Source organism: Vicia villosa, linkage group LG6 (genome assembly GCF_029867415.1).
Source record: "Vicia villosa cultivar HV-30 ecotype Madison, WI linkage group LG6, Vvil1.0, whole genome shotgun sequence".
NCBI classification, from domain to species: Eukaryota; Viridiplantae; Streptophyta; class Magnoliopsida; order Fabales; family Fabaceae; genus Vicia; species Vicia villosa.
Window position 1 is genome coordinate 136,225,622 of NC_081185.1, and position 72,089 is coordinate 136,297,710.

At 33.7% G+C, this 72,089-nt stretch overlaps 2 protein-coding genes, 2 long non-coding RNA genes and 1 pseudogene across 9 annotated transcripts; all 5 read left to right on the forward strand.

Moving 5' to 3' along the window:
• The first annotated feature begins 40,419 nt into the window (after positions 1–40,419).
• LOC131612474 (uncharacterized) lies at positions 40,420–42,838 on the forward strand. 6 transcript variants are annotated; one of them, XR_009287389.1, is made up of 8 exons: positions 40,420–40,671; positions 40,809–40,889; positions 41,043–41,122; positions 41,240–41,289; positions 41,421–41,570; positions 41,669–41,769; positions 41,945–42,186; positions 42,749–42,838. It is a non-coding gene; the product is annotated as an uncharacterized LOC131612474 (long non-coding RNA). The 6 variants fall into 6 exon arrangements; XR_009287390.1 differs by having other exon boundaries at positions 41,085–41,122; positions 41,437–41,570; XR_009287386.1 differs by lacking the exon at positions 40,420–40,671 and having other exon boundaries at positions 40,678–40,889; positions 41,945–42,015; positions 42,119–42,186.
• Positions 42,839–51,486: 8,648 nt separating this feature from the next.
• LOC131612475 (elongation factor G-2, mitochondrial-like) lies at positions 51,487–53,987 on the forward strand. Its single transcript, XM_058884268.1, has one exon. The coding sequence runs from the start codon at positions 51,533–51,535 to the stop codon at positions 53,771–53,773; it is 2,241 nt and encodes a 746-aa protein (XP_058740251.1). The 5' UTR covers positions 51,487–51,532; the 3' UTR covers positions 53,774–53,987.
• Positions 53,988–54,017: 30 nt separating this feature from the next.
• On the forward strand, positions 54,018–56,833 carry LOC131614762 (probable cellulose synthase A catalytic subunit 2 [UDP-forming]; annotated as a pseudogene).
• A 7,932-nt stretch (positions 56,834–64,765) lies between these two features.
• Positions 64,766–70,410, forward strand: LOC131614763 (uncharacterized). Its single transcript, XM_058886316.1, has 8 exons — positions 64,766–66,055; positions 66,133–66,282; positions 67,857–67,925; positions 67,970–68,116; positions 68,252–68,317; positions 68,422–68,485; positions 68,910–69,026; positions 70,268–70,410. Exons 1-8 carry the CDS (start codon positions 64,766–64,768, stop codon positions 70,408–70,410), a joined length of 2,046 nt encoding a protein of 681 aa, XP_058742299.1.
• Positions 70,411–71,003: 593 nt separating this feature from the next.
• LOC131612476 (uncharacterized) lies at positions 71,004–71,407 on the forward strand. The gene is made up of 3 exons (XR_009287391.1): positions 71,004–71,110; positions 71,204–71,281; positions 71,362–71,407. It is a non-coding gene; the product is annotated as an uncharacterized LOC131612476 (long non-coding RNA).
• The last annotated feature ends 682 nt before the right edge of the window (positions 71,408–72,089 follow it).

Consider the following 72,089-nt stretch of genomic DNA (forward strand, 5'->3'; position numbering starts at 1 on the left):
CCGAATGAGCTCGTTGTTGCAGTCGTTATGGTTTCCCATAAGCAAACGCATAGTTACGGCCATCCTTGTGACAATCTCATTCATCTGGAAGTGAAATGTGAAATAGTTAACAAAGATTATTTTTGGGGTTAAATGGTGATAATTTATTGTAAACACAACACATCAGAATTGCCATATAATCATACCACACCAAGAGTGTTGCTTGTGAAGTTGTTCTGCATGTTCATCCACTCTACCACCCATAGTGCAGAGCTGTCACTGCCAATACAACACAACGGGTTCAGTTTGACCAATTGTATATGGAAAGTGATTGTCGATTGGAAGAAATTTGATACCTGGTTCCACAGTTTGGGATCCCCCTTGCCTCCACAATATCCCAGTATTCAAAGTCCGTCATCACGTGGAGTGAGAATGAACTTTCATACACCGTTTCCACCAGCTTATTTAGCGCAGCTCCCTGATAAATTAAGAAGATATAGCTTATTATAGCTTCTTTTCTCAAACATGTGATTATAAAATTCACTTATACTCACGATGTTTCTGATGGTGGACCTTCTTTCTGCGACCACGTCCTCGGTCAGGTGCGAGTCCAAATGATAGATCTTGCGATCATCTAATGAAATGACCATGAGGTACCAGTGTCCACGCTGGTCTTCTACTGGGACATAAATCTATAACGTATATCAAATTTTTGAACAAATCCGTTAATTGGCTTATGTAAAAAAGGAGGCAGTGCATACAACATCTAACGATTAGAGACAATTAAATGAAACATTCTACCAATCTCAGGTGATCAAAACGAACAGCCCAGTCATCTTTGTAAAACATGTGTAATTCCTCATGACCATTATTTTTAACAACATCTTCCTACAACCAACAGATAGTTTAATACATTAGCATGTGATTATCACTTATTAGTAAAGACTCATGTAAAATAAGCATCATGAATAATTTGGAGTTTATGGTAATTACCGCGAACGACGGAGGCAGGCACCATAAATTTTTGCATACGTTTTGGTGTTGTGACCACATCACCTTCAACGCCATCATCAGTATAATCTGTTCCAAGGTTGGAATTCATTTACACCAGTAACTAGTTAGCCAACAAACATAATACGTAAAATGATGGGTATGTGTATAGGTTAGAAATGTACCTCACTTGAAACCAACATTCCTGGACACATACACTCAAAATCAGCTCTGGTGTACGCTGTCCTACCAACCCTGAATATTGTATCACTGAAATACAACAACGGTTGTTAGTCATTGTTAAAGAGATTTCATAATAAGGTAATAAAATTCATGTCCACGTACGATGAGTCAAAGTCTTCTTGGAAGACATACGCACACACCCTGATTTCCGTTTGATCCAGTTTCATATCAGGGGAGGTCTTAACCGCGCATCTGAAATGCTGCTTAATATAGGACTTGTTAAGAATATCATACACAATCGACATAAACATTGTTCTTTCATAAGTACTGCTTAATGAATTTTGATTACCTTCGGGACCATTAAACCAGTACTGTTTCTGAATGCATTAGTCCTCCCAATAGCAACAGCTTTTTTAGCTCTACCCCGCCCGGAGATTGTCGTTTGACACCGAGTGATCTGGGAGTGGTTGCAGCTTTTCTCTGCAAGTTGCCAATAGCATTACCTGTAGGCCTCGACCCCTCTCCTGGTGATGGTGTGAATGAGAGCTTTCGACCCTTGGGAGTTGTTGATGTCGTCATCAGCTCCTTGTTTATTGAAATAAATATTAGAACAAATAATTTGAATAACATGGTAAATCAAGTGTTTAAAGTTTAAACAACATTAACGTAAAACCATGCAAATATATGAGTGGAAGGCATGTCACCTTTGCATTAAACCTTCGGCTATAATCACTACTGAATGGCTTGTTGGTGTTGTCTGCAACTTCTTTCCCACCCCTGTTTGAATCGGCATCAATGTATGGAAGTTTCCCATAGCTTGTGTTTTGCCGTTTGCAAACAGTATCGGTACGTACGTAGTTGTTATGGGAGACTGTTCTTTTTTTAGCATTCATTCTTTCCTCGGAGTCGTAGTCAGATATGTTTATTGTACCAAAGTTCTTCAGCTTCTCCATCCCTCTGTCCATCATCTTTTCTTTGCCCCGATCATTTCCATCATCTTCTGCATCAGGGGAATATCCAGAGCTAGCATGGACAACTTTGTCTTTGAACCTTGGGCTACGCATTTCCCCACCTACTTTTTTTAGTATCTCTTTTTGATTGAACACAAGTTTGGTCATCATGTCGTTGTGAGAAATCTCCAGAATATCTATCCTGAAACTTAGTTTCTGCATCATACACAATGGTTGAACCATATCAGTAGTTATATAACACAAAAGTTCAACATAAAACGTTTCAACACAACTCTTATATCTCTTTTTTTATAAGCAATGGATTTTATTACTCAGCACCAGTAGTGCATTTCCACATTACAGAGTTGTATGAATATTACAACTCTTATATAGTTATATACTTATATTTTAAAAGCATGTTGGTTTCAAAAATGTTTACCTCCACGGCATCCAACACATCAGCTAACGTGACTTCTTTGGAGCTTACATCAGGTTTAAATGAGTCGTGATCTACATCTTGTCCAACCCTTGGAATGGTTGATGAACAAATCCTCTCGCCCATCTTTGAGGAGTTTTTGTCACCATCCCTACATAAACACCACAACCTTTATTACTTATGTACATGAACATATAAAAATGTAACACATAAAGACATACTAATAAATATTATTAAGAAGGAAAACTTGCATTCCGTTGTCTTTTGAATGGCCAGGGATCAACACAAAGTCGTTGCATCTTGTTGGTTCCATTGATAATGAGTGCTCTCTTGCTTGTTGTTTTTTTTTTATAGAACTTGCTTGTTGTTGATGTTGCTAATATAAAGAAAATAAGGAGAAACGTAGAGTAATGATGTAGAGACTAATCTCGATACCTATTCCATCAAATCACTTAATTACCATTTAATGTGGAATTGACCCAAGCTATCACAATTGCATAAAGTAAATCAGTTGATATCTTAATATAATATTAAGACCTGTTTGATATGCTACTTGCACATGAGATATTAATATTGTAATCACATACATACCATAAGGTTGAAACTAATGATACATTATATATATATATATATATATATATATATATATATATATATATATATATATATATATATATATATATATATATATATAATGAGGTGCACACCACTCCATCCATAATCAAATATCCCATACACATATAGGGATCAAATGAAAGGTACTACAAACGACAAACGAGTTTCATAAAATGGAACTTATACACATGCAACGCCATGCAACTAAGCTAAAAACACAACAACGATTAAGACCGTAGTCACTACATTGAGACTTGAATCAATCTAAAAAATGGAACACCGTCCACATTGTTATTATATACATTCACTTAACATGTTCATTAGCTAAAACTTGGTTACTGAGGAGCCTGTTTTCTGCTTTCAAAGTAGCAATCTCCATGTTCAGTTCAAAGTTTGCATCCCTCGCATTTTGAAGTTCTTCCGATAGTATTTGGACGTTATAGTAGTTGTAATCACGAATCCTTCTACCTGTTGCGCAAAGCAAACGACGCATTAACAGCACCGCAACATCTTCCTTCGCGTCATAGTCGGTCTTCGCAAAACGGCCAACTGAAACCATAGATTTGGAAAACAAAGGACTACACAAACAAGCATGATACCTTAAAAATTGGAAACCATGTTCAACCTTGACTTCGTGTAGATTGTATACCGGTACAAGGATTCTCATACGGTTGCAAACTACCTCTACCTGTTTTTGTATGCTATTTTGTAGAACGATATCCTCCGCGTCTGTCTCCTCGGCCAAGTTCGACAAAACCGTAGCTTGTAATACAAATAAAAAAGGTTCATAAAGGTTAATAAAGGCCATACATAGTTACATATCATGGTTATCGTTTAATATTATAAGCAACGTATATATACTACATAACATAAGGTTGTATTGTATCAACTTACACGACAGATCTTGAGAAGGCTGAACTTTGTCGTCTGCATACGAACACTCTTCAGATTCGCACGAGTTGATGTTGTGATGTTGTTCATAGACACGACCTACTTGTTTGCAATATTCCGTGTATGCCCTTTCAGCTTGCTCAAGGCTGTAATATTTGCCATGTGCGTTGTTACTCCATTTGTTAACTTGAGCAAAACATTCAGGCCACGACAAATATATACCTGGGTTACGACCTTCAAAAACTACGTATACTTTCTCCATTATCACCCAGGTCACAGTGGATCCCTTGTCTGTTTTGAGTGGATGAAGTTTACCAGCTTTCAAGTTTAAGTAGATGAAGTTGAGTAAATGAGAGCAATAACTGAGGTAGGGTGGTAGTAGTTGGCCATGGGTTAATTACTTGAGCGGTTGAGTATGGTAGTAATTGATATGATAGTTTAATATTGAGGAATGACATTATTACACCCAAATTTGACAATTACACACTATTTTGATACGGTTTGCTTTTTTATTTTATTTAATAGTTATTATAGCATTATTTGAATAACATGAAACTATGAATAATAATATGAATAAAATTAAATAAATAAAGTTTTGTACTCTTTTGTATTAATGAATAATATGTCACAAAATAAGTATAGTTAGATTGAAAAATATATGTTAGTAATTAAGTAATACTAATTAATCATAATATAAGCATAAAATATGGATCTAAAAATAAAAGCCATTTTAGAGAGTTGACCCCCCTAAAACGGTCCTAAATTGGAAGACCCAATTGAGATTAATTTTGATATATATAAAATCAGTGACGGAGTCCGATATTTTGTGAGAGCAATATATTCATGTAGTGTAATAAAAGAGTTTTTATTTTCTAAGCTTAAATATACATCGTACGTATATTAAATATATATCATACATATATTTTATTATGAGATTTAATTTTGAAAAATATTTAATAATTTTGTAATTTTTATTTGTATAATTTTCTCAATGTTATTATAAACAAAATTATTTATCTATCCATCTCTTTTTATATATAAATATAAATAATAATGATATGAATAGTTGTTTGTTTGCCATCTTTGATGATAATGTTGTAATGTTAAAATAAAAATATACAACATAATCTTATTTTTGAAAATTTAATTAAGAATTATTTTAAATTTAAGCATAAAACCAACTTGTCTCTAATTTAGTAGGACATATATGATTTTTATAATAAAAAACTTACTATCATTTATAATGAAACCTTAAATAATTATTCATATACCATGTGAATTCATATTTATAACAAAAATACTTTTTTGATTAGTTAATGCGTTATTCAATTTTAATTAAATATTTCTTATCAATGGTTAAATAATTAGTGAGCATTGCTATTTCTTACGATAAACTTCTAAACAAAACGCAAGAATACATGTGGCAAACTATTACTAAGAGCATGATTATCGGTAAAATTACAAGGTTTCTACACAGTTTTTTATGCTACCGTGTCAGGAGTTATTGGATAATTGAATGGAATCAAAGTTCTTTAGTTTAACAAAGTTGTTACAGTAAAGAACGCTTCTACACTTCCTTTTCAATTATTTTCTTCTTTTTCTTTTAAATTTTTATTAAAAGTGTCCAAATTAATCCAAATGTCAATATATTATATAATTTAGTAGGACTCATTTTAAAGTTTTTGAAGAAGCATATGGATATTTGAAAAATATAGTTGAGTTGTTTAAAAAATTGGAAAAAGTGAAATAATATAAAAAATTATGTAGGACCCATTTAAAGAACTCATATGAGTATAATTGGTGTGGATGCTCTAATAGATGTGGCAGTAAAATATTGATAACAAAACATGGGTTGGATGGTTATATGTCAGTAAGAAACATGGGTGGATGGTTTTTAAAATGGATCATCCAATTACATGAAGACACCTCATTTTCTTCACTTTCTTGCAAGTTTTTCTTCGTAAGTTTTAGTATTTTCCATATATATATATATATAGCACTCATATATTTTTTAGAAAACATAGTGGGTGCAAATTAGGGAGAGAGTTTCAGTGCACCTAGCTCCATCCCTGTATAAAACTGAAAAAGACACCCGTGAATGAACAATTTTATTCCAATACTACATGTCGACCTCACTGCATTGACTGTTTCACTATATTGAGTGTTGCAGTAGTTATATTATTCTTTTGAATGAACAACTCAACTGCACCTGTTTGAAACTGTTCCCTAACCGTGTGTGTATAAATGTCAAGCCAGCTGAGCGTTTCATTTTATATCTGCGAAGGTTTGCTGAAGAAGGAGAAATGAATCACGGAAGCAGGTAATAAGTTATAAAATAGTTTGGTTGTTTGTTATACAAATGTTTTTGAAATGCATCTGTTGTAATATGTTACATATTGCAGTTCAAATGAATCATCAGATGATGGTGGAGCTGATGGATACTACTGGGAGGAAACCATTACATCAGGCTACACTGCAAGCCGAAATGTTCTTGTAAGTATATACATGTTATTCAATATGCTGCTTCCATGTTTCATTAACACTAACTCAGGTGTTGTAATCATATATTCTGCAGCATATTCCAAGGAGAGTCTGTAGGTCCTGTAGCTTTTTCTCTTCAATGATAGAATTGTGTGATTATGATACAGGACTTACACATGATTGCATCATCCAGAGTGAAACTCTTGACGGTGTAGAGTATCTGTATATAGGGGAGGGGTGGTACCAATTTGCAAGGAAGAAAGTATTCAGGAGAGGTGATCGGGTAGGTTTTACCGTTTCACTGGTTCCTAATAGGTTGTACGTGAAATTGTTGAATCGTTGAAGGTGACATGTTTCGCGGTGTAAAATCAAAAGGCTGGAAAACTTAATGTTTATGGGTCGCCGTATCTAAGTATGTAATAATGTGAACTGTAGTGTTATGTAGCAGTCACAATAGTCGTGTTATATGTAACGCAAATCCGCGTTGTGTCGCGGCGGCGGCCAGTGCTGGGTGTTGGTTTTGACGTTGTCGTGATCCCAAATGTGTTTTATGTTCTTAAATATTAGTGATGAATGAGCAATATTTTATTTTGTGTATTGGAGCATTGATTTTTACTTTGTTGAATAGCATATTGAATTGTTTTTACTTTGTTTTGTTTAAACTATTTTTTATAAAAAGAATTTTAACACATAAATGTATAACTATAAAAATATAAATACTTTAGCTATTTTAAGTTTAATATTTAAGTTATAAGTTGGATTTAAAATTTTTATTATTATTATTATTTAACTTTAAATCTGAATCGTAAAAGATAGAGATATTTAACTTATATTTTAATATTTATAAATTTTTACATTTAAGTTATATTTTTAATTTTTTTATTCTTTATAAATTATTTGTATAAATTTATTTATATTTATTTTTATATATTCGGACATTATATTATCATTAATATTTTCTTTTATTATTATGATTACCTAAATATTACATCTTTATATATTATTTATATAATTATTATTAATAGTTGTGGATGAATATTATATTATTATTATGATTATTATATTTATTTTTAATATAGGGTTAAATTAGTAAAAGCCAAAATTAGGGTTTCTTATAAACTCCCTATGTTAAGAGTAAATTTTCAAAATTAAAAAAATATTAAGAACTAAAATTTATACTAAAAAAACAAATAAATATTAAACGTTATACAATTATAATAATGACAAAATTAAAATAATAATTATTACATATAATTACTATGTATAACTCCTATAATAATTTGTAATTAAAATTGATAAAAGTTAGAATAAAAGTTTGTACGAATTATATTATTTTTACAAATTAAATCAATTTTATATAAAGAATTTTAACTATACTATGCTTTATATTTCCAACCTTTATGTTACTTTTGTAGAATACTTATTTTACTAAGCCCAAAATTCCAGTTTGCATGTGTTAACCCTTGCCACATACGTCCACTAAAATGAAAATGGTTAGAGCTCCATCCCATGCAAAATCAACACTACAAAGTTTAACCACTGCATAATAGTAGACATGCAGTAATATTCATACAATCATAAAAGAGCAGCAGCTCTAAAGTTCAAAATACACCATTAGACCATTACACATATAGTTCACACATGAAGTCTTCAACAACATTTATAATACTCCAACAAAATCTAACTGAAACTGATTAGACTATTAACCAAACTGAACCAACACCGTCACTTGCGACCCACCAAGTATGAACCAAAACAACCACCTGCTGCACGGATACATTATCGACCCAGAATTATCATCTCTCCACACAGACCAATATCCTTGTGGCTGGAGGGTATCTGATGCAGAAAGACAAAACATCACCTACTCTCAGATCACGGTCTTTTGCAAAGCGGTACCAATCACGGCAAAGATACTTTTCCACCTCATCGTCCCGTCCCCCCATTTCACACTGGTAGGTTTCTCCCGTGTCGGTGTCAAAAAGTTCAATCGTATCCTGGGGGGCGGACAAACAGGTCCTTATCACATGTCTTGGAATTTGCTGCACATATTCAATTTAATGAAATCATTTACCGTCAAATAACAGAACTAATCAATATCATTATAATTTGTCAATATGCAACTTACAAGCACATTATTCCTGACAGTCTTAGTCTTCCCCGGCTTCACCACTAGCTCCCAGGTGATCTCTTTACTTTCAAACTCAGTGTTTTCCTCCCTTTCTTCATCACTATATTCACATTACACGCAACATAGTCAACTTAAAGTTAACACACTTTATAATAAAACAACCACTTTGGTTAACATGATGTGATAATAATCGTGAGTCGTGACCTCAAAATACCATCAGTACACCGTAAGAATAGTGACTAATAAAACAGCTTACCATGTCGTATCTGCAACAGCACGTTGAGTATCATCCTTAGCAGTTTTGCTTGTTTCAACATCATCTTTACTTCCTTCACCACCCGATCCCAGCACTTCCTCCTTACCCGGTTCCTTGTCTTCAACATCATCTTTACTTCCTTCACCACCCGATCCCAGCACTTCCTCCTTACCCGGTTCCTTGTCTTCAACATCATCTTTACTTCCTTCACCACCCGATCCCAGCACTTCCTCCTTACCCGGTTCCTTGTCTTCAACTTCATCTTTACTTCCTTCACCACCCGATCCCAGCACTTCCTCCTTACCCGGTTCCTTGTCTTCAACTTCATCTTTACTTCCTTCTCCACCCGATCCCAGCACTTCCTCCTTACCCGGTTCCTTGTCTTCAACTTCATTTGTACTTTCCACATAACACATTCCCAGCATCTCCAAACAATATTCTTCATATGACAACGTTTTCCTGGTCTCTTTTGTTCGCATAAATCGGTCGGCCTCATAATGCAGATAACCGTTGTACAACCTTTCCCTGACGTCTTCGTCAAAGTGTAGCTTCTTCAGATTTCGAGATCTGCATAAAATAACACATGTAACAAACATTATTTATACACCATGCATATTCCAGTTAATAACAATTGTGTTTATCTCTACCTCTTCCATTAAATAAAATCTTACAGCTTTCTTTATATATCATGATCAAGAAAAAGACAGTACTTACTTATCATGACACATGCAGATATCATGAACAATAAATCTGAATCGAAAACACGACCACTACATGCTGTACTCAGCAAAACTTTTGCATAAGTAGCAACATAGTCATAATCAGTCAATACTCAATGTATATATTGGAACAACAGAACCACCACATTTATATAATGCTTAATAGTATACCTTGCCGCCTCGGGTGACATTGATAAATGAGTAGGAAAAGGGATTTCCTTATCTGCTTCAAGTTCTTCATTACTTCCCGCCTCACCAGATTGCAGCACAATCCCACAAAATTCTTCATAAGATATGGTTTTTCTGATCTTATTTGTTCTTAGCTCCCGCTCTTCCTCGTGATCAACATAGTTGTCGTACATCTTTCGAAGTTCATGCTCTTCGAAATGTCGTCCATTGTGGGTTTCAGATCTGCATAAAACATAAACTTTCAAGACACATAAGATATACACCATGCATGCCGGTAGAAATGTGTTCGGCCTCTCTGTAAGTCTACCATAAATGGGTAACACAGCGATTCTTTACGGTTCAGAAGCGGTTTCATGAGGGAACATGGTACAATATGAAATTAACACAAAGGGAGTATTAAACATGGTACGCTTACCCAGAAAGTCTTTGTCTTTTATCTCCATTAGCCATTTTCAGCCGTGAGACCGCCGGTGATGGAGGCTGTGTTGATGGGGTGTGGTGTGGGGTTACTGTTGAAGAAGCAGCTCCTCTCACTAGGAAACTAAAGAGACGTTGCTATTCCTCTTTCAATCTTCCGTTTATTTTGGCTACTAAAAGTCTAAAAGCGTATAAATGAGTTAGTCTCTACACGTGTTGACACTATTTTTTATTGTTTAAAATGTTTTATGGTGGCATATATTTTAAAATCCATTAAAATTTAAAGTTACAATTTGATTTGGAAATGTGTAATAAAATAAGAGAAAAAGGGTGATGCTCCTGTCAACCAATCACACCCCATGCATCTAATTATACCACACTTTTATTTTGAAAAAGTTTTAATGATATGGTAGATTGTTTGCTTTCTATTGGATGACAGTGTAAAACTAATTTACACTGTCAATGCATATCCATTAAACCCTAAAATCAAAAGAGTGTATTTAAGGAATATTGTGTTTGCTAGTATGTTGTAAACAAGATTAAAAATATTGATAAATTTTTAAAAGTGAATGTGAAAACATTTATTATTATATAAAAAAATAAATACATTAATAATTATTCAACAAATGTTTAAATGTAAAAGAGATCAAGTAAGAATAAAATTATTTACTATATTTTTATATATAATATAAATATTGAATTTAAAATAAAAGAGATCAAGTCAAAGAATAAAATTGTTTTAAAAAATTAATTTATGAAATGATTATTTTATGTTTCATAAAAAATAATAAATAAATAGTAAATATATATCTTTATTATTATTTTTATTAATAATTTTATAAATATAAATAAGGTGTTGATTTAAATATTTATTAGGCTAATATTATTATCCAAAAATTATAATAAATAATAACAATTAAAATCAAATAAATATAAATATTTAATTGAGTTTCTTTTTTTAATAAGTAGCATTTCTACACATAACATGTAAAATTGAGGTAAAACGAGACAATAACAAAAACTAAAAGAAAACACATTTTATTTAAAATTTGAGAATCATTTTGCATATTTGTTTCAGATTAGAGAGAAAAAATAATCGTGGCCACATATAGAAAAATATATTTAATTTGTTAAAAACAACCTGTTCTTATGGCGGATCTTCTGTTAATTGACAAATCAAATAAACCAGAGTAGCTTCCTCGTCAATTTGTTTATTTAGAAACCATAGTTTGTTGTTACCGAGCCAAGCTATTTCAGTTAAATATTTGTTGAAAACAGTTTATGTCACAATTTTATTTTCACAATTCTAAAATTCAACAAACGCATTGAGAATTATCGATGACAAACAATCATCAAAGATAAAGAAAGCATTCTTAAAACATTCGGAATTGCGATTCAACCATAGAGTCAATGTCATTGACTACCAAACAAACAAACTGCAGTTGATGTAAACATATATACTTCAAAACAAGTCTTGTATCAACTAAAAATAACTACCAAAAAACCAACATTGTAATTGTACCATATATAATACAAAAAACTAATAATGTTTGAGATTAAAGCTCCTTAAAAAACAGGCCACCACAACCAAACAAGACTAAGGATTTCTCAACGTAACGTAGAGACGTCTCGGTGGCGATGTTATTGTGAAGAACAAAATGTCTCCGGTTCCAAGATTCCTGTTTTTCGCAAACTGATACCATCCTTGCCCCATGAATTTTTCCTTTTTCAACAGTTTCTTCCTCTTCCTTTTGCAGCCAATTTCAACATAATAGTTCTTGCGAGTGTCTTCATCTATAAGTTCTATAGATCTCTGGTTCCAAAACAGGTAGTGTTTGGTAACACAGCGAGGGAAATGCTGCATGAAAAACAAAATCCAAGCTAACTCGCTTAAAACTATTTCAAATCATAATTCAAACAATAGTTATAACCAGTCTACGACATTACCAGGACATTCTTCTGCGCACTTTGACCGTCTTTCACCACTCGTTCCCAACAGTAATCATCCGGGTATTCCTCGTCACCTGATTCATCACTTTCCGAACCAGAGCTGTGAACATCCACATTTGGATCTCTCAGTTCTTTCCGAACTCGCATCTGAACAGCAGTTAATCTTTCAAATAGTCCATCATATGATTCATCAGAGGTATCGTCTCTGCAAAATTATAGAGTACAACATTAACTAATTACTTAAAAAACGGGAAACTGCATTACATTAAAACATGATACTTACGGGTTCACACCATTTACTTCCACAACGTCTCCAACGACGCTTTCACCATTTGCTTGCCCAACAACAAATTCAGAAGAGCTGTACACAAAACCCTAATAAACTTACCATCCACATAATATCCCAAAATACAAACCTAACGCATATTTAAAATTTTAAATACCGTAAATCTAAATCAACTGTTCCAAACAAATGTAGATTATAAAAAAAAATGCAAAATAACAGAGTTTCCTTCAATGGGCCGATTACAGATCAAAACATAACAATGTACTGGAACTGGATAACTACAACAACACATACATTTTTGAAAAAGAAACAACAATCAAAAAATGGGTACCAAACATCTACCATGCAAAACGAAATATAAACATTTCCTTCAATGGGACTACAGATCAAAATATAACAGTTGTACTGGATAACTACAATAACACCTACATTTTTGAAAAACAGACAACAACCAAAAAAATGGGTACCAAACATCCACCATGCAAAACGAAATATAAACATTCACTACTTCCGATCAACGTCAACACCTACACGTACCTCTTATCCTCTACTATCGGCACAGGGGTAGACATAGTAGGGCTGGAGAAACCGGATTTCAAACCTCCTTTGCGAACGGACGGACGGAGAGCCTCTGCAACTTCTGCAACTTCTATTTGAGGATAAATGCAAAAAGTTCTATTTGTAGGCCCAATATGTTCCTAAAAAGTTTTTAAAAACTGTTGGGATTCTTTAATATATATATATATATATATATATATATATATATATGTATATATATATATATATATATATATATATATATATATATATATATATATATATATCAGTTAAAAGGTACTCCACTGACAGTGTAAAATAATTTTACACTGTCATCCAATAGAAAATGATAAAGGTGTCATGTCATTTAGTTTTTTTTTAAATAAAAAAATCTTTAATTAGATACATGGGTGGTGATTGGTTGACATTGTAAAAGTATTTTACACTGTCAGTGCATCACCCCTTTTCTCTCTCTATCTATCTCTCTATCTATCTCTCTCTCTCTCTCTCTCTCTCTATATATATATATATATATATATATATATATGTGTGTGTGTGTGTATATAAGCCTTCTATATATTTTATATTGTTAACAAACCTAATTTAAAACAAAAATATTTTATATTATTGAATTTATAAAAACTTTAAAATAAATTTATATATAACTTTCTTATGAAACAATTATAATGGATGAATAAATAACTTTTTTATGACCGTCATTGGTTCATCTATAACACGCTTCACACAAAGTTGACAATCGTCAGTTGAATCTTTTACATGGTTATCACATAGTTGACCGTCATCGGTTGAATCCCTGACATGTTCCACACATATTCGGACCTCATCAGTTCATCTGTAACATGCTTCACGCATAGTTAACCGTAATCAGTTCATCTGTTACACGCTTCGCACATAGTTGACCGTCATCAGTTGAATCCCTGACATAGTTGACACATAGTATACACATATTATTGATAAAAAATATTCTCATATTTTTGTATAATAATCAATGACATATATTTGAACATATTATTTTATATGTCATCAATAAATATGTGTATACTGTATTTCATTTTATTAGCGATAAAATATTATATGTCCCATAATATATTTAAACAATAATAATAATAATAATAATAATAATAATAATAATAATAATAATAATAATAATAATAATAATAATAACTAATAATTGATAAATATTATATTTAAACAACTCACCACGTTTCAATTAACCACCTACTCCCAAAAATTGATGATAACTAACCATTTCTTTAATGATTACCCCCACTAATTTACACACAAAGAAAATTTTGGTCAAATTTTTTTCTATTCTTAAATTTAAATACTTAATAATAATTAAATTAAAATAGTATTACATCCCACTAACTCATTATTATTTATCAATAAAAATAAAAACTATTAACTATTAGTCAAAACGTCCCACTAACTCAATTCACGATCCAACCTCTATTTATATTAATTACTATTAATGATTTAAGAAAATTTTATTAAATTAAAATATTTACCATCGTCAGTCCACACTCCCTAAAAATGAAATAAATCCCACTAAACCATTAACTCCACTTCCTAAATAAAATGATACGTATTCTATCATTAATTAATTATAAAAAATAATGCTTTTCTAAAAAAAACTTCCTCAAAATTTAACTTCTCATTATCTCATAAAACTATATCAATTTATATTTCTTTTAAGCTGGTTCTCTTTCCCCTTCTTCATATTAATTCTCATTTTTAAGGTTTGGTAAAAAATTTGTAAGAATAGGAAATATAATTGTAAAGAGATGGAGGTTAGAAAATATTGTTGTAATATTATTTTGTTAATTGATTTTTGTTATTCAATATTATAGTAATGGAGGTAAAGGTTTTTTAATTTTATTTTGTTGATGTACGTACATTACACGAAAATTTAGTTACAAAATATTATACATGTAAGTTTTAAAAAATAAACAAAATAAAAGAAAAAGAAAATAGAAAAGTACTATATGTTATTAATAGTATGTTTTTTTAAAAGTTAAATAAATAAAAATAAAGAAAGGGATGGATATATAAATGGCTTGCATAAATATATTGTCATGCTGTCACAGTTGATGGATAATTAAGAAAAAATAGGGTTGGCTGGATATGTAAAAAATATAGTTGAGTTGTTTAAAATTTTTGAAAGTGTAATATAAATATAATGTGTAAAATTGAGTAGGACCCATCTAAATACTCATATTTAGAGACTATGGTACATATATAGTATATAAATCAAAATGAAGTGGGGGCATAGGCCTACAGTGTTGCAAACGTGGCTCCGTCCCAATGGTAAAATGTCTTGAAAACCTTCTGTTAGATAATTGTGAGAATATAGTTTTTGAGAAAATATATTTATGGCATTATTTTGAAGATTTAGAATTGTAAAAGTTAAAGAATTTGAAAGGATGTTTTGGGGTTCCAATTAAGAGGAGTAAATGAGATCATCGAGGATTGGAAGCTGGTAGGGTATTGGTAGTTGTGGATATTAAATTTACTTCATCTATACCATTTATAGTTACCACTACACTACTTACTCTTAAAACTTGCATTTGCTGCTGAAACGTAAAGGTGGAAAAATAACATAAGTTCTTCTGTAATCTCTCCAATCTTTTCATCTGTTCATACAATGGCATCTGCAAGGTAAGTTTTAGATCATATGTTAGTATTATTTGTTTGCATGCTCTGTTTAACAAATAATCTTTAACATGGTGTGTTGATTCCAAAACTTCTTTTTGCAGATCTTTTTTTACAGACCACAGTGAAGGGAAAAACGACGAGGAGGCCAGAAGCAAATCACCAGATTGGTCATTGTTGTAGGTTCTGAAACTTTGATCACTTAACTCACACACATAGCTTTTGAAAGTGTAGATTTTATTTATATGTTATTGCAATCATCGGTTATAATTTATATGTTATGATGTAAGCTGATTTATATTTCCTTGCAAATTTTATTTTAGTCGGGATGTAGTGTCTGTTGGTTATGACATTGTTGGAAGTAGGACCCGTCGTTCATCATATTGCTTATGGAAGAGGGAGGTTAAAAATGCGCAGATTGCTCGAAGTAACCTTCTTGTAAGTTAGTTGCTAAAACCATAAACATGTACATATATGAATTTAGTTTATTTTATATTAAGCGTAAACATAAAAACTAACATTGGTTGAGATGTAAACGTGCAGCAAATCCCGCAGGAAGTTGTTATGACTGGCTGTCTTCAGCGAGTGAGGTATATCGACATTGTCGATGGCATAACCGGTGACACCTATCAGTCTGAAGTGCATACTTTTGAGAGGGGAGGCCACACTGAGAAGTATTTAGGTGGCGGCTGGAACAGGTTTGCAAGGAATCTGGGGCTATGCAATGGAGACTTGGTGGGATTCAGCATCAAGTATCCTCCTGCTGAAGAAATCGTTGTCACAGTTTTGAACATTGAACACAGGGGATGGTAAGGCCAGATTTTGTGGGGTTTGTTGAAGTTACTATGTATTTTGATGATGTTTTGAAGGTTGTTGCATGTATTTTGAAATATTGTGGTACTATTATTTCCAAGACTTCTATTTTGTTTAAGAATTAGCTATGCAAGTTGAACATTGGTTGTGTGTTAATTATCTATAGCATTTATATTCCCTATTGCAGTAGTTATATTATATATTGAAATGCTTATATTTATGTTAAATATATGTTGCAAATTTTGGCAAATCTGCCCATGTTTGGTTTCTCATGTTTCTGGGGATTGGGATATATATGTCGTTCAGCTTTTCCCATGCAAACTATGTCGTTTTCGAAAAAGGACAAATGCTACAGAAAATACAATTGTTCACACATAGCCACCTCTGCTGGTCCCACCACCCCATTCTTTCCAATACTTTAATCAAAAATAGCATAATATATTGATATAGCATAATATATTGATTTCTTGAGCATTACTTAAAGTAGTACCAGTACTACTAGTAGTACATTATTTTTTCTGCAAAAAATCTACTTTACTGACACAGTTGATATTCACCTTTTGCTTCATTTAATATAGCTTTTTTTTTCACACGTGGACAACACATTCCTTTCCTTCATCCATCTTATTCTTGACCCATTTGTGCAATAGTAGGCGGTAAAAACTAAATATTTTATGCATCCATTTTACCGCCTAATTAAAATATGGCGCCTTTAAATACACTCCCTCCAAAAAAAACCAAGTGCTGTAACATGATAAAGTGGTGATTTTTCTATGGGCCATATGTATTATTTGAAAAGGTTATTTTAATATAAGTACTTAATTTTAATTGAAATATGTATATTTATTAAAAAAAAACATATTTCAATTGTGCATTAAAAAACAACATATTTATTAATTGGACAAAATAAGAATATTTGTGTTTAAATAGTAAATTTAAGTAAGTATTTAAATAAAAATCTGAAACAACCAATGGATTGGACATTAATATATATATATATATATATATATATATATATATATATATATATATATATATATATATATATATATATATATATATATATATATATATATATATATATATATATATATTGATTTCAATATATACTTAACTGCAATATTATTGATTAAAGTATATTATAGTATATATTGATTTAAAGCCAATGCAAAAATAATGATTAAAGTATATTAAAGTATATATGTGTTGACGTTGATGAATTTAAATACTTATTTGGTGCTATAATATTGATTTCAATCTAATGCAATAATTTTCACAAATACGTATATATTTAGTTTAATATTGTTTGAGATGTATCTTCATTAAAAATATAATTTTACAAATACATACTTTACAAATAAATACACATGGTTCGACATCATCAGTTGAATCCCTGACATGTTCCACACATAGTTCGACATCATCAGTTGAATCCCTGACATGTTCCACACATGGTTCGACATCATCAGTTGAATCCCTGACATGGATCACACATGGTTCGACATCATCAGTTGAATCCCTGACATGTTCCACACATAGTTCGACATCATCAGTTGAATCCCTGACATGTTCCACACATAGTTAGACATCATCAGTTGAATCCCTGACATGGATCACACATAGTTAGACATCATCAGTTGAATCCCTGACATGTTCCACACATGGTTCGACATCATCAGTTGAATCCCTGACATGGATCACACATGGTTCGACATCATCAGTTGAATCCCTGACATGGATCACACATGGTTCGACATCATCAGTTGAATCCCTGACATGGATCACACATGGTTCGACATCATCAGTTGAATCCCTGACATGTTCCACACATAGTTAGACATCATCAGTTGAATCCCTGACATGTTCCACACATAGTTAGACATCATCAGTTGAATCCCTGACATGGATCACACATAGTTAGACATCATCAGTTGAATCCCTGACATGTTCCACACATAGTTAGACATCATCAGTTGAATCCCTGACATGTTCCACACATGGTTCGACATCATCAGTTGAATCCCTGACATGTTCCACACATGGTTCGACATCATCAGTTGAATCCCTGACATGTTCCACATGGTTCGACATGTTGAATTCATGTTCCACACATGGTTCATCAGTTGAATCCCTGACATGTTCCACGCATGGTTCGACATCATCAGTTGAATCCCTGACATGTTCCACACATGGTTCGACATCATCAGTTGAATCCCTGACATGTTCCACACATAGTTCGACATCATCAGTTGAATCCCTGACATGTTCCACACATAGTTAGACATCATCAGTTGAATCCCTGACATGGATCACACATAGTTAGACATCATCACAATCCCTGACATGTTCCACACATGGTTCGACATCATCAGTTGAATCCCTGACATGTTCCACACATGGTTCGACATCATCAGTTGAATCCCTGACATGTTCCACGCATGGTTCGACATCATCAGTTGAATCCCTGACATGTTCCACACATGGTTCGACATCATCAGTTGAATCCCTGACATGTTCCACACATGGTTCGACATCATCAGTTGAATCCCTGACATGGATCACACATGGTTCGACATCATCAGTTGAATCCCTGACATGTTCCACACATAGTTCGACATCATCAGTTGAATCCCTGACATGTTCCACACATAGTTAGACATCATCAGTTGAATCCCTGACATGGATCACACATAGTTAGACATCATCAGTTGAATCCCTGACATGTTCCACACATAGTTCGACATCATCAGTTGAATCCCTGACATGGATCACACATGGTTCGACATCATCAGTTGAATCCCTGACATGGATCACACATGGTTCGACATCATCAGTTGAATCCCTGACATGTTCCACACATGGTTCGACATCATCAGTTGAATCCCTGACATGTTCCACGCATGGTTCGACATCATCAGTTGAATCCCTGACATGTTCCACGCATGGTTCGACATCATCAGTTGAATCCCTGACATGTTCCACACATGGTTCGACATCATCAGTTGAATCCCTGACATGTTCCACACATAGTTCGACATCATCAGTTGAATCCCTGACATGTTCCACACATAGTTAGACATCATCAGTTGAATCCCTGACATGGATCACACATAGTTAGACATCATCAGTTGAATCCCTGACATGTTCCACACATGGTTCGACATCATCAGTTGAATCCCTGACATGTTCCACACATGGTTCGACATCATCAGTTGAATCCCTGACATGTTCCACACATGGTTCGACATCATCAGTTGAATCCCTGACATGTTCCACACATGGTTCGACATCATCAGTTGAATCCCTGACATGTTCCACACATGGTTCGACATCATCAGTTGAATCCCTGACATGTTCCACGCATGGTTCGACATCATCAGTTGAATCCCTGACATGTTCCACACATGGTTCGACATCATCAGTTGAATCCCTGACATGTTCCACACATGGTTCGACATCATCAGTTGAATCCCTGACATGGATCACACATGGTTCGACATCATCAGTTGAATCCCTGACATGTTCCACACATAGTTCGACATCATCAGTTGAATCCCTGACATGTTCCACACATAGTTAGACATCATCAGTTGAATCCCTGACATGGATCACACATAGTTAGACATCATCAGTTGAATCCCTGACATGTTCCACACATAGTTCGACATCATCAGTTGAATCCCTGACATGGATCACACATGGTTCGACATCATCAGTTGAATCCCTGACATGTTCCACGCATGGTTCGACATCATCAGTTGAATCCCTGACATGTTCCACACATGGTTCGACATCATCAGTTGAATCCCTGACATGGATCACACATAGTTAGACATCATCAGTTGAATCCCTGACATGTTCCACGCATGGTTCGACATCATCAGTTGAATCCCTGACATGTTCCACACATGGTTCGACATCATCAGTTGAATCCCTGACATGGATCACACATGGTTCGACATCATCAGTTGAATCCCTGACATGTTCCACACATAGTTCGACATCATCAGTTGAATCCCTGACATGTTCCACACATAGTTAGACATCATCAGTTGAATCCCTGACATGGATCACACATAGTTAGACATCATCAGTTGAATCCCTGACATGTTCCACACATAGTTCGACATCATCAGTTGAATCCCTGACATGTTCCACACATAGTTAGACATCATCAGTTGAATCCCTGACATGGATCACACATAGTTAGACATCATCAGTTGAATCCCTGACATGTTCCACACATAGTTAGACATCATCAGTTGAATCCCTGACATGTTCCACACATGGTTCGACATCATCAGTTGAATCCCTGACATGTTCCACACATGGTTCGACATCATCAGTTGAATCCCTGACATGTTCCACGCATGGTTCGACATCATCAGTTGAATCCCTGACATGTTCCACACATGGTTCGACATCATCAGTTGAATCCCTGACATGTTCCACACATAGTTCGACATCATCAGTTGAATCCCTGACATGGATCACACATAGTTAGACATCATCAGTTGAATCCCTGACATGTTCCACACATAGTTAGACATCATCAGTTGAATCCCTGACATGTTCCACACATGGTTCGACATCATCAGTTGAATCCCTGACATGTTCCACACATGGTTCGACATCATCAGTTGAATCCCTGACATGTTCCACACATGGTTCGACATCATCAGTTGAATCCCTGACATGTTCCACGCATGGTTCGACATCATCAGTTGAATCCCTGACATGTTCCACACATGGTTCGACATCATCAGTTGAATCCCTGACATGTTCCACACATGGTTCGACATCATCAGTTGAATCCCTGACATGGATCACACATGGTTCGACATCATCAGTTGAATCCCTGACATGTTCCACACATGGTTCGACATCATCAGTTGAATCCCTGACATGTTCCACACATGGTTCGACATCATCAGTTGAATCCCTGACATGTTCCACACATGGTTCGACATCATCAGTTGAATCCCTGACATGGATCACACATAGTTAGACATCATCAGTTGAATCCCTGACATGTTCCACGCATGGTTCGACATCATCAGTTGAATCCCTGACATGTTCCACACATGGTTCGACATCATCAGTTGAATCCCTGACATGTTCCACACATGGTTCGACATCATCAGTTGAATCCCTGACATGGATCACACATGGTTCGACATCATCAGTTGAATCCCTGACATGTTCCACGCATGGTTCGACATCATCAGTTGAATCCCTGACATGTTCCACACATGGTTCGACATCATCAGTTGAATCCCTGACATGGATCACACATAGTTAGACATCATCAGTTGAATCCCTGACATGTTCCACGCATGGTTCGACATCATCAGTTGAATCCCTGACATGTTCCACACATGGTTCGACATCATCAGTTGAATCCCTGACATGTTCCACACATGGTTCGACATCATCAGTTGAATCCCTGACATGGATCACACATGGTTCGACATCATCAGTTGAATCCCTGACATGTTCCACGCATGGTTCGACATCATCAGTTGAATCCCTGACATGTTCCACACATGGTTCGACATCATCAGTTGAATCCCTGACATGGATCACACATAGTTAGACATCATCAGTTGAATCCCTGACATGTTCCACACATAGTTCGACATCATCAGTTGAATCCCTGACATGTTCCACACATGGTTCGACATCATCAGTTGAATCCCTGACATGTTCCACACATGGTTCGACATCATCAGTTGAATCCCTGACATGTTCCACGCATGGTTCGACATCATCATTTGAATCCCTGACATGGATCACACATGGTTCGACATCATCAGTTGAATCCCTGACATGTTCCACACATGGTTCGACATCATCATTTGAATCCCTGACATGTTCCACACATAGTTCGACATCATCAGTTGAATCCCTGACATGTTCCACACATGGTTCGACATCATCAGTTGAATCCCTGACATGTTCCACACATGGTTCGACATCATCATTTGAATCCCTGACATGGATCACACATAGTTAGACATCATCAGTTGAATCCCTGACATGGACCACACATAGTAAGACATCAACAGTTGATAATTTAGAAAATAAGAAAATAATTTAGAAAATACTTAAAAATTAATAATTAATAAGAAAATAAGAAAATAATTTAGAAAATAATTAATAACTTTGTGAAAAAAATTAATAAGAAAATAACTTTGTGAAAATAATCAATAATTAATAATTAATAATATAGAAAATTAATAATTAATAAGAAAATAACTTTGTGAAAAAAATTAATTAAAAATTCATAAGATAATAATTTAGATAATAAATCCACTTTGCCATTAATGAAAAACTATTTTTCCTGTTTGTGTGTTTTGGAACATCAAAACATTGAAAATTAAAAAAAATAAAAACAGAGGTTAATCATCAGTTGCATAAAAAGTAAGGGTGAAATTAGGGTTTATTTCCATCTTCAATCGATACTGCTACTGCCAACGACATTGCGCGAGATTCACGGACACACACGACCATGGCTGAATGGGGAAGGTTTGTTCCAAAAATTTGTTTAATTCCTTGATCTTAAACTGTTCTTCTGCTTCTCCAATATCGGGTTTTCATGTAATGTGTTTGTATAATGTCTATAATGCAACCTGATAATCATACTGTATTTGAAGAAGACAGTAATATCCGTGTAAAAAGTGATACGGGATATTGAAGTGGTTGTTTGTTAAAATGCAGGGTGAAAGAAGGAAGCTGCGATGAGGATGATTCCCAGGAAAGGAAAATACCTGGGAAACGCACAAGGAGCTTTGTTTTGAAGCAAATGTTGGAGGAGGTCGCCAGGAACAAGAAAGAAAGCAAAGTTAAAGGTAAAGACGGTCAAGGAGAGATGCCATCATCTGCATCCCAAAGGTACTTAACTTATGATTTTTAATAACATGAAAACCAATTTCTCCTTGCCATTTCTTGTTGAGTAGGATGCAGGTATGATTGTAACCATTAAGTGTTTTATTGGACCCTGATATGATGAACTCACTACCAGGAAACATAGTCTGCATAAGGATACTTCCAACATTAGGAAGGAAAAAGGCACCATGGAGAAAGGAAAAAGGAAATGTGAGAGAAGTGGTGAGGTAGAGAAAGGGAATCTTAAAAGAGAAGGATGTGCTGAAGGTGGTGTTGGTTGCAGCCACAAACATAAGGGTAACAACATGGAGTCTTCGGACCTCCACGACATTCAAAGAGATGAGCATGAATACACAACTATATCATCGGATAGCGAGAGGTAAATCAAATGTGTACTGGAATTGTGTTGAAGTAACTGCATAAGCATTTGTTTGACCTTTTTATACATTGTGTTCGTATGAAGCGCCGACACGCCATTCAGAAGGCGTGTCGCCGCGTCGGACATGGATACTCGCACGACACGCGTATGACACGTACATTGCATTGTTATATTAATATATAAAATATGTTCTTGCCGTGTCCGTGTCCTATGTTTTCTGTATTAGCGGAGTCCTCGTGTCCGATGATATGTCCCGTGTCCGAGTCCGGGCTTCATGTTAATTGTGATTTTGTTTCAGTGTCAGGGTGTATAGCCCTATAATTGTGGATCAGGACGAAGAGATGTGGTCGCGAGAAGTAGTTGATGCGAAGAGGACGCGGAGTAATGTTATGGTAGGAAATGAAAAAATTTGATCTGTTGTATAATTTCAATTGTGTTTGAATTGTATTGAAGCTGATAATGATTTCTACTTAATTTGCAGCAACTTCCAGCCAACGTCATCGACAGCTGCCAGCTGCGAAACTTTTCAAATATTGAGCTCTATGACTGTGACAATAATGAACCCTATGACTGTGAGATTAAGAAGAGTTCGAAGAAGAAGGAGTGTTATTTGTGTGGGGCTTGGTTTGACTATATAAGGCATGCTGAAGTGCAGGTTGGTGACAAACTTCGCTTTGCCATCCGTTACCCACCTGTTGAACAAATCATGGTTTATGTTGAGCGCAGGGGTGATACCGCAGGAGGACATTGAAAGGATCCGTCGTGAATGAATTGCTGCGGAATACTCAGTTTTTTTTGTAAACTGTATGTTATGTTGGGTGCTGAAATACTTGTAAAACATAAGCACTCATATTGAATATTTCAGGTTTTAAAAGAATACTTGTAATGTAGTTTATTTGTCTATTTTATCTATTAATATATCTAAAATTTGTTTTATGTGTATAGTTAATTTTAATTTTTCATATTTCAAAAAATTTCATGATATTAAGTTGGATTTATTTAAAAAATAAATATATCTATTAATTTGAAAATATATGTTTATTTTTTATTTTAATACAAGTTTTAATCTATAAATATCATCTACTTGCTTACAATTTGTATTTTTTATATGACCAACATGATACTTGTCTTAATATTATTGGTGGGTCAACAAGTCAAGTTCTATTTATTAGGAATCACTGGGGGTGTTGGTGCCACTCTTGGCTGCATATAAAAAACGAAGCCTTGTTTATATATTATAAGTGGAAGGCATGTAAATAAATGAATACATTGTTTGCCCTAGTGGCTCAGCTCTTGCCCTTAGTCTTCTCTCTTCTCCAAGGTCTGGGGTTCGATCCCCTCCCAGACCTTTTGTTCATTTTATTTTTAGTTTTAGCTGTTTTGTATTCTGGTCAACAATATTATGATGCTTTTTTTTTCCAACTTTTTCTTTTAACAATTTATTTACTTATACATAATTTTTATAAATAATTTAAATTTTAAGAATGTTAATTTTACTTTGATAATTTTTATAGGTCAATATAATTTATTTAAACGTCAAAATAATTGTTTTTAAATACCATAACTTTTAATTTAAATTAACGTGAGATTTCTAAATTTAGACATAATTTATTTTTTAAATTAAAAAAAATCAAATTTTATAAAATACATTTAGCGTCAGATTTTGTAAGTTAATTTTTTTTTTAATTTAAGTAAACATCAAGTTTTTAAATAAAAAACAATATTTTTTTAAATTTTAAAAAAAATAAAATTAACGTGAGATTTTATAAGATTAATATAATTCATTTTTTAAATTAAAAAAAAATCAAATTTTACTAAATAAATTTAGCGTTAGATTTATTAAGTTAAATTTTATTTTTTTTAATTTAAATAAACATCCAGTTTTTAAATAAAAAATAATATTTTTTAAATTTAAAAAAAATTAAAATTAATGTGAGTTTTTATAAGATTAACATAATTTATATTTTAAATTAAAAAAAAATCAAATTTTACAAAAAATATGTTAACGTATTTAAATAAAAAATATGTTAATGTATTTTAAAAAAATGTTATTGATTTTTTTAATTTAAATGAATATCAAGTTTTTAATTTAAATAAATAAATATGCAGTTTTTAATTTAAATAAATAAATATGCAGTTTTTCTATTATTAATTTTAATTTTAGTAATGTTTATATGTTAATGAGAGGGGGTGCATGTTGCAAAATTAGAATATAATGAGTTGGTGCAGGTAGCAAATATGAAAATCAAAGATCTATGCATTCTTAATTTGCTGCATTTCTCAATTTTGCTCCCTTCCGATTTTTCTTTTATTTTTTCAATTTTTTCAGCACTCAATTAATGCATAATCATTGGCTGCAGAATTTTCAGCTTTTTCTGTACCATTCTGCATTGGAAACAGCGCCACACTTACACAAGCATTAAAGGAATTTTATTGTGTGTGATTGGTACACCATAGCAACCATGGCTCCAATTCAATCCAAGGGTACTTTAATTCAATCCAATGGCAGAAAAGCATTTGAAACCAAAAAAAAAAAAAAAATGATGTCTCTCACGGTGAGAGACCTAAACAGGCCTCTCACCCTAGCCTGAGCCAGATTACCAGGGGGAGAACTTGTGTTACATGAATTATCAAATACATTTTTCATAAAATAAAACAAAAAGATTTCTTAAGAATTAAAGATCACTGAGTTTTTTAAGTGACAAACTCTCATTTTTTATATGAAAAAACTCATTTTTTTACAATACAATAATTTTTATTTTAATTTTTTAATCTGCGTTAACATTTTCCAAAAGATCAAAATGAGATGCATATGACATTTAGGAAGCAAAACGGCCTATTTTTAGGTAAAATAAAAAATTGGCAGCTATTTTAGGTAACTTTATTCATTACTATTTCATTGTTCGGCTTTTTTATATAGACTATGTTAGTGATATTGTTATTTAGTACGAAATAATCGGCTTTTTTATATAGACTATGTTAGTGATATTGTTATTTAGTACGAAATAATTTAAAGAAGAAATGTAAGAATGTATATATGTTATTATTTTAGAGATAAATTTTAAATTGATTTTAAATTTAATTTCTTTTTTAATAGGGATCATAGGGTGGTGGTGTTAATGAGTGGTTGAAATTTATTCTTGTCTTTCTTGTTTTCATATTTTCTTACTAATACATTTTTCTTTTATATATTTATTGTTCCAATTTTTTTTATTAAAAGATAATATATCATATACATATGTATGTACCATGCATGTGTCCCAATTTCTTTTTAGTATTTTTTTCTTTTTATTATAAAGTTCTTTTTCACATTTCAACTACAGTATTTATCTTTTACCAAATATACCTTCAAGTAACTTAAACATTTAAAAAGTAATAAAAATTATTTTACTTATAAATTTTTAAAATAAAATGATATTTCAGCCATCATCATTTAATGAATTTAAAGACAGAATTAATGGTGGGGTTATCCTTAAATTAATAAAAACTATTAAAATATCATATTATATTATTTCAATATAAAATTTATTCACATGAAAAAAAAAACTTAATTTAATTTTTAATAAATATTTATATTTTATTATTAATTTTGATGTGAAAGTGCATTATATTAAAACATTGAAAACCATTAAAGTTCTAATGCTCTTTTGTATTTTTAAATGAATAGGAAATTTTTATAAAATGACCAAAATATTTTATTTTGCTCACATACATAAATATTTTATAAGATGTAACATTAGAGATATTCTCATTTCAGAACTATATCTAACACTAAGTTTTTTTTTATTGAGTAAATGTATATGAATTTTTTATCCTTAAATAAATTCTTAATTAAAAAAAAACTTTAGCAAGGTTGTCTGCAAAATCCTAATCATTGAAATTTTCAATTGGTAAATATATTTGGGTACACAATTATTCTTAAAGGTAAAAAAATTCACCCGTACTGATTTTAAAGGAAAAAGAAAAAAGAAATACGTTTGATTTTGCAATAAAACATACGACGTGATTTTCGGGTTTGATTATTCCATGTAATGATAAAAACAAGTTGTTTCTGAATAATGGTGTTTGTGCAGTGCTTTTTTGGCAAACACTGAAAAGTGAAAAGCAACACTACTATTGTGTGCCAAACTAACGGTTGTAATTCCAATGCTCCCACGTTAACTTCATCACAAAATACAAATACATAACTATTGTTTTTTCTTTTCATTTTTATTTACTTAAAAAAAGTCATATTAATAATATGTAAAAGGGTACATGTGAATGTTGGATTTTAAATGTGAGAGGTAAAATCTCATATCCATTAAAAATGGAAAAGTATTAGATTCATAAGAGAGGTGACACATATATCCACTATCTTAAGGTTTTTGATAAATATGCTGCGTCAGAGTTTCTTATAACTATGAACGTTTGGTCCATTGACACTTTTGGACCTTACTCCTCGGATAATTGTTCAAACAGAAACGTGATCAGAGTAGAGAAAAATACACAAAAGCTTTGTTCACACTGTCCGACCAAATTGCATAAGTCTGCACCTATAAAGTAACTATAGTTATCTAAAACCTTAATCCCTAATTTCCCTAAATTTTGACTGACCCATTGGAGGAGAGATGTTCTGGTGGATAAGGATTGTCTACCTTGAGAATTTCACAGGAGGAAATAATGTGACAATCTTGACCATTAAATCATCTTCAAATATATTTGTACATCCCGTATTTTGTTAGGGAACTCGGATAAGGGTCGGGATTGTACACCTCCAATTAATGGACGACACGATGACAATAACAAAAATCTGGGTGCTGCGTTATATTCTAGGAAAATGGTAAGATGAGGTTGATAGTCGTTACGATGCTCAAAAGTCATTTATTATGACCATCGTTAAAGAATGTGGCGGTTACGTCCGTTATGGCCATGAATGACTATTACGCTTATTAAATCATGCATATATACTGTCTAGTGGAAGAGGAGGGGTTGCACTATGAATTGGGCCTTCAACAACGTAAAAGAGTATCCTGAAACGATCTAAAAAACTCATAGATAAAGTCTAAAAAAGAATACACAGAACACACGTAAAAACCTTGAACCACCAACAATGATGACCATTCATCCCTCCCAAAAATTATCGATTCTCACTATTTCCTTAAATATTTACGGTTCTTCCTGACAGCATCAGGAGAACTAACCAATTGATGTTTTTTATATAACAATATTTATTGTATTCAATTGAAAAAAGGATGAGATTGCACTGTATAATAATGTTACTGGGACAATCTGCTCCCATGTTCTGGTGTATGGGTGGATAAAGGGAAACATGCATATTTACATGCATTGATCAGTCATCACATGGATCATTTCATGCGTATCAATATGTTAAAAAAACAAAGACATCTCATGCATCATCACAAAGCAAGCATTTGATGAGCGCTCATGGAAGACCATAGTAATCCCTAACAAATCAATTTGCAATCATTCACTTCTTGTTAACATTCGTCGACTCATTTGTTGAGGTTAATCATTTGTCCTCTGTTCGACCTTCATCAATACATTAGTTGACGTTGGTTATCTTTTTCGTTAATACATTAGTTGACGACGATTATCTTCTGTTTATCGACCTTCGTCAATACATCTGTTGATGTTGGTTATCTTCTTTCATCAATACTTTAGTTAGTGTTATTTGTCTTTTGTTTCGTTTACCTTCATCAGTACATTGGCTGATGTTGGTTGTCTTTCGTTTGCCTTCATTAGTACATTAGCTGATGTTAGTCGTCTTTCATTTATTTTCATAAGTACAATTAACTGATGTTGGTCATCTTTCATTTTCCTTCACTAGTACATTTAGCTGATGTTGGTCATCTTTCATTGTCTTTATCAATACATTTAGTTGATGTTGGTCATCTTTTGTTTTACTTCATCAGTATATTAACTGATGTATGTCGTCTTTTGTTTGCCTTCATCACTATATTTAGCTGATGTTGACCATCTTTCGGTTACATCCATGAGTATATTTAGTTGAAGTTGGTCGTCTTTTGTTTAACTTCATCAGTACATTCAACTTATGATGGTCTTCTTTCATTTTCCTTCATCAGTACATTAGCCGATGTTGGTCGTCTTTCGTTTCCCTTCATAAGTGCATTAGTTGATGTTAGTCATCTTTCGTTTCCCTTCATCAGTACATTAGTTGATGTTGGTCATCTTTCATTTTCCATCATCAGTATATTAGCTGATGTTGGTCATGTTTTGTTTCCCTTCATCAGTATATTAGTTGATGTTGGTCGTTTTTTATTTCCCTTCATCAGTACATTAGCTTATGTGGGTCGTCTTTCGTTTCCCTTCATCAGTACATTAGTTGATGTTGGTCATCTTTTGTTTCCCTTCATCAGTATATTAGTTGATGTTTGTCATCTTTTGTTTCTCTTCATTAGTACTTTAGCTGATGTTATATGTCTTTCTTTCATTGACTTTCATCAATATATTAGTTGATGATGGCTATCTTTTGTTGATCTGAATTGACACATTAGTTGAAAACGATCTGTCGGCGCCATTGCCTTTCCCCGACAAGTCTTCCAATTTACCTCCTTTAAATTCCTTGTCACAATCATCTAATAGTCCCCACAAAGCTTGTTTCTCATATCATATCCCTAGTGAAAAAAGAAAAGAAAAATAGTCCATTCACAGTGTAACATATCATCTCATTGCATCAAGGGACAAAATTCGGGTCTTTTGTATTTAATTACCTTCCTCCCTTTATATCATAAAGACCAAAGTCATTCATGCTTATTGGCTAAAGATAATTAAATAGGGGCAGTGTCATACCCTAATTTTTTCCCAACTCTTTTTACCTGATTCATTTGTATCAAAATAAAAAATTAACTGTTGTTCGATTATTTTTTTGCATTGCAAGTTATTGTCCAATCATTTTTCATATTTCATTTTTTCCCACATTTAATAAATAATTGAATTTGCATTTCTAAGTAAGAATTGAATTTTTTTTTTTTGATAGGAAGGAGGGCCTAAGCCCAAAAGAAAACAAACAACAAGAAAATACTCCTGTTGGAGCCAACACCTATCTTATCTCTATCTATCACATTCTTGCACCAACTAGGAGCCTCCAAAAGAAAACTTGTTCCTTCATGATATTGCTTCCCTGCTACAGCTAACATGTGAGCACATTCATTGGCTTCTCTATAAATATGGTTGATTTCAACCCCTTCAAACTTGTTCATCCAAACTCTTATTTGTTTCACCAAGTTCTTGTGTCTATAAAGTCGTTTCCCGCTATCCTTGATGGCCTCAACTGCAAGCTTAGAGTCAGCTTCAACAATAATATTCTTGTATCCTTGCTGAACTGCAAACTTGACCCCAATGAGAATACCCCAAAACTCTGCCATAATCGGACTGCACTTACCTATTTTGTGATAAAAACCCCCCAGCCAGTCACCGTTATCGTCTCTAACGCATCCTCCACACCCAGCCATTTCGTCCTTATCACAAGCTCCGTCAACGTTCAATTTCACACATCCTGCTCCGGGCACTGCCATTGAGTAGAAATTGTTTCCCGAGTCCTGTCATAACTTGATTATTCATCATAGTGGCTGCTCTATAAGTTTTGATCCGCTCTTCAATAACTTCTCCCATGTTATATGGCCTCACAAAACTGTCCTCATGATAACTTTTATTTATCCAATCCCATAGAGCATGGCACCCAACAGCCCAAAATCTACACCAATCATCACTACCATTTATCTCATGCGACAGATTAATCAAAATCCATTCTTGCAAATCCACCGAGTAAAAGTCATTCACAATGGCATCTGGCACACGGTTACTCCACATGCTCCTCACCACCTTACAATCGCGAAGAGCATGCAGTGCTGTTTCATTAACCGCTCCGCATAAGCTACAATCTGCTGCACTTAACCCAAAGATATGCATCCTACTATTTGTCAGCAACCTATCATGACTGAGAATCCAAAGAAAACATCTTACTCGCTCCTGCACTTGAATTTTGCATTTTGATTAAATGATTAAATTCGCATATTTCTATTAAATGAATTGAATTGGCATTTTTTTATTGAATTTTCATTTTAATGATTAAACTTGCATTTGCAATTGATGAACATTGAATTTTCACATTTATAATAGGTTTATTTGATTAAATTGGCATCTTAATTACATTTGCATTTTATTGCATTCTTAATAAGAGTAATTAAGTTTTGCATTAAGTGTTTATTTGAAATTTTGAATAAACCAAATGGGATTAGACAAAGTCCTATCTTTTTTCATTAAGCATTTTTTTTCACAATTTAAGCTTCTATTACATCATACATTAAACAAAAGAAATAACAAAAAGAAAAGTTTCATACTTCACATCCTTCATCCAAGCATAAACTAGCATGTTCCATGCCATATACTCTTAAGCACAATAAAGAAGGCATAGATTGATCTTATTTGTTGTATAAGTAACTGTCATTTACATAGTTTGTTAAGTTAGTTATAGGAGTTAGTTATAGTGTAACTGACTCAACATAACTATATATGCTTGACACTGTGTATGGTTGTAAGTTCAGTTGTGAAATAAAACTTTTGCCTTCTTCTTCTTCAATGCAAGCTCTCTAGTTTTCATTCACACCATGTCATCAATGAGCTGTAAAATTAAAAAGCAGCTATTAGTTCATCAATATACACCATCACATAATATCCAAATCAGTTACAATTCATACATACATAAATACACAAGATAGTATTAGCATTCAAACGCGTTTTGAATTTCACAATCAATACAAAAATTCAGTTAGGACTTATGCTATACTACCACATTGCAAGCCCATAGAAAGAAACTTGATTCTAGATCCAGAAAATGTCTTTACTTAGGACTCAAACTTGGAGTCAAAGGTCATATTCTTTTTGATTTGAAATCCAAAGAAATTTTTCTGTCTAGAGATATTGTCTTCTTTGAACATAATTTTCCTTATCCACCACATCCACATACATATTCCTCTCCATCCATTCAACCTTCAAATGAACTCTTTGATTTTCCTTTCATCCATGAGCCTATTCCTCAACCTACTATTCCTCCACCATAGAATGTTTCCACTAAAACTACCAATCAGTCTTATCCCGACAATGTTGTTTATAATTCCCCTTCTCCATCTTCTAACATACCTTCTACTCTCCCTGTGCCCATTTCTGAACCTACCATTCCACTTAGGAAATCTGCTAGAATTACCAAAGTCCCTACTTGCCTTCAATATTTCCACTGCAATCTGATTGAGAATACAGTCCAATTCAACAAGTCAGCTGCCACTCAATCTTCTTCCCAAAGTAAGTATCCTTTATCCAGCTTTCTTTCTTATCATAATACATCTCCTGCTCACAATCAATATATTCTACATCTTTCCTCCATCCCCGAGCCTAATACATATGAAGAAGCCATTGGTAACAAGCATTGGAGTGATGCCATCCAATCTGAGTTACATGCTCTCACAAAGAATAACACTTGAACACTGGTTCCATTACCTCAACATAAAAGAGCTATTGGATGTAGATGGGTTTTCAAACTCAAGCAACATACTGATGGCTCTGTAGAGAGGCACAAAGCATGATTAGTTGCTAAGGGTTTCACCCAAGCTGAAGGATTGAACTACATGGACACTTTCAGTCCTGTTGTTAAAATGACCACCATAGGAGTTTTTCTAGCTATTGCTGCTTTTAATCATTGGCCCTTGTTTTAACTTGATGTCAACACAACATTATTACATGGTGAAATCAATGAAGAAGTGTATATGCAGCCTCCACCTAGTATCACACTTCCTCATTCTAATCTTGTTTGCAAGCTTCAAAAATCTCTTTATGGATTGAAGCAGGAAAGCAGACAATGGAACACAAAACTGATTGATACTCTTTTGCAATCTGGCTACATCCAATCCAAGTCAGATTATTCTTTGTACAACAAATCCAATGGTCCTCACTTCACCATCATCCTTGTTTATGTAGATGATTTGGTCTTAGGGGGGACTGATGTTGATGAAATCACTAAAATTAAGACCCTTCTACATAACAAGTTCAGCATCAAGGATTTAGGTGCCCTTAAATACTTTCTTGGATTTAAAGTAAGCAGATCCAAAGAAGGAATTTCTCTCTGCCAAAGAAAGTATACATTGGATCTATTGCAAGATGCAGGCCTGACTGGAGCCAAGCCTTGTAATACTCCTATGCAACCTCATCTCAAATTACATCAAGGATGTGGTAAGCCTCTTTCATATCCTACCGAATATAGGAGACTGGTTGGTAGATTGTTGTACCTCACACATTCCAGACCTGAGATTTCTTACACAGTTAGCAAACTTAGCCAGTTCCTGAGTAATCCTACTGATGAAAACATGCTTGCTGGCATTCATGTCCTAAAATATCTCAAAGGCAATCCTGGAAATGGTTTGTTCTTTGGTTCATCATATGACCTCACACTCAAAGGATTCTCATATTCAGATTGGGGAGCATGTCCAGATACAAGAAGATCAACAACTGGCATTTGCTTTTTCCTTGGAGATTCCTTGATTAGTTGGAAGAGCAAGAAGAAGACAGTTGTATCCAGGTCATCATCAGAGGAAGAGTATCGAGCATTGGAACAAGCTACTTGTAAAGGCCAATGGATCTTATACTTGCTACAAGATTTTAAAGTCAAGCATTCTGGACCATTTGTGATCTATTGTGACAACAAATCTGCACTTCATATAGTTGCTAATCCTGTGTTTCATGAGAGGACAAAACACATAGAGATTGATTGTCATATGGTGAGAGATAAAGTGCAGGCAAGAGTTCTACACTTGCTTCCTATTTCTTCAAAGGATTAAGGAGCATACATTTTAATAAAATCTCTGCATGTTGGACCTTTTAATGTCTTACAAAGCAAGTTTGGAATGCTGAAAATCTATTCCAGCTTAAGGGGGGGTGTTAAGCACAATAAAGAAGGCATATATTGATTTTATTTGTTGTATAAGTAACAACCATTTACATAGTTTGTTAAGTTAGTTATAGGAATTAGTTATAGTGTAACTGACTCAGAATAACTATATATGCTTGACACTGTGTATGGTTGTAAGTTCATTTGTGAAATAAAACTTTTGACTTCTTCTTCTTCAATGCAAGCTCTCTAGTTTTCATTCACACCTTGTCATCAATGAGCTGTAAAATTGAAAAGCAGCTGTCAGTTCATCAATATACACCATCACATAATATCCAAATTAGTTACAATTCATACATACATAAATACACAATATAGTATTAGCATTCACACGCGTTTTGAATTTCACAATCAATACAAAAATTCAATTAGGACTTATGCTATGCTACCACATTGCAAGCCCATAGAAAGAAACTTGATTCTAGATCCAGAAAATGTCTTTACTTAGGACTCAAACTTGGAGTTAAAGGTCATATTCTTTTTGATTTGAAATCTAAAGAAATTTTTCTGTCTAGAGATATTGTCTTCTTTGAACATAATTTTCCTTATCCACCACATCCACATACATATTCCTCTCCATCCATTCAACCTTCAAATGAACTATTTGATTTTCCTTTCATCCATGAGCCTATTCCTCAACCTACTATTCCTCCACCATAGAATGTTTCCACTAAAACTACCAATCAGTCTTATCATGACAATGTTGTTTATAATTCCCCTTCTCCATCTTCTAACATACCTTCTACTCTCCCTGTGCCCATATCTGAACCTACCATTCCACTTAGGAAATCTTCTAGAATTACCAAAGTCCCTACTTACGTTCAATATTTCCACTGCAATCTGATTGAGAATACAGTCTAATTCAACAAGTCAGCTGCCACTCAATTTTCTTCCCAAAGTAAGTATCCTTTTATCCAGCTTTATTTCTTATCATAATACATATCCTGCTCACAATCAATATATTCTACATCTTTTCTCCATCCCTGAGCCTAATACACATGAAGAAGCCATTGGTAACAAGCATTGGAGTGATGCCATCCAATCTCAGTTACATGCTCTCACAAAGACTAACACTTGAACACTGGTTCCATTACCTCAACATAAAAGAGCTATTGGATGTAGATGGGTTTTCAAACTCAAGCAACATGCTCATGGCTCTGTAGAAAGGCACAAAGCATGATTAGATGCTAAGGGTTTCACCCAAACTGGAGGATTGAACTACATGGACACTTTCAGTCCTGTTGTTAAAATGACCACCATAGGAGTTTTTCTAGCTATTGCTGATTTTAATCATTGGCCCTTGTTTCAAATTGATGTCAACACAAAATTATTACATGGTGAAATCAATGAAGAAGTGTATATGCAGCCTCCACCTGGTATCACACTTCCTCATTCTAATCTTGTTTGCAAGCTTCAAAAATCTCTTTATGGATTGAAGCAGGAAAGTAGACAATGGAACACAAAACTGATTGATACTCTTTTGCAATCTGGCTACATCCAATCCAAGTCAGATTATTCTTTGTACAACAAATCCAATGGTCCTCACTTCACCATCATCCTTGTTTATGTAGATGATTTGGTCTTAGGGGGGACTGATGTTGAGGAAATCACTAAAATTAAGACCCTTCTACATAACAAGTTCAGCATCAAGGATTTAGGTGCCCTTAAATACTTTCTTGGATTTAAAGTAAGCAGATCCAAAGAAGGAATTTCTCTCTGCCAAAAAAGTATACATTGGATTTATTGCAAGATGCAGGCCTGACTGGAGCCAAGCCTTGTATTACTCCTATGCAACCTCATCTCCAATTACATCAAGGATGTGGTAAGCCTCTTTCAGATCCTACCGAATATAGGAGACTGGTTGGTAGATTGTTGTACCTCACACATTCTAGACCTGAGATTTCTTACACAGTTAGCAAACTTAGCCAGTTCCTGAGTAATCCTACTGATGAAAACATGCTTGCTGGCATTCATGTCCTAAAATATCTCAAAGGCAATCCTGGAAATGGTTTGTTCTTTGGTTCATCATCTAACCTCACACTCAAAGGATTCTCATATTCAGATTAGGGAGCATGTCCAGATACAAGAAGATCAACAACTGGCATTTGCTTTTTCCTTGGAGATTCCTTGATTAGTTGGAAGAGCAAGATGAAGACAGTTGTATCTAGGTCATCATCAGAGGAAGAGTATCGAGCATTGGCACAAGCTACTTGTAAAGGACAATGGATCTTATACTTGCTACAAGATTTTAAAGTCAAGCATTCTGGACCATTTGTGATCTATTGTGACAACAAATCTGCACTTCATATAGCTGCTAATCCTGTGTTTCATGAGAGGACAAAACACATAGAGAATGACTGTCATGTGGTGAGAGATAAAGTGCAGGCAAGAGTTCTACACTTGCTTCCTATTGCTTCAAAGGATTAAGGAGCAGACATTTTAATAAAATCTCTGCATGTTGGACCTTTTAATATCTTACAAAGCAAGTTTGGCATGCTGAAAATCTATTCCAGCTTGAGGGGGGGTGTTAAGCACAATAAAGAAGGCATATATTGATCCTATTTGTTGTATAAGTAACAACCATTTACATAGTTTGTTAAGTTAGTTATAGGAGTTAGTTATAGTGTAATTGACTCAGAATAACTATATATGCTTGACACTGTGTATGGTTGTAAGTTCATTTGTGAAATAAAACTTTTGCCTTCTTCTTCAATGCAAGCTCTCTAGTTTTCATTCATACCTTGTCATCAATGAGCTGTAAAATTGAAAAGCAGCTATCAGTTCATCAATATACACCATCACATAATATCCAAATCAGTTACAATTCATACATACATAAATACACAAGATAGTATTAGCATTCACACGCGTTTTGAATTTCACAATCAATACAAAAATTCAATTCAATTTTCAATTAAAAAACAATTACAAGCTAACACAAAATCTAACATAATTCACATCTAATTTCATCTATAACTCTAATAAAGGGGTCCAAATTCATTTTCACTCATTTGCCACTGATCAATCTCAAATCTCTCTCAAATTTTGAGAATCTAACCTCACCATTCTCACCTATAAAATCACCCCCCTTTCAATCCCTCAAATCATCAACAATCACCACAACAAAACCCTATCAAAATACCCTCACAACACCCCTCAATATCCATCCATATTCGACACACACTCACACATAAAATTCACAAGAAGATTCAAAGCAACCATAATCGCACAACACTCAGATCACATAACACTCACAATACACAGGGCAAGGAAATCTGCACAAAGTCAGGAGAATAAGATAGCTAGAAGAACATAGTAGCAAAAGAAACAAGATGCAGTATACCTGCACTCTCTTTTTGATTCGTAGTTAATCCTAATACATATGTGCATACACTTTTAAAAATGTGTTTGATTATTGTATAAAATGTAAATTGACTCCAACTTGTTATATGAAACAAACAAAGTACCTTTGCAGAAAAGGTAAAGGATTTCGACGTGGTCAAAATCTTTATAGAAGGACAAGTAAAAGGAAAAACGAGTTGCGGGAAAAAGATAAATAAAAGTAAAAGAAAAACTTTACTTAAATATGTAAAGTGGTATTCATAATCATTCATAGTCGCTCAATTGAATCGTTTCTCACTTTTTGCTTAGGTACTTTGCGTGATTTAGATTTTGTAATGAATTTGACACACTGAATCCTAACGCTAGAACTCTTATTTATACTAATACATGATTAACTGTATGCAATGGCTCTTTCCTTAGCAATCGACACATATTTTGTTGCATGATTCTCGTTCTTAGACTTGCTTCCACGTGATTTCTTGGCATGAATAAGACCAAAAAGCAGTTATTCGCTCTGAACTTGCTATTTTCTCCTACTGTTGATGTCGAAGTCACAAATGTATAACTTTAATAAAAAATACTAAGTCTCAACTTCAACTCCAAGGTAGTAACTTCGACCTTTTGGGCTAGAACTTTCTATGTCAAAATATTCCTGACTTCGACCTCTTGCGCTAGAATGTCCACATCGAAATACTCCTAAAAAATATCCAAATTTCACTATGTATTTCTCTAGACTCCTTTCTTATTTGTCGAGTTCAATGACATGGAAATTCCAGACTAACAGGAAGCTAAATGGTGTTTTCGGAACATCCTCTTCAGCAATGAAGATTTGATTATGCCCAGAATAGCCATCTAGCATACTTAGGCATTGGTGGCCTGCTGCCGAGTCGACAAGCATCTCTGCCAGATGCATGGGATATTAATATTTAGGGGTAACTTTGTTTAAATCCCTAAAATATATGCACACTTTTAGTGTTCCATTCTTTTTAATAACATGACCTATGTTAGTTCATTGGCAAGTCATTCGACATATTTGACTGTTCTAATGAACTTGTTTTGCAACAATCTTTTTTATTTCTTCTTTTATTTTCGACATTACTGCTGGAGAAAACTTCCTTGGTAACAACTTCATAGGCTTCTTTCCCGACTGAATGAGTAATTTAACCTCTATCAGTTCTCGACTAAGTCCCGACATTTTGTTATAGTCCCATGCAAATATTTATATTTGTTGCAAGCTATAAAGACATATTTTATTTCATTTATACTAACAAAGAGAGCCTTTTGAGAGAAAAAAAAATACTAGCCACCATTTTTATTGATAAAATTGTATATTTTGTTTCATTTATACTAACAAAGAAAGCCTTTTGAAAGAAAAAATATTAGCCACCATTTTTATTGATAAAATTGTAATAACTATTTTTTATTCTTATTAGTTTACATTGAAATAGTTGTTTCATTCTTATTATTCTAGTATGAAAAAAAGTATGATCCACATGTATATTTTTGTTTTTTATTTTTTATTAAAGACAAATAGAATATATATATATATATATATATATATATATATATATATATATATATATATATATATATATATATATATATATATATATATATATATATATATATATATATATATATATATATATATATATATATTTTACTGAATTTGTATTAAAGATTTTAATTGACATATTTTTCAACTGTAATTACATAATGATGTCAAAGTAATTCTTATACTGCAATATTCTCAAGGCTAATACCCATAGGATAGGGCCACTACACGATTCTGGTCCCCTTTCATTAACTTCTACTCAGGGGTTTTTCTCCCATTGTCCCAATTCTCGCAGCTAGAAAATGCCCACCTATAAACCCCTTTTATGAAGCAATATATTTTGGGATAACCACTAGCGAGAAAAATTTAACATTTCTATTTGTTATGAAATGTAAAAATCGAAATATAATTGAAAATTGTTCCGTTAAATTAATTTAGTTGGTAGCTGTGAGTATATAAGCGGATGTTCGAATCCAAGACATTTGTTCAATTTAAAAAAATTGAATTTCAATTACTAAATTATTTGAAGAAAAAAAAATTAATTTTGTTCACCTGGTGAATTCCAAATTAGTCTCTAGACTGTTTAATTTTTTTTATTTTGTTATAACTTTTATATAAATTTAAATTTGTGCACTGTTCAAAGTTTTCATTTTGTAATTATCATGTAAAAAACATACTCCTATAAAATAATAAATATAACCCATATTATGTCACCAATCAAATATGATAGACAAAATGTAGAACAGCTGAGACGTAGGGAACACAAGGATGGTGACCTTCGTGCATCTGTCATTTAGCACTCTTCCTCACATTACACGAGTCACCTCTCCACCCAAACTAATCCATTTGCTCCTTTTAGAATAATCACGTGTGTTTTTCATGCAAAAAATAAAATGAAACAATATATGTGGTAGGGGTGGACAAACGGTAATCACCCGACGGGAACCGACCATTCCGATCCAAAATTTGACACACGGTTCGGGTTCAGTCGGTTGATGGATTATGTCGGAAACTAGCAAAGGGTTGTTGCGGGCTTGTACGATCAGATTCAGAGGTTGGTTTTGGGCCCGTCGGAAATCAAATTTAGATTGAGAGTTGTATATAGTTTATTGTCTCAGATGTTTTAACCCTAATTTGTATCAAACCTAGTTATGCCTCCATCTCACTATCTTTGCGCCGTTTCCTTCTCAGAACATTGAAATCTCTCCATCCTCAAGTATGTGCTTCCATTCACTGACAAGATTTCTATGCCTTATCTCAGTAATAAAAAAGGTTTGTAATTAGTTTATGTGATTTCTCCAGTTTTGTGATTTAGAGTTAGGATTTGTTTTAAGGTTTGTGTTTTTGTTAAAATGATGAAGATTTAAAATTTGAATATTGAACTATGAGGTTTGTGTTAAATTAGAGTTTTAGTGTTTGTTTCAGGATTGTCTTTTTAACTAATTTTTCCAATTGATGGATCTGAAGGTATTAGGCAAGAGATGCAAGCTGGATGCATCAAGAAGGTTATATCTTTTAAACCTTAAAGTATTCATTATATATGTGTTGTTTCAAGAACACATTTGTTTTTTCTTTAGTAATTTATATATTTCAAAGGCATTGATTGTTCTTTGATTTTTCAGGACACTTCAACCAAGTGTTGGTGACAAGTTCTTGATATGAGAACTATCTAGTTAAGCATTTTTTCTTAATTTTTTCTCTAAATCTGTAATGTATATTTATTTTGAGTTTGATTTTTGTTTGTGTTGAATCACAGTTTTAGATCTGGACAAATAAATGAGCTACCTGTTTGTTGAATCACAGTTTTTGATGTGGACAGTGAAATGAACTATATTACAAAGCGGATATTGAAGTGATGAGAGCTAACGAGTCCAACACTATGTTCATCGATTTTGAGTTTGCTATCAAATTCAACGATCTTCTTCAGAAAGCTATCTTCGATGAATATTTGAGGTTATTTTTTTACATTTATTTCATTTAGAATTTTATCAAAGTCATTGAAACCCTAAAATTTGTTAACTAACACTTGTTTTCTGTGTTGATGATTATAGGTTTGAACCTTATTTGCAGAATGTCTGTAAGAGGTTTGATAACCCTAACAAGGACAAGGACAAGGACAAGGACATCAATGTAGCCTTCTATAACATTCCAGGTATAAAATTTTCCTTCAGTTTTTGTTTACATTTCATTAATATTAGTTTAACTTTTTAAAATTGAAAATGGAGGTTGTGAAATTGTGATGTAGTGTGTTTGTTTATGCAATTGAAAATTAAGTTTGAGTGTTTTTGTTTGATGAGTTATTAACTGCTAAACTTTTATGTCTGCAGGTTAGGAGAGTAGGTTTGATTTCTCTTGTTAGAATCTTTGATTCTTTTACAGGTTGAGCAAGAAATGCAAGGTTTATGCTATTAGTTTCTTATATTCTTAGATGTTTCTGTTTCTGATTCTTTCTTATTTTTTATTATTTGATGAATGTATTGAAGAACAATTTGTGTTTTCAGTTGCGCAGGGCCTTAATATTTTAGACCTAACATAATATCCTTCTGTAGTATTTTCCATACATGTTCTGGTAAGTTTCATTCTCCACTCCTTTATTATTTTTTTTGGGCTTATTTTAATAATTATATTACTTCACTTTATTTTAGAGTTGATTAGTGGTAAAACTATACAAAATCAACATTTTTAGTTTTATGTTAAACCTATAAAAATATTGTGTTGATAAAAATCATTTACTTTTAAACCATGCATATATTGATTAGGATTTATGAGTTTTAATGTTTGAGTTAAATCAAATATTGATTAGGAGATTGTTTATAATTTTAGTACCATATTTTTCAATTTATGAGTATTAATTTAGTATATTTTTAGTATAATTTTAATTAATGTTTTGTTATTATGGTCATTTGAGATGGCTCAGGATTTTTTTTTGAATTTTGAAATGATTCAAAGACTTAGAAGTTTTTGGATTTTGGCAGTGGAGAAATTGTTGTATTAGTTTTTAGTATAATTTTAATTAATGTTTTGCTATTGTTCATTTCAATTTCTTTAGTCTTTAAGTAATATAATTTTGATGATAATGTTCAACTTTCAATCTCTAATTACTCATTGACATATATGTTTTGATGCTACAGGATTTAAAATGATTGAAATACTGAAGAAATTGTTGGATTTTAACATTCCAGAAATTTATTCTTTGTATTTGCTGTGGTATTGAAACGTTGTATTATATTTTATTAAATTTATGATTTATGTTATTTGGATATTAAGGTTTTATGTTATTTGGATATTATTTCATCTTAAATGTTATTTAATTTTGTATTTGGATAATTTAGCATCCAATTTTATTGATAGATCAATTTTGAAGGATTAAATTGATATAAATGACTTATTTATTTATATTAATTATTAAAAATAAAAAACAAAAGTTGACTGTGTTTTGGGCATGAAATATTTATGGCCCAATAATAAATAAGTGTTTTGGGTTTTAATGTCAAACTTAAACAAAAAATAAAAAATTTGGCTGATTTTATAATTGGGTTAAAATTTTCAATTGACCCATTTATCCGAAAAAACCAAGTTTACTAACCGAACCCAAATTAAACCGAAAAAAACCGGTCGGAATTTGGGCCTGTATTAGTCACCCGAGGTTAAGAACGGTTTGGGGTTTTGGGCCCGAAGCCGAACCGGCCCGAACTGATGTCCAGCCCTAATATGTGGTGAAGGCACACGAGCTATTATTATTTTATTATTATAAACATTATTCCAACGGGTCCTGAGCTTGAATCTTGTCCGTCAAATTATCTGGTCCTTCTCGAAGCCCAAAGACTCATCATCATAAATGTAGTCGAGTCTCTGGTCGAGAGTGTGATCAACAGCCTCAGCCAAATTATCTTCACTAGCCATTTCAAGGTTTAATTTGGCCTTTAGGGCCATTTTTTCTTGGTTCTCGGCTATGTAAGCTGCAATTCGAGTCCATGCATTTGACTCAATTACATTATTAGTCTTTCTGGCCAATTCTTCTTGTAACTTGGATTCCTGAGCCATTTTTATTTAATTTTCGGCCACATAGGCCGTAATCATGGTCCAAACATTTGAATCATACATAGCAGGCATTGTCCTTTCTCTCACCCTGTTTGAGTTATTTCACCTTCTTTTGATGGTTGTTCTCCCCAAATCTCCCTTTCCCACACAAAGCCATGAGTTGGGTGCAGTTTTATTGAGTGAAATACATTTTCCTAGGGCTTGAATATCCCTGATCAGCTGGTGGCTATGACACTATGTTTGCCAAGTTTTTACCAAAGGTTCTTCTACTAACATGATCCACCTCCACCATGTAGTAGCTTTGGTCCGCTTCCATGTTTTCGACGATGTCTTCTTCTCTCCATATTGATATTCTTTGGTGGAGGGACCTCGCCAACATAATGTATCCATTTATTACCCAATAATAGATTATAATTGGCCTTGGAAGGAATGACCATGAATAGGGTTGGTCGAATTATAGTTCCGACAACAAAATCCTCCTAGATTACCCCTAGGGAATGACCAGTCTTGCCTTCATAATTGGAAAGTACCATGTCATGAGACCTTAAATCTGTGTTGAATTTCCATATCTTTTTTAATAGGGAACGTGGCATCAAGTTAACTACTGCGCCACTATCAACTAGGACTTTGTTGACACAAAAGTTGTCAAATTTAGTTTTGATGAAAAGGGGTTTTAAATGGCTTTTTATTCCTATATCTGGTTTTTTAAAAACCACATTCTATTCTTTGACACAACCGTCATTCGTCACATAATAGAAAACTGGCTTGTGTTCAGGCATATTTTCTAAATAATATTCCTCTTCTGCGTCAGTTACTTCAATCACCATGTCATATTCAACAAGCAACACTGACACTACATTGCACAGGATCTCAAAACAGTCTTCTGACTCTGAGGAGTTTTATGCTATCATTTCTCAATATTTTATCTTTACCACCTTCCTTATCAATTGGCAAAGGCAGATTTATACTTTCCTTCGTTGACATTTTAGCCTCTTTGACCTTAGGTTTGATACGTGATGGTTGGGAAAAAAATTCTTTATTTCATTGACCTTTTGGCCATCTTGTTGTCTGGTTCTAGTTTTTGGTTGCTATTAGAATCCGACATATTTTGGAACGCTCTTTTGGCGTTGATACCTCCACTATTGAATTTTAGTCATGGGGTTATTTCCCATGTAATTTGGAATGTAACCATATTTATTGGCGCCCTGAGGGTATTTTAGCGCCAACACCTCTACATCCTTTTGGTTGGTGTTTCTTTTGTTTTAGGGGTGCACCCATTCCTTAAATGGCGCTTTCGACGAAGATGGCTAGGTCTTATCTTGATCTCCTTTGTGACTTGTGGCCACATTCTGTACCATATAGGGGAAACCTCTTTTTTTGAAAGAATAATTTAGCCTCAAATGGGACCATTAGCCCCCTTTAAGGGGTTAGGGCTTAGTTTTTTCAAGGACTTCAGTAGAGTTTTTGTCAAACACAACGATGCATCTATGATATAACATAACCTATGAGTCTTTAAGTTTTCACCTATTTAGGAAATCTATAAGTTCTTCCTCAACATGGAGGTAAACTTCTTTGACCTTCTCAGAATATTCTGACTCAGAAACTTCCATTGTCACGTCACAGCTCTCAATATCCGCAACCATTAAACATTCAAGCAGCTCAACATAATTTGCTTCTTTCATCTATAAAGGATCAAAGTCCACTTGCATTGGAGCTTTAGCCTTATCAATAAACTTTAGCCTTCCTTCATTTAGCGTTCTTTGCACCAAATCCTTGAAAAAGGATACAATAGGAAGTCTTATGACTAAGAAAATTATGAAACTTGCAGAATCCTCTTTTCTTTCCTTTCTCTAAAGGTGGCATTTTCGATCCCTTAGGGACTATGCTTTGGTCATCAACAACTAAGATGTCAAAATTTTTGTCGAACTTAGTTACGTTGAAAGTGTAGGTTTCAGCGACAAATTTATCATTTTTTGGTTCAACTTGATTTTTTTGTTGGATGGTTTCAATAATTTACAGACGTAAGGATGTCCTGACTTAAGTTCTTCCATATTTACATCATTCTCCTCGACTTCCTCATATCCTATGTCATACTCCTAGCTTCTATCATCTGCCTCTATAAAGGAAACTTTTTCTTTTTTATGAAATTTGTTTGACCTAACCATTTTCGCCTTTAAGCATTCGAAATGTCGAACCCTATCTGCCAACTTGGCCATATCTCTCAGATATTGGGTATCTAGTTTCTTCAAATGGAATAATCTAGACCCTTTGCGGCCATTTCGACCAATTTATGTTCAGACACTTGGGTAAAGCACCTTGCTTTCAGCAATATGAATCTATTTATATAATCATCAATTGACTCAAGCGCTTTGCGCCTAACACTAGCCAAATCTTTGATTGTCCCATATAGGGCTGTTCATGGAACACTCTATGCAATCGATTCCAATTATGTATAGAATTTGAGAAAGCGTTTTTTGTTAGAGAATTTGAGAAATATCTCATTTTCAAATTTTCATTATTTGCTATATCACCCTATTCATTTTGGTATCAGACAATATGTTCAACAGTCGACTCACTTGTGTCTCCTGCAAACATATGAGACACAAAATTTGGCCTATGTAGTCCCACGCTCAACCCATTTTGGGCTAGAATATATTCGACCATGTGGGCTAAATTATTTTGCCCCCTTAGGTTGTCTTGTCGAAAATTCATGACTACTTCCTCATCATCTTGGTCCCTGTGTACCAAAACCACTCTAGGGTTAGCCTGACATATATTTTTTCCTCTCCTCTTTGTGCAAGAGGTTCGACGAGTCGTGAACCTATCTGTTGTTGCCCTTGGTTACCAAGGACAAATATATGTCAGGTATTTCTACTGGCCTACCTTGCACAATTTAGGGGATTGACAGTGCTTGGGTCTGGGAGGTGCCAAAAAAATCGACTATTCCTCCCATTTGATTAGGTAATAATTGGTTACTTTGGTTACTATTCTGAATCTGGGGATTGAACACTGTACCAATTTTCCAAGTAAGCATATTAACCATCTCATGGTTACTTTCATCAATTTGTTTCCTTGTGGATATCATGGAATTTGTAGTTAAGGAAGGCATATTTGGAGGGGGAAAATCCAATCCCTCCTGGTTGTGTTGTTCGACCAAGGTTACCGATAGAAAACTTTGATGCTAGATATAGATTCAAAGGGGATGTTATCACTGCATTGTTATATGCAAACGTCAACGTGTGACTTTGTAATCCCGCCATAAAAAGGCTTGTGTTCTTCTATAGCTGTCTGTATGACCTTGAGGGTGGTTAGAGTTCTTGTTGTCGCGGACAATGCAACCATCACTCCTAGTAACGATGACACACTCATTATTGGGTTAAGGACGGGTTCATTGGTTACTGAGGGATTTGAAGTCCATGTCGCTGCAACCACTGATCTGACAAGCTGTTTGGTTTTTGGAATGTCATTTTGGGGAAGTGAATTATTCCTAGGGTGAAACATTTCAATTATATTTTTACCATTTCTCAAGCACATACAAGTCCAGATATATAAAACATTTTTTTTGCAAAAAAAAAATTGACAACAAAAATAATACTTCACCATTTTTTAACAAAAAGAAAAGAAATCACACAACAGTCCTACTGGGCGTGTCAATTTGTTCACTCGGGATTTTGGTAAACAATCACTTAGTTTTAAATTTATTGCTTGAAGGGCCAAACTAGTAAATCTTGAGGCATATTGTGTGATTTTTCTGAGAAAAAGTGTGCATTAAAGTTGTCATGAATTTAATATCAATTATGTTTAAAAAAAGGGTTAAAAAAAATACATGTAAAATTTTAAAGGAAGCAATAATTCGACTGGGTTGAATTGATAGTTCGAATAGAAAGAAATTAACAAACTTAAATAGAAAGAAAAAACTTTATTATCATAAATAAAATTGGTAGGCAATTTCATATATTTTCTTCAGAGACTCATTTCTCGCTTATAACATTTGTAAAATAATTGTCTTCAATGTTCAACTAGGTTCCAATCAACACGTCATCCTTGCATGTTTCGCTTGCCATAAATTCATCTCCATGTCTCTCTGACGCTTTCAAATAAGATCAAAAAACAGTTACTTGGTCTGATTTTGAAATAGCCTCAATCGAATCTCTCTCAATTTGTCAAACTAGTCATCTATAGACTTTTTGGAAATTTCGCTAAGTACCAAACCAAAGCATCAGTAAGTCAAACATTTGATATTTCGTCTTGAACTTGCCTTAAGTTGGTGCAAAATTTTTGACCATTTCCTTTTGTCGAGTTAGCCTAGTGAAATTTCTTGGCTAACACTCCAAAAACTAAATTTATCACATCCTTAATCTCTTACTAAGTTAACAACCTCAAAGTAACCCCACTTATTCGGGTATTGGCCGTCCATAATTTTTTTATGAAGAGATCATTAAGCTGTTTCAAACCTTTTCTGCTTATTGCAAAATTTGTTTCAATAATAGAAGCATTTTTTTGCAATTCATCTGACTCAGAAAATGCATGTGAATGGTGGATAGTATCTGGCGTATAAGGCAATCTAATCCCCACAGAAGAAACGACATGAGTATCATCTGTTGATACTGGTGAGACTTGATTAGGAAAAGCTTCAGCATCGTACGATGGGTTTGGCGTATCACTCCATTTCCATGATCATATATTTCTACCAATGCTCGACATTCCCAATAAAACTCCTCAACCAATTTCACAAGTTCTAGACGCTTCTTGTAATAAATTTATACCCTTTTACCAAAGGAATGCATTTTCTTCGACAAGCTTTATCATTTGCTACACCTTGATATCCATACATGTTCATGATCAAACACCATTATGATAAGTTAATGTGTTCAAGGATATTTTTAAATGCATACAAATGATTTTGTTAAATGCTTCACTATATCCCCAGATAATATACCAAATTGAATGCATCCTTAGTTACCAAATTGAATGCATCCTTAGTTGCGAATAAATTTAGAAGTGAAATTGGAAACTTTTTTAGACGAGTGGCCATATATGTGCGCACACGGGGGGTGAAAACCTAGGATTGAACCTGTCACCTGCATAAAAATTTCACATACAAAACCAATATGTTGTTGTAGCAAAGAGAGACTGAAAACTGGTTTAAACATGAATGTATCATTTTGATCCTTTTTATTTTATGATACTATTATTTATAAAGAAAATTATGAAGCACAGACACCCCGAACACGACACCAACACTGACATAACTACACTAGTAATAATTTTAAAAAAATAAATAAATTAAACATAATCATAAGTGTTGGTCGTAAATTTTTTTCTTCCTTATTTTATTCACAGATGACAAAAAAAGGTTAAGCTTTTCTAAGAATTTAAGATTTGTTTATTTCAAAGATTATAAATATAATCTTTGAAATATTATTCCAAAAGATCATTATTATTATTATTATTATTATTATTATTATTATTATTATTATTAGGAACTTTATTTCTATTTGTGTTTGGTAAATATTTTATTTAAAAATTTAAAATAAAAAATAAAAACTTAAATAAATAGATGTGAGAAATTTTTGGTGGTTACCTTTTATTTTCTTAGGAATAAAAGATTCTAATCCTATTACATGAGAATGAAAAATGAAAAAACCAAGTGTAAATAAAATTCCAAGAAATAAAAAGTTTCGTGACAAAATTTATAATACTTGAAACAAACCTAAAAACTAGTCGTCTACCTGTGCAATACACGAGACAACACTTATAAGAATTTATTATTTATTTATTTAAAAAAATAGTTTTATATAGTTTTATATGAATATTTAATCAAATTTTTAGAATTTAATTTAATTTAATAAAATATATTTTGAATTACTTGTATATGAATATTTTTTAAAATTCTTAGAATTTGATCCAAGATAAAAAAAAAATTTCTAAATGCAACTTTAATAGCCCATTTGAAGAGAGTTAAATATTATTTATTTAAAAATATTTTACATGATTTGAACTTAACCATTATAGATTTCTCTTAAAAGATATTTTTTAAGGAAAGAAAAATAACACACATTTTAATTGAATATTAATACTAAAGATAGAGGATAAAATAAAAAACATTATTTGCTAGTTATGGTTATACAATGATATATTTGCTAATTTGAAAAATTATAAATTATTTTAATATGTTAATGTGTATTCTTTTTTCTCTTACTTTAAATAATAAAAATGAAATACAAATTATTTTAGAGTTTTTTTCTGTTTTAATTATGAAATTAATTTGGACAAAACTTAGGTACAATTGTTTAGGTATGGTTCTTATTATTTTTCAATGAAAATAGAACACGTGTATAATTTTCTCTTACACGTAAGCAAAATTTTCCCATTTTCACTCACTTAATGATATTTAAATATATTTATCATATTTTCATTGAAAAATAATAAGAACCACATCTAAAGAATTGTACCTAAGTTTTGTCCAATTAATTTCTGTATACTAAAAATCCGTCATTTAAATTACGGTCAATTTTTATAGTTTCTTTAAAATATCTTCATAAATAAAAAATTTGTGAAATATAATTAAATACACGTGTTTTAAACAAAAATGTACTGTTAGATAAATCTTTTACAACAATTTAAATCTATTACGTAAAGCTACTTTTATAAATAATTGAAATATTTGATAAAAATGTGTAATATAAAAAAAGGTTAATAGTAATTCACCTCTGTAATGTTAGCGGATTTTGTTTATCCCCCTCCCTACCTTTTGGCAACGGTTTTTTCAAAAAAATCATTGCCAAAATCTGCATTTGACAATGGTTTTTTCAAAAAAATCGTTGCCAAAATCTGCATTTGACAACGGTGGGAGTAAACCGAAACACGCTCATATTACAGGGGGTAAACTACTATTAACCCTATAAAAAACCTGTATATTTGATAGAATCGATATTTTAAAAATTGGATTGAAAATCGAATCGATGAAGTTTCCGATTTAAAGTTTAATTGATTCAATTGGTTTAATCAATGGTCGAACTGTTTATAAAATAAACTAATAATATAAATTTAAATTTTTTACAAATATGTCACACATAATTATATATTCCCAACTTAATAAAATAAATATTTCAAAAATCAATTACAAATTTAATATAACAATATCGATAATATATATAATAACACAATATAGTTGTACACTTCATTTCAACATTCATTTTAAGAATAATTTAAACTTTATAATTTATAATAAAATAAATTAAACTAATTCAATCAAAAGTAAAATAATAAAGTATAATAATTAAAATAAAATTTAAATAATTAAGAATACCTAAATTAAATTAAAAGATAGAATACAAAAAATAAACAATAAAATACACTTAATTAAACAACAAAAAATAAATTCAAGTAGAACTACAATATACATATGATAACATAGTGATAAATTAAACTTAAAAATAAATTTGTATGTTTGTAATAAAAACACAAAATTCTTGTGTTTGATTTGATAAGGTAGGTTAAGTTTTGATATTTACAATAAATTTAAAAAAAAAAAACTAAAAAAATGAACAATTTGATGAATTTTTTTTAACCAGACAATTTTACAAAATCGGTTTTAGGAATATGGTTCAAATAATTTTAGACGGTTCAATTCGGGTTTTTCAATTCTACTTTAGTTTTGGCCCACTAGCGGTTTTTAAGAGATTGATCCAACTAAATTCATCTCCGAGTTACGGTCCAACTGATTGAACAGGTCGGTTCGGTCCGATTTTTAAAATATTGGATAGAATAAAAAAAACCGTAATGTCAGTAACAGTTATTAGTCCATGCATTTGAAACTGACTACGTGAACCACAAAAACCCCAAAGTGAAACACAAAAACCCTAACCACCATGGCAAGCTTCTCCGCGCAGCGGCTTGTTTACGCAGTCCGCTCCTCCTCCGCCACAACGGCGGGGTCTCTCATCGGTGGCAGTTTCCACCGCCGTCAATTTTCAGCGGGGAACGTGGCTCGCGCGACGGCGGCAATAATTGATAAGGAGCCTTGGTGGAAGGAGTCGATGGAAAAGGTTCGCAACATCGGGATCTCAGCGCACATCGATTCCGGGAAGACGACGTTGACGGAGCGGGTACTGTTCTACACTGGTCAGATCCACAAAATGCACGAAGTTCGCGGGAAGGATGGCTGTGGTGCGGTTATGGACAGTATGGTTTTGGAGAGAATGAAGGGAATCACCATTAAGTCTGCTTCTACTTATTGCAATTGGAAAGGCTCTAAGATCAACATAATTGACACACCTGGTCACGTTGATTTCACCATTGAAGTCGAGAGGGCTTTGCGTGTTATGGACGGCGCAATTCTTCTTCTTTGTAGTGTTGGTGGTGTGCAAAGTCAGTCCATTACTGTTGATCGCCAAATGAGAAGATACGAAGTTCCAAGAATTGCATTTATCAACAAGCTTGATCGAATGGGAGCCGATCCGTGGAAAGTTTTAAACCAGGCTAGATCTAAGCTTCGCCATCATACTGCTGCAATTCAGGTTCCAATAGGTTTGGAGAATGAATTCACTGGAATTATTGATCTTGTCAAGTTAAAGGCCTATTATTTTCAAGGTTCGCATGGGGAGGACGTTGTCGTTAAAGAAGTACCTTCAAACATGGAGGCTTTGGTAGCAGATAAAAGACGCGAACTTATAGAAAAAGTGTCAGAGGTTGATGATATACTTGCCGAAGCTTTTCTCAGTGACGAGACCATTTCAGATGATGATCTTGAGGGAGCAATTCGCAGGGCTACCATAGCTCGGAAATTTATACCGGCATTCATGGGCAGTGCTTTCAAAAACAAGGGGGTACAACCACTTTTGGATGGCGTACTTAGTTATTTGCCATGTCCAATTGAAGTTAGCAATTATGCTCTAGACCAATCTAAGAACGAAGAGAAGATTGAGCTTACCGGAAGTCCTGATGCACCCCTTGTAGCGTTGGCTTTCAAGTTGGAGCAAACAAAGTCAGGACAGTTAACTTATCTAAGAATTTATGATGGCGTCATTCGAAAGGGTGGCTTTATTTTTAATGTTAACACAGGTAAGAATATTAAGATTTCTCGTCTGTTTCAAATGCATTCTGATGAAATGCATGACATTCAAGAGGCCCATGCCGGTCAAATAGTTGCAGTATTTGGGCCGGAGTGTGCATCAGGAGATACTTTTACTGATGGGTCAGTAAAGTACACAATGACTTCTATGGCTATTCCTGAACCTGTCATGTCATTAGCGGTACGACCTGTCTTGCAAGATTCTGGAGGGAAATTTTCAAAAGCTTTGAACCGTTTCCAAAGAGAGGATCCTACTTTCCGTGTTGGCTTGGACCCTGAGAGTGGGGAGACAATCATTTCGGGTATGGGAGAAATGCATTTACAGATTTACATTGAACGCATTATGATGGAGTACAACATTGCCACTTCGGTGGGAAAGCCTCGTGTGAACTTCAGAGAAACTATTACTCAACGCGCCACTTTTGATTATTTACATAAGAAGCAATCTGGTGGACAAGGACAATATGCAAGGGTGATTGGGTATATTGAACCACTTCCTGAAGCTAAGTTTGAATTTGAAAACATGCTTGTTGGTCAAGCTATTCCGTCAAATTTTATGCCTGCAATTGAAAAAGGCTTTAAAGAAGCTGCCAACTCTGGCGCCTTAATCGGACATCCAGTTGAAAATCTCCGAGTTGTCTTGACAGATGGCGCTGCTCATGCTGTTGACTCGAGTGAACTTGCCTTTAAATTGGCTTCTATCTGTGCTTTTAGACAGTGTTACGGAGCTTCTAAACCAGTTATTTTAGAACCTATCATGCTTGTTGAGTTGAAAGTACCCACAGAATTTCAAGGAGCTGTCGCTGGTGAACTGAACAAGAGAAAAGGTGTGATTGTTGGCAATGATCAAGATGGAGATGATTCTATCATTACAGCTCATGTCCCTCTTAACAATATCTTTGGCTATTCCACAGTTCTTCGTTCGATGACACAGGGAAAGGGTGAATTTACAATGGAATATAAGGAACATTCACCTGTTTCTCATGATGTACAAACCCAATTGATAAACACATACAAGGGCAATAAGGCAGCTGAATGATTTAGCCTCGTTGAAGTACGCGGTCCTATAAGTAATGTGGCTTCTTAAGAAGGTTTAAGTTATGTAGAGGCTCTTATTAGTTATAAACATTTGTAATATTGGGTTCAGAGTTCTTCTATGTAACATTAATTACAATTATATTCAATTTGTATTCGATGCGCAAATTTTGCTACTTTGTTCTTGACTGTGAGGCCAAGATATACTGTCAACAACAGTGTGGAAAATAAGATTGAATTTATTTATTATGAATCTTGACATACTTATACTTCAATTAGATCATGTTTACGGTTTCGTGATTATATTGATTGTTAATAATGGATGTTGTTGCTGTGATAGGTTTCACGTTCTATCGGATTTTGACAAAGGTAAACGAAGTAGAAGTAATTTGTAGCGTCATGCCTATTACCTTTGACTCGAGCAAAATCATGAAGTGTATAGATAGTTCATAGAAGAATTTATTTGTATTTGATTACCTATTTCAACTGCTTCTATACCTGTATGATAAATATTAATAATGCAATCAACCCATTTTCTTGGTATCCCGTATGCTGTTTTTTTCTATTTTTAATGTAACTAGTAATTACCATGCTTGTTTAATTGATTTCAGGTAGTCCTGCAATTCTTGGAGATTGGGAAGAGGATGGCGGTGCTGATAATGATGCCAATGACTTCAAGTTCAATTCAGAAACTCAGAGCCAAAAGCAAAAGATCGCAGAGCGCATGTTGAGCTGGCAAATGGTGTATGGGCGAGGTGAGGAGGTCGATGCTCCAAATTATGATAAGGAAGTTACTCACATTCACGTTTCTCGGCTACTCAGTGTACAAGAGGTAGTTCAACTAATTTCCTCTATTATTTTTACAATCACAATCACGTAATTCCTCCCTCTCTCAAACTATGCACATTCTTATATAGAGTCATTTCTATCTAATATTGATTTTAGGTGTTAATTTATATTCCTTGAGCAGCAAATATCAGAGATGTAGCTTGACCCGTGCTCATTGATTTTAGGTGTCAATGAGCACGGGTCAAGCTACATCTGAAAGAGGAATCGGAGATATTGATGCAAGTACTGATGGATCAATTCTGTACTACCGAATTACAAATCGTGTACCCAATGCGTATGCATTATAGTTAGTATCAGTTATATGTGAAATTTGGTTTGCCTTTTCTTGGATATTGGATCAATTCCCTAAACGGCCTCCTGTGAACCGTGAAACATATCTTGACAGGCATTCATTAAGGTAGAGCCTTGAGTTTTGACTCCCCCTTTCTATATTCTACATTATAAGGAAATCATCTTTATAGCTTTCTCATCCAAACTGAGCCATAATTGACATGAGTTGCAGATATGATCAGGAAGGGGAACTGTCGCAGCTAGCTGCAGTTGACATTTTTGTCAGTACTGTTGATCCCTTAAAGGAGCTCCAAATTGTGACAGCCAATACTGTACTATCAATTCTTTCAGTGGATAAGGTTTCTTGTTATGTCTCTGATGATGGTGCTGCTACGTTGACATTTGAGGCTCTTGCTGAAACATCAAAATTTACTAGGAAATGGGTTCCTTTCAGTAAGAAATATGCAATTGAACCGCGAGCACCTGAGTGGTACTTTTCAAAGATTGTAGAGCAATGAAGGTAAAATTGCTTGACTTGCAAATCAATCATATTTATTCTTCTGTCTTGTCGTGCATTTGTGTGAGATATCAAAAACCATGCTTCTTAGTACTCACCAGCATCGGTTTATGCTCATTCCTCCTCTTTGTTTCAGAGAGAATATGAAGAGTTCAAAACTCGTATCAATGGACTTGTTGCAAAAGCAACGAAAGTTCCTGAAGAAGGATGGGTGATGCAAGATGGTACACCTTGGCCTGGAAACAACACCAGAGACCATTCAGGAATGGTCCAGGTATTATTTTTCTTTTTTGTTGGTTGATTTTTCATGACAAAGATAAAATCTTAAGTGGCCTGCTTCATTCATCTCCATTTTCCCTCAAAAGTTTCATCAACCTAGATTGATTAAATATTAGAGGAGTCAACCTAGGGATATTGTCGTTTCTACTCATAACACTAGGAGGCAAAGAAAGTCAGCAGATTGAGTAGCAGTAGTTGATTGTGAACTTCAAACTATTATTCAAAGTGGTGATTCCAATTATGAATGTCAACTGTCAAGTCAATAGTGGAATAATTGGTTTTTCTTTTTTTTCTTTTCCATATATGAATATATGATGGTATGTTCTAATTTCATTTGCATGTGTTTCTTATTCACTGGTTTTGTATTTTGATTTGTGGCAAGATTTTCTGTCATCTACATGTTAGTGATCGACTGATTAACAATCAGTCAAATATTTTCGCAGATATTTGAATGATCGGCAAGTATGTCTGTGGAGCTGGAGGGTTATATCCGCCCTGGGTATACAATCCTGACAATTTTTATTGCAATACCAAATATTATGTGGATAGATAATGTAAGAAAATTGGCATAATTGAATACAATCATATGTGTCCGGTGTCAGACATAGACATGTGTCCGGTGTCAGACGTAGACATGTGTCAGACACTGGACACGCTTTCAATTAGAAGTATTAGTGTTACGGAGGTTTTAGTACCATATCTCAAGTGGTTGTTAGGTAAAATGAATGAATGCTTTCTTTATACTGGAAACATGCCTCATATTAGACTTTAAGGTTCTTTGTTATGCTCATTCTCATGGTTGCTAGTTTTACTATATTGAGATGTTTGTTTGCGCTCTAATTAGTTGTGTTGTAATACTTGTCAAATAATAGTCAATAATAACAGCTTCAGTTGGAAACACTTCAATTTGATAGGATTGAAAATTTGAAATTACAATAAATCTATACAGACCCATAGTCTAACTACTTCAATTTGATGTAATTGTTACTACTATTAGGAATCATATTTTTCAACAAAAGGACAGCAGCGAGACTCATGGCTATTTATTTCACGAGTACTGATGTCTGATCCTATCCATGTATGTGACTATATCAGTTAATCACTTCATCTTTGCAAAAGGATAATTCACATTTGGAACTTAAAGAATAGACTAGAAAAGTATCAGGAAAGAGGGGAGTAGAAGTAGTCTACATATAAAAAATATAAAAAACAAAAATTACTATCACTATCTGGCCTCAGTCTTGAACATAAATTTCTTTTGTTTTCAATTATCAAGCTCAGCAAGGCAAGTTTACAAATATATTGAAAATTTGACAAGAGATTTATTGAAGCAATATGCAAGTAACCATTGATATAAAATTTGGTAAATCTTTTTGACTTGGAAGCATAATGCAGAATGTGGAGCAAGCTATCATGTTTTTCAACAAATTTACCTTGCTCAAAGGTTTCTAACTCTTCAAGGTCCTCATCAAATAGGTTTGAGAAAGGAGATCCTCAACCAATCCTGAGTGCAAATCAAAGACTCTTTTATACTTGAAATCTGCTTGCAACATCAAATATGTAGAATTCCATCTGGTTTCTACATCTAGACACACAAGGCCTTTATAAGCAATCTTGGCCCTTTCGACAAATTCCTTGAACCTTGCCATTCTATAAGGAGATGATCTTACGTACACGACTGCATTGCATATTCTTGTGATAGAATCATCATACTCTTTTAAACCTTCTTTTACAATCAAACTCAAGATGTGCGCACAACAACATATATATGAATATAATTCCCCTTCTGTGGGTTGTTGTGTTGTGGGAGATGTTTTTTTCCTTTTACTTGCTACTTTATCAGGATGTTGCTTACATATTTTCAAATGTAACCATCGTTGAATTTAATCAATGAGCCACAATAATTAAATTTGGCTTTAGATACTGTTTTGTTGCGGAGAATACTCTCTTTTAAGAAGACATTTGGCTCGAATACACAACATTATGCCAGAAATTTCCAGATTTGTACTTTCTAGCTTCTCATAATTTTATGGCAAAATTACACAATAGATCCTTTATCTTATTTATGGCTGAATGTATTAGGCAGCAAACGATCCATATGCGTAACACATTCGTCCCTTTTTCTCTTTTTGGTCCCATACTCCCATTTAGTTCCTTTTTCTATCAAAACGTGCACAAGTTAATTTTTTTTTCTTTTCATTTTGATAAGAAAATAAATTTATTAATAATTTTAATTTGTGCAGTATTTCTTATTAAAAATAAAGAGATTTGTGAATCATATGAACATCTTAGTTCAAAACAAATAGAATGACCGGGGACAATTGAATCATCGGAAAAATTATTATATTATCAAATATTTAAGGATTAAATATGTTTTTAGTTCCTATCAAATAATAAATTTTGTTTTTGGTCTCTATAAGAACAAATGACATATTTTGGTCATATAAAATTATTATGCACGTAGTTTTATTTCTATTGTAAAATTAATATGTATTTTTAAATGATTCTTTTGCAGACATGTTTAAAACGTTTTAAAAAGTTCCTTAAAAAAAGAACTCAAAATTTGATTTTTAAGTCGAGTTTTTCATTACTTTTATCATTATTTTTTGAAATATAAAACAACATATTTAATTCTTTGCATTTTAAAAAATTCTAAGATTTGGCAAATAAATATTTTACAGTATTCTAAACATGTATTAAAAAATTATTCAAAAATTTAAAAATTAAAGGATAATTAAACAGTTTTTAAAATTTTAGAAAATGGTAGGGATTATAACGGCATGCATAAAAATTTTAGAAGGACCATTCATCGAAGGAAAATTTTTTAGGGACTAAAAATGTAGGGTCACATTTATAGGGACTCCTGATATATTTAACCCAATATTTAATATTTACTACTAAAGATTTGACCTTTGAAAATTAGACAATTAAGCCCCCAAAATTTTGAGGGCCACTCCATGGACCTGGTTGCACCTGCTCTGATCCAAGTATCTTAATATGGGAGTAGCCTTTTTCCATTCTGTAAAGCTTTTCTGAGAGTAGAGTGCACTTGACAGTTTTTCTTCTAATATTCCTTGCTTTTTCTTTGTCGGGTGGAGCTCGCCGGACTATAGGTAGCGTAGTACGAGCAACATTCAGATAGACTTGGGGACAAATTTCATGGAGTATACTTCATCTGTCGTGATGCTAGGGCAGATTAGAGTCTCATGTATGATTGTCCTATTAAATCCCGCGACCATCGAGGTGGCTAGCTTTAACAAGAGGCCCGCCTTGAAGTTCTATTCGCGAGATTCATTTTTTACTTCAAAAGAAAGGAAGCATGAGGACATATTTCGTACCTTATGTAAATATTTTATCAACATAGGCTCTTTTGCTTGATATTGTCTCGAGACCTGGTTGGCTACCAACGAAGAGTCACTTTTGACTTTTAATCTGATAGCTCCTATTTCTAAGGCAAAGATCATATTAGCGATGAGCACCTCATTTTCTGCTTGGTTATCGCTGACAGTGAACTCAACCTTCAACGCCTCCTCAATAACTATATCGCCCGATCCTTCGAGCATAATTCTTGCACCACTTCCTTTTACGTTGGAGGCGCCGCCCACAGTTAACGCTAATTCTGAAGGTGGATCTTCTTCGACGAGTAAGTTGAGTTTGGCTACAAAGTCGGCAAAGGCTTGAGACTTAATGCGTCCTCTTGAAGTGTACCGGATGTCGTATTTTGAGAGTGTTACCGACTGAAATACCATTGTTCCTGCCAGGTCAGGTTTCTTCAACACTTGACGAACGAGATAGTTATTTTTCACCAAGATGGCGTGCTCTTGGAAATAAGGTCGGAGTTTTCTCGTTGCGGTGACAACGGCTGCTAATGCAAGCTTCCCAATCTTCTTGTAACGTGTTTTAGCACCTTTTAACACTTTGCTCACGAAATACACAAGTCTCTCTACTTTGTCTATTTCTTGGACAAGGACTGAGCTCATCGCTCCCTCAGTGACCGAGGGGTAAAGAAGCAAGGGTCTACCTTCCTTGGGGTAAGTGAGGATCGAGGGCGATGTGAGGAACTCCTTGATCTTGGCAAAAGCTTCCTCACACTCATGTGTCCATTCAAACTTCTTTTTCTTCCTTAGGGAAGCGAAGAAGAGGAAAGCCTTAATGCATGCTTTTCTTCGCCCACCTTCCGTTTCCTTTGCGCCACTGGTCTGGCAGATAGATAGATGGCAAGGCGATAAATCACGACTTTGGTGTCAATACCTGACATGTTTGAGAGGTTCAAGCCGAATAGGTCGACGTTTCCTATGAGTCGGTCGACTAGCTCTTGCTCATCCCTCGCAGACAATGAGATTCCTATATTTGTGACTTGATGGACGTGAGGTCGTATTTGGACTTCCTTCAGATCCTCTATGGGCATGATTCGTTCTGCCTCTGTGCCCAATCTGTGGTTCCAACCCTTGAAGTCAGTATTTGGGACTTCATAAGGATGGTCAACAACAAGTGCGAGCTCTTCCCTAGTTGTCTCTAGGCTGCCCAAATAATACTCGTGAGCCACTTGTCAATCACCTTAGATGTTTCCACTCTGTCATCTAGGAGCAGATATTTCTAGGTTAAATATCAGGTGGATTCGATTGCTCCAAAGGCGTTGATGGTCGAATTCCCAAGGATAATATTGTAAAGGAACATGGCTTCCACGATGAGGTAGCCAACATTGATGGTTTTGGCATTAGCTCCCTCTACACGTGTAGTTTTCAGGGTCACATAGCTTATTATTTGTATTTGTTCTCCCGATAGTCATGCCAGGGAGCCATTGAACCTCTGTACTTCATCCAGATTCAATTAAAATTCTGGAAGACATCACAAAGCACACTACTACAAAATTTATATACAATAACACCAACGTTATCACAATCCTTTGCTAAAACATGGTTCTTAACTGATCTTGAATAAGATGTTGTAACATCTTGTTCTATTGTCATAACAGGTTTTGCTGTTATGTGTGCAGACAGATGTTCTTTCAGATATTGTGACATTCTACACTAGATAATCATTAAAGGTGCATGCAATCAATGGTTGATTAGGAAAAATGCTGATAAGTGAGATTAGTCTTTGTTTTTAGAAAAATAATCTTTCTGATTCTTTTGGAAAACTAAGATTTGATTTGATTTTATTTGTTCCTAATGTGTAAAAAGATCTTGCAGATGTTTCAGAAAAGAGAAGGTTGGATTCAAATTGAAGTCCAAGCCTATTTTGTAAGTATCTATAAAAAGGAAACTTAGAAAACCTAGTTAACCAAGCTTTCTTGTAAGGAAAAATCGTGGGAGCAATAAAGGTTGTTGTTTTGGGAGTTTTTTAAGTTCTTCGTGTTTTGTGTTATTTGTGTCACTCATGTATCTTCTGATACATTGAGGTGGACACGTGTTCTCACTCTTGAAGCTTTTAAGCAAGAGAGTTGAGTGTTGTTCTTGATCAAAGATTTTAAGCAAGATCAAGTATTGTTCTTAATGGATTCCCTTGGTCACGGGATATGTGACTGTTTTATCACTGCGATGATTGAAAGTGGGATGACGGTTTCTCAGGTCTAGATGATGACTTATAGGCATAAGTAGCGCTGAGTAGTGATTAGGAAAGAAGTTGTAAACATGGGGCTTAGCTTTGAACTAATAATGCTGATAGTGGACTTCCTTCCTGGCTTGGTAGCCCTCGGATTAGGTGCTGTTTGCACTCAACCTGGTTATAAATTCTTGTGTTATTTATAATTCTGTCATTTACTTTCATTTGATAAGTATGTTGTAAGTCAGTAGATGTTATAACATTTTTCTTGTCATTGTGTGTTATTAGGACACCTGTCCTGACATCTGTTATAAGTGCTAGAATTTCACAAATGAAACCAGTACAAATGATTATCAATCTGTAGACGGAAAAGAGAAAAAATGCACATCAGACCAACATCATTCTCCAAACATTCAATTTTTATGAGGCCAAAATTCATACATTAAATTATATTAACTTAAATTAATGTAAAATTAAAGTAAATTTAAAGTCAAAGAAGGGTAAACATTCATACATTAATAAAAAATTGTCAAGATAATTCATACATAACAGGAGTCCGAAAATACATAAAAAATACAAAAATAAAATAAAATATCCATAAACTAAACTACTAGGTATGTCTAATCGTCTCTCTCTTCCGCCGCCTGTACCGCACAACATTCCTTAACTCGAAAACCATACTCTGCATGAGGGCCAGCAGGAAAGAACCACCCTCAAAGAATCCTGCCTCTATGAATCCTATACCCATCTCGACAACACGCCGACATATTTCGTCATGCTTTTTTCCTGCTTATCCCAAACCTTAATTACCTCCAAGTTAGCTGGCCTAGGTGATTCTCCAGGAGCCTCTGGCATTGTGATAGGATGTGACACTCTATAGAACCATGTTAAGTAGCCTTCAGCACAAACCCAGGGAAATTGAGATACTATGAGTGGCTCGACAACACCATTCCCTCTGTATGGAACAAAACCAGCTGCACGAGGCTAGTCTTTATTATACTCTATCACAACTTCCTACCAGTTGATGCGAGGAAAGTGAGAGATGATCCATCCCTGAAAATGTTTCAAATACAATATTAATAAAACATGTATAAGAAATGAATTATGAACATAATAGTAACACGAAAATTACCGTAAACAACGTGCATCATCCCGTCAATTGTTTTGTCTTCCAAAGACAACCCTCGTCTAGCTTCGAGTACAGGTAGACCAAATAGGCCCCCCAGTTGTACTTGTGAATTGCAGTCAGGTCTGTGAAGTAATTGAGGTATACAACATCAACATATATAGCACTTTTATCCCCAAACATGGACGTGCCAACCAAGAACAAGAGGTAACACATAAATATGCAATGTCAGTGGTACTCAACCTGCTCATCATCACCCTCAACATCCTTATCCCCCTTCACATGATCAGTATAAAGCGTTTCCAAAAGGCTAAACCATGCATGAACACCTCTAGTGTGAGCTTCCTCTTCCAACGCCTAACCAGGGTCATCCCCCAATAATCTAACCTTCATCTCAACCATTTCCTCTCGCTCGATCCTCCCGTGATCCAGTAATTTCCCCCTGATAGGAAGATGTAGTAGGCATGAGACAACATGCAAAGTTAAGATCATTTAACCTTTAGGTAGGTGGAAAGATGACGTTTTTTAGTACAACCTCTTTGCAAAATCCCCCCCGCATGATATGCTTTATGGTAATGTATGTAGATGCACATAAACCGGCAAGACCAGAACAACAGATAACATCTTTGAACCAACGATCATAAGGCTGTGGTAAATCCAATATCTTTCTGTTGTAGTTAATCATTTTCAAACAATCACGCTCCTGAAAAAATAATACATAATCAGTATAAATTTATTTAGTTGACAACATATTGCAAAAGAAAAGAAATATAACTCTTCATTCCAGACATGTCTAGAAACATGTACTCATAATTATTAAAGTAAAGAGGTGTCATATGCCCCTCCTGGATAACTCTCCAATGGGGCTTCCTCCATGGCTTCCTCCTCGGCTTCCTCCCGTGCTTCAGGGTCAATAAAAGCCTACAAATCCTCAGGCTCTGCTGCTTGAGATACTTGAGAGAGTCAGCTACGAGAACTAGATGACCGTGGGCTATGATGAAGATGGAGCATGAAACAAGTTATCAGTAACTCGTGGACTCATGGTCCTGGTAGTGGCCATTTCACGTCTTACCGACGCGATTTGGGACACACGCCCAGCCATAATCGACCTTCATTGTTGTCAGTCATTGCACATGCGTTATAAACATAAACAAATTTAAACAACATATCCAATAAATGTCCTAATTTTGTGAATTAGCCAAATCCAGAGATGCATCTCCAAAAACAGTTCAGAGAAAATCCGGAGATGCATCTCCGAAAAAACCTGCGATTTTCAACATCCATGACAAACCAATTTTCTGCTTAAGAGACCCAAAATACTTCACTGCATGTTCTAATAGGCTATCAATTTTGTTTAATCTAGTACCTAATGTTCCTAAAATAACTAATGCATCCTAAAAAAAACTAACTAAAAAAACATTAATAAAAGGAAATTTTGAAATACTTACCAAAGAAATTGATTGATGAGGATGAGCATATTATATGGTATGAGATGCTGGAAAGAGCTCAAAAGAAGTAAGTTTGATTGAATGGGTGCAGAGGGAAAATCGTTGTAGAGCTCAGATGAATTTTTTTGGGAATTTTTTAGAAAATAAACAAGGATATGAAGAGGAAAATATCTGGCGCGGACTATGAACCAATAGCGTCCAAAGATACATCTTCGAACCACCCACTTACTTTGGAAAATGTTAATTACGGAGATGCATCTTCAGACGCGCTTTTTACACATACGAAGATGCTTCTTCGAATTACATTTTTACATAATAAAAGTGCCTTTTTAATTTGGACTGAGAAATAGTAAAAATAGATGTGTAATGGACTTTTCACGATGGTGTGGGAGCACTTATAAAATTTATAAAGTGGAATGAACATTTTCCAGTAGGTATGAGAAGCTTATCCATTAATGGATAGTTGGTTTTTGTTAAAAAAAAAAACAAATTATTAAAATATCTATAAAATCAACTTAATATTAAAACAGATGATATCACAAAATAATTTGATTAAATAAATATGTATAGTTTAAAGGTGTCTTAAATTATAGTGATTTTCGAAGATTTAAAATATAAAGTTGATTAAAAAATGGGCAAATAATACAAATTTAAAGTGAAAGAAATAAACCCTAATACTAGAGAGGTAGAAATCCTACTACTTGTCTACGTTTTCCATATAGAAAACAAAGCTTCCAGAATTTGTCATTCAGGTAGGTACTCTATTTTCTATACTCACGAAGGTAGGTGTTCATTCCTGTAACTCAATTTTCTTTTGTCGCTTCTAATTCGGATTTGGAATTTTACAATAATCATTACTGCATGCTTCGAAAATTAATATAATCACATATAGCTTCCTTTGATTGCTTACGCTGTTAATTCAAATTCTAAAGTTTGTACATTATTGTTTGCATTGCAGCAACGATGAAGAGTGAGTCGACTGAGTTGCCATATTGTGTTATATCGCATATCTTTTCCAAGTTAAGTTTGAAGAATTTAGTGAAAACTAGTGCTTTGTCCAAACATTGGTATCATGAATGGGGATTAAGGAAAGACCTCACGTTTGATCTCCATAACATGTTTGACTATGATACAACTCCAGAGTTACCAATAACCCTTCCACTCTTTCAACAACTTCAATCTCAATTTGCCACAAAATTAGATTATTTCATGCAGAAATATCCTGGTGACATGATCCGTTCAATCCGAGTAAATTTTCCATTAGGTGCTGATCACACTTATGCCATTGATAGATTGATTCACAAAGGACTTGTTAAGGGTGCTAATCGTATTGAGCTCCTCTTTGCGAATGAAACTGATTTTAAAATATGGCAATACAATTTTTTATTTCCTTTCATGTTTGGCCCTAATTCTCTCACATATCTACACCTACAGAACTGCCGTATAACACCAGCTATGGACTTTTCTGGATTGAAGAATTTGACAACTCTTGTGTTGCATCTAGTTCCTGTGGAGCAGAATATGCTTCAGGATCTGTGTTTTAGCTGCATCCATCTTGAGAACTTCACTCTTAATGAATGTTTGTTCCTATCTGACTTAAAAATAACTAGTACAACATTGCTTCATTTGAACATGAACTGTGGGTTTATTGATACGCACCCGAGGAATATTGATATCATTGCATCAAATCTCTTGTCCATTGAATATTCTATAGGGTTTTTTTCTTGTCCATTGCATAAATTGACCATTAACTCTCCTATGTTATCCAATTTTACCTACGGATGCGCTAAAATTTCAAATGTTGTTGAGTTTTTTATGCTGAAAAATGTCAAAACTATTGTGTTGGATGAACTCCGTGAAGGTGATCTCATAACTCATTTATTTTCTAAATGTCTCCAACTGGAACATGTCACCCTTAACAAGTGTCGGTTCACGTGTGATTTGAAAATCATCAGTGCAAAGTTGCGTCATTTGGGTTTAATTTGTTGTTACCATACGAATGGCCGTTCTTGTAAGATGGATATTCATGCTTTGAATCTCTCATCCTTTGAATATAGAGGTTACAAGCAGATGAGGAGCATAATTTCTGTTGAGGCTCCAAAATTATTGAAGGTTTTCTGGGATGCAGGTTTTAACAAGATAAATGTATATAACTATGCTACAATTGCAAGTATACATCATCATGAGAATTCCGCTATGCATACTAGTCTTTCACAGGTTGAGAATTTCCCTATGCATATGAGCCTTTTACAGGTGAGTCACTCAAAATCCATACATTCTACTTGTTGTTTACGTGTTTGTCAATAATTGCTTTTTACTCCTGTAAACAGATATCCAAGTTAATGAAGGATTTGGTTCAATCTCAAAATCTTCGACAATTGGAATTATTCATTGCTGGAGCGTATAATCCTAATATGGACTACTTTTGGATTTTAGATATTGCATTGGCTTCTCGGCATCTTCAAAAACTTTCTCTAACAGTGAGTTATTCATCCCTTTTGTTTTTGATTGGTCATTTTTTAATATGTTACAATTTACTATTTTTAGGAATACTATTTTTCTAAATCAATCTTATGAAATTAAACTTGACTTGAACATGAAGTTTTAATTTCCTTTTTTGAAGTTTACACTGTGTTTGAAATTTATTTTTGCTACTATTAGAAAATAACTAGATGATTTGGCAGATAGAATCACATTTAGATAGCTTAATATGCTCTATTGTATTATAGAATTTCCACAGTTAATTTCAACCTTTTCAAGAACAGCATCAAAAACGAGTCTGTTTTAATATTATGCGTTTATACACTTGAAGTTAGTGGTTTGACTTTTGTAAAACATGGTACTATATAACATCTTACACTAGTACAAAAAGATCAATATAATTTTAAAATTTACACCCAATATACTAAAAACGGGTGTAAATAAAAAATACGGTAGCAATTTTGTAAATAACATGTCATTTTAAACATTATCAGGTGACAATATACATCCTATTTTCTAAAAACGGGTTTAAATTAAAAATATTATTATAATCAAAGTTCATTTACTCCCTTTAAACAAAAAACGGGTATAAATTTATATGAAAAAAAAATTGTTTAAATTTATAACTTGAAATATATAATCTATATAGCATATTAATAAATTAATGAATAAATATTAATGAGTCTAAATTTATTAGGTGAATAAAATAGTTTAAACATTATACAAAAACTCTTTATTATTAGGTGAAACATTATACTTTAAACATAATTTTTTAAATTTATTAACATAATAAAGTACTTTCTCTATTTTCTATTAACTCTTTCACGAAACTCATTTTCAACTCTTTCAGAAAACCCATTTTCTCATGCATTTCGTGCGCTGCTTCAGGCCATGGCAATTTCAAGATTCAGCGAGTTTGATTGGAAAAAAGAGGTTGATTTCGGATTTCTGCGAAGTTTGATTTCTCTAAACCACACTCGATGAACAATACCCTTGCTGTGACGACACAATTAGATCTCTTCTTCGCTCACTCTCATTTCACCAAAACGTTTACACAACGAAGCTGAGAGGAAACTATTGCAGTGACAACAATGAAGCTGAGAGGAAACCATTTCGCAATGACGACAACGAAGCTTAAAAAAATGTAAAATCTGGAATCGATCTTGATTCCATCCTCAATTTTCTACGGCTGTTAACGATAATGCATATTCAATTTACACAGTGAAGTTAGGGTTTAATCAATTTGTATTCATTTGCAGATAACTGAATCGTGATTATGGGGTTCAATTCAGTCTATAGATCGTTGCAGGATATATTCCCTCAGGTATTTCTATTTAATTTCCTTTTCATTTTCTCCTGAAATATGATTGAAGAACATTTAATTATCGATTGATTTTAGTTATTATAACTTGTTGATTCTCTGTGATCCATTTTAATGAGTTTAGTTTGTGAATTTGAATTGGTTTTCAGTTTTAGAACTCAAGTCTGTGCATTGAATTTTCTAGTTTAAGATTGTGTTACTCTGAGAATTTGTCCTAGCTGAAGCATGTGTTTGTTATTTTGCCTTGAGCAGGTTGATTCTAGGTTGTTGAGGGTTATGGCTATTGAACATCCAAAGGATGCTGATATTACGGCGGAAATTGTTCTTTGAAATGATTATTTTCTAAGAAGCATACTTGTGTGAAGGTGGCATTAATCCCATACATCACAACTGGTGATCCTGATCTTTCAACCACAGCAGAAGCATTGAAAGTTCTTGATTCATGTGGATCTAACATTATTGAACTCGGTGTTCCATACTCCGATCCTTTAGCAGATGGTCCTGTTATACAGGTTCGTTTCTTTCTTTCGATTGTATCAGGTATCGGAGTTCCCACTGTAATTGTAATTCTAGACATTTGATATTATTGTGAGTATATTTATCATTGTTTGATTGATTCTCAAACCGATGAGTCTTTCTGACTTCAGGCTGCTTCTACAAGATCTTTAGCAAGAGGAACCGATTTTGATTCGATTATTTCTATGTTGAAGGAGGTACTGACTACACTTTGTTTGGCAGGATATTAATTTTCGTCTGCAATATTCTCTAGTTAAAATAAAACTGATTTTTGTGACATTCTGAATAGTTGGTTTTTCAGGTCGTTCCAGAATTATCTACTCCAATTGCATTGTTTACTTATTACAATCCAATTCTGAAATGCGGTACTGAGAGATTTTGTTACGGATGCTTCTAGATTGAGGGGCCCCGGGTCTTGGAGTTTGGATTTAGAAATGCTATAGCCACAATAGAGAGCTGGTATATTATACACAAAGTAGAAAAAACCACACTATGCAAAGCTATATACACGAATGGACTGAGGATGAAAAACAAACCAAAATAAGAAAGATTCATTATTTATTAAGCACATATAAACCCTTTCAAAAAACATCTAAACTTCTATTTACAAGCACTTTATTTTAGGGATGCTGTTCAATCTGCAAGCAAGATAACCAAATAGTATGTGTATGACCAAAGATTAAGATAATGCTAATGTCAGCAGCATAGCATATGAATTGGAAAGAAAGCTGGTATATATGTTGATGATGTTTTTCCTTTCTAACATGTACATGAGTATTGATGCTTCAGTTTGGCAAAAGCTTGAAGAACAAATTCAAGAATTTTTCAAGGCTTATTATTTGAGGTTGAAGCTGAAGGAGCAAATAACTGAGTTCAACAGGTTGCTTAAGGAACAAGCTGAATTAAGTTAGCTACAATCAACTGTTGTTGCTTTACTACCCAACTCTAATGGTTCACATATTTCTTCATGTAAGTCTCTATGATTTCCATGGACATTGTTTCCATCCCTTTGAAGTGAACTTTTATTGTTTCTGTTTTCCAGTCTCCTAAAAGTTGAATTATTATTGCAATTCTGAATGGTGGGTTTGTTTAAGGATGTTAATGACTTTAGGTTATTTCCTTAATTGAAAATAAGGTTTTTATATAAGTTATAATTTTCAAGTTTGCTGATATAATTGGAATCTAGTAACTTGATATGGTTTTTGCAACATGGGTGTTATAAGCAAGTTTAGTCATAGATTTTATGGAGAATAATCAAAATATCTGAGTATTCTACAGTTTGTATTTAGTTAGGGTATTTTGTTTGTGATAAAATTTGAAGTTTTGTGGATTTCATAGTGCTGTTGTTTTTAAGATTAAGTACTAGAATCCAAATTTAGAAAGATGCACTATGAGCTATGTAGCACCGACGCCGCTGAAAAAAGACCTGTCTGTGTCGGTATCAGACACTTGCCCCTGACACATGTGATTGATTACTTTTAATTTATTTATTTTTTCAAACTATTATCGGTATTGTCGTGTTAGTGTCGGGGTCAAATTCGGGGTGTATGTGCTTCATAGACTATGAGTATTGAGTAACCCTTGTTTTTATAATGTAATTACGTTGTTACTAACCAATGTGTGCAAGATGTGTGCAAAAGCATGTTGGAAAAAATTGCTTCAGGTATAAAATGTCAGAACATGACTCTTTTTAATTATTATAAGATTAAAAAAAATTATATAATTAAATACATAATTGTGATTGATTAACGGTATAAAATGTCAGAACATGACTCTTTTCTCATCTCTTTATCTAAGTATGAGTCTAAATTATGCTCAAATATTACTCTTATTCACAGTTACATGATTTCATCTCTTTTGTTTTCGTCCTTTCAACTTCAATTTTCAATTCAGCTGCTACAAGAATTTTTTTCCCCACCGCTTTTTCGGTTCTCTAAACCTGAACTGTTTAGACTTTAAAGTAACAATATTATAAGAGCCCAGCTCTTATTTTTAGAGCCAAGTTCGTTGAAGATAAGTTTAAATATTGTTAGATACTATAAATGTATGTCTCTTTGCTCTTTAGCAGCCACATGGACATGGGTTTGAAAATTATAAGCATTTTGTTTTGTCTTTTTTTTTTGTCCATTCTATGAAAATTGCTTCAGGTTTGCTCAATCCATTTCTTTCTCACTTGAAAGCGGCTCAAGATCAAATGGACAATGGTGGTTATTCAATTGTTCTTGAGCCGGATGATAGCAGTGATTCCACATGGTTTACTAAAGGAACTCTTGAAAGGTTTAATTTTTAATGTTTCGGTTTATTAATGTGTATTATCGTGTGATCTAGAATGATATTTTTGAAGTCCTTTTTTGAGTTGATGTTGCATGTAATCTCTAGACTAAAGTTCCTGTCATAAATCGTGTATGGTTGCATAGGTTTGTTCGCTTTGTGAACACTCCTGAGATATTGGAACGTGTGTATACTACAGAAGCTGAAATCTTACAAATTGAAGAGGCAATTGCAATTCAAGGAAATAACTCGATAGGGATTAGCTCTGTAAGTAAAATATCAAGCATTATTGTATGATTGATTGTCTTCACTTAAAAGACTATTTGAGTAATCATGTATTTCTACAGGTGGAAGAAAACCAAGTAAAACATGCAGAAAACACAGAAGGTACTTTTGAAAGAACGGGTTTATTTCAAATTATCATTGAAAACTACTAACTTGTTTTCAAGAAATCTTGGTATATTTAATGCTCTGTCAAGATTTTCAAGATTTAAACCTAGATCTAAACTTTTATTAATTGTTCTGTCTTCATTTGTGACGAAATTGACAAGAGGTGCAGAGCTTTTTGTATGGGGTGATAATATGCTTCTAGTGGCTAGGGATAAAGTGTGTAGTCCATATCTGGAAGGCGGTCACTTGCAGAAGTATTGTTCGGTGAAATTGACGAGCATTCAGAACATTATAAGGAGTCTTTATTGAGAGGCTCTTCAATACATAAAGTATGCTTAACTAATTTCTAGTTTTTCCATTTAGAAGTGAAGACATGAATTTAAAAGTTTTGAGTTCAACGTTTTTTTATACTTTTGCGCCAGATGATCAGATTGATCACGTTAACAATTGGCGGCCGTGCATATATGAACTTCATGGGCAATGAATTTGGGCATCCAAAGGTAAGGATTACTCCTTTTAAATATGCACAACTACACTCCTGTTTGTAACTGATAATGTTTTAACGTTTCACCTGTGCCAGAGAGTTGAGTTTCCAACGTCAAGCAACGACTACTCATATTCATTTGTTCTTTTTTTCCTAATGGAACTGCATTGATGATATCTTCTAACAAATCATTTTATGTTTCTGTTTTTGAATGCAAGTTAATATTTTTTGTTTTTGTTTGGTGAATTCTAATTTCTAACTTCCAAACAAGAGTGAACCTAATTAGACTATGGTTTACATATTCAACACCTTTTTATTTTTTATTTTTTACACTCGTCAAAACCGCAGTATGGTTACCATTGATACACGTGGCTCTTTCTTGTAATAACACTTTCTTGTAATAATTTCTTGTGTCTTGTTTTTTTGCATACAGAAAACAATTGCTTCTCCAGGGTGTGGTATTTTGGCCATGGATGAATCCAATGCTACATGTGGAAAGCGGTTGGATTCAATTGGACTAGAGAACCCGAAGCTAACCGCCAAGCATGGCGTAAAATTATATATGAAGAAAGTGTTATGACTTAGTTAAAATATAATTTTTATGTGTATGATTTTATAATACTTGAAATATTATGACTGCACATGATTTTGTATACTTTTTGGTTAATATTAAAAATATTTTGACTTAGTTAAAATATGATTTTTATAAGTATGATTTTATAGTATTTGCAATATTATGACTGAAAATAAAATATAACTAAATGGTGTTTATGAAATAGGGTGTAAATAGATATAATTGTTCATTCATAAATTGCGTATTTACA

Coding starts and splice junctions, on each gene's coding strand:
- LOC131612475 (XM_058884268.1), top strand. CDS start 51,533: ATGGCAAGCTTCTCCGCGCAGCGGCTTGTTTACGCAGTCCGCTCCTCC.
- LOC131614763 (XM_058886316.1), top strand. CDS start 64,766: ATGAAGAGTGAGTCGACTGAGTTGCCATATTGTGTTATATCGCATATC. Junction 67,926..67,969: donor CTGATATTACGGCGGAAATT/GTTCTTTGAAAT, acceptor ACTTGTGTGAAG/GTGGCATTAATCCCATACAT. Junction 68,318..68,421: donor TTATTTCTATGTTGAAGGAG/GTACTGACTACA, acceptor TTGGTTTTTCAG/GTCGTTCCAGAATTATCTAC.